Here is a 60,948-nt window from a genome sequence, read left to right as displayed (position 1 = left end):
ATTTGAATTTTGAATGTAAAGAATTTTTATATTGGAGAAAAATAAATACAATATAACTAATGAAATTATTTCTCTTATTTAATTTATTGATAATGAATAATTTTTTTTAATAAATTAAAGAAATGCATATGTATTATTGTTTGTTGTAGCTACCAAATTATTATTTAATTTAATAAGAGTAAAATAGAGTACTAATTATGCCAACTTTGATTGGGATGTGGTTCGAACCTAAGATCTTTCTTATCTTATTGAAATCAATGAGTAAGTTAACGGTGAACTAACAGAAATTAACGAAAAAGATAATATTTAACGGAAAAGTTAATGGATAATCATCATATTCATTAAGGATAAATTAGGAAATTTAAAGGAAAAATTAAATTCTGAGCCATTCATTTGATTAAAAAAATTGACCGCCATTTTTTCTACCCATTATAGGCCTAACTCTCTTGGGCTCTTATTAGTATAGTAGATAGAAATTACAATTTTCTCATTTTTACATACAAAGTAATTAAAATCTCATGTCTTTTCTTGATTTTTTATTTTATTTTGTAACTTTTGAAAAGAAAATAAAAAATAAATTGAGACAAACTCACTATTTTCTCTATAACATAAAATTGATATTTTATTGTCATGCTATAATAAATATAGACATTTTAATCTTTATATTATTTATTCTCTTTCAATTTATATTAATATCGAATATTTGTAGTTGAAACTCATAATAAGTCTATTCATGCAAATCAAACAATATAAATTTTATTCATATATTATTTATTTGTCATTGAATTGCAATTCATTTTCCTACTAATTCTTTCCTGCAATCGAACGACACGTTAAGTTTTTTTTTTTTTTTTGGTCAAGTGATAAAGAAGAAAGAGGAAAACTTTTATTTATTTTTTGTAATAGGCTAAAAAATACCTTTAAATACTCTCGGCAGGCACTATTATGCACTAACTCACCATCATCGTTTCTTTTTCTTCTTCTTCTTCTTCTCATTGAGTCTACAAAAAACTTGCACTTCTATAATATACTCTTATATTTGTCCTGCCACACACAAACTAAAAAAAATAATAAAACATGAATTACTACGTTATATTCTTAACACGCCCCCTCCTCACGTGTTCGGGTTGATTACTTTTGATGGGCTCCAAACAACACGTGAACCATAGTTTTTTTTTTTTTTTTTTTTATCGGTGACACGGAGATTCGAACCCATAACCTTTGACATGACTTTGATACCAGATGAGAATTGAAATATCAGCCGTTACGTAAACAAGTTTGTACAATAGTAATATAGAAAGACAGAGAGAATCCTAATAGGCTACAAGTATAACAGTCCAAACATTTATAACTAGTCATTTATAAATACTCTTGTAATATTTTACAAAATTATTGTGATATGCCTAGGGAATATCAAAATTTAGTTATAGAGAAGATAAAATTGATAATGACCCAAGAAGTTTAGGACCTTCATCCAACTAATACACTTATATATACCCAAACTTCCATTTTTACCCTTAATAATCCTAAAATAGTAAAATATCATGAATTGATAGAACATGAACTTCTCCTAATCGGGGCTAATCATAATCCTATAATGAATCTAAAAGCTTTTTGACCTTGTCATTATTTGTATACCAACGTCACGCGCCACCAACGAAGCCACGCTCCGACGGTTCCGTGTTATTATAAAATGCCTTCCACAAAGCTCAGTCCACAATCATAATTTCCCGAAGGAGAGAAAATCGTAAGACCTTGCAGTGGTGATTCTAGATTTCCAGAGAGTACTCAAGAGGATCGATCGGGTTGATAATGGCGAGACACGAAGAGCTTCCGGTCCCGACTTACTCCTCCCTTGAGCCGGTCTACGGCGGCGGCTCGCAGCTCGAGGAAGCGCAGCACCGGTTCAATCGCATCAAGGAAAAGTTCGTCGAATTCTATGGCCAACCTCCCGATATTTACGCTCGCTCTCCAGGTGAATTGCCCGATTTTTTATTAATTTTTTTTCTAAAAGCATGTTACTGTGTCTCATAATTGGGTGTTGATTGAATGGTTTATGATTTACCTTTTTTAGAAGCGCACTGTTTTACTGGATTTACATTTACTGTGTGTTAAAGATGGCATCTTTTATCCTATTGTTATTGTTGTTGTAACTTTTTGTTGTGTAGGGAGAGTGAATTTGATAGGAGAGCATATAGACTATGAAGGATACTCTGTGTTGCCCATGGCGATTCGTCAAGATACGATCGTGGCAATTCGGAAGCACAGTGCGGATAAGACCGAGAAGGTTCTTAGAATTGCAAATGTCAATAGCGAGAAATATTCCATGTGCACTTATCCGGCTATTCCCGACCAGGTTTTGCCATCTTTTCGCTACTCGAATCTTTCAAGCTTGCTTTTTTTATTGTGCTTTTTGTTGTTGAATAACCTTTCTATGCCTAATTGTTAGCACTTGATTAGCATGGTTTTTAACCTGTGTCTGGGATTATGTTAAATTTTGCCATGTTTTTGTTAGTAATGATTGGATTATGAATAATACTAAAACTTGCGGTCATTTCATGTCCTCTACTAAATATTCATGAAAAAACTATCTTTGTGTCTGCAGGAAATTGATCTGAAGAATCACAAATGGGGTCATTATTTTATTTGTGGGTAAGATCTGAGTTTTTATGCTGATATTGTACTTTACACTTGTTTGTTTAGTACTCGATAGTTTTTGTCCAAAGAAGTATATTTACATTATTTTTTCTTCTACTCCTTTCCTCCTATTCACTATAGGGCAATGTTGTTGGGTGTTACACCATTCAAATGGTTGTTTATTTAGTTAATTCTTGATATGTATGGTTTCTCCAGGTATAAAGGTTTTTATGAGTATGCCAAATCGAAGGGAATAGATGTTGGTGTACCAGTTGGACTTGATGTTGTCATTGATGGCACAGTTCCAACAGGTATTTACTTTTTTTTTTTTTTTTTTTTTTTTCTTTTTCTTTTTTGTCTGTCTGTATTTTGGTATGAAAAATGGAACAGAGTAACTATTGATGCATAGGATTGAATTCTGAAACATATCCTTTGTCTGCCTAGGTTCTGGACTTTCAAGTTCTGCTGCATTTGTTTGCTCTTCCACTATAGCTATAATGGCTTCTTTTGGTGTGAGCATTGCAAAGGTACTAATGGCCAAATGAACACGATATGATTGTACCTTTCATCATATGGAAAATTATCGAAAACATCTAAACATTGCTCTCATTGCATATCTCCCCAGTATTTTGTTTTTGAGTTGAAATTCCAATGTCTAGTACATGGTTTCAATGAGTTTCTATTGCATTCTTCAGGAGTAAAATGATTTTTTTTTCTCCACAGAAAGAACTTGCTCAACTTGCATGTGAATGTGAAAGACACATTGGCACACAGTCTGGTGGAATGGATCAGGTATCACTATATCCCTTTCTTTTTTTCCTAAGCCTGTTTTGTTTACCGAGCACCACTAGCAAAATTACAGTATGTGAATATGGTTCAAGCACTTCTTAGGTCATATCCTTTTCCTGTTTAATCTTCATCAATACTGTATTTCTTTTTCTCAGCTTTGGTGAATGAATGCTTGAATCTTAAGTTCTTATGGTGTATAAATTGTACTCTTGTCAGCTTAAAGTTTTTGTTCATCATGGGCGATGAACAATATGTTAAATGTCTGAAGCCCTGTAAAGGGTGTAGATGGATTTGTTTTCCCATAGATACATGGATTGTCCTTGCATTTGTTTAGTTTCTCATCTCAGGTTAATGTTTGGTGTATTAAATAAGGATTGTTTTTTTTTTTTTTTTTTTCCTCCACAGGCAATTTCTATTATGGCTCAATCTGGATTTGCAGAGTTGATCGATTTCAACCCAATACGGGCTACTGATGTGCAGCTCCCTGCGGGTGGATCTTTTGTTATAGCTCATTCATTAGCTGAATCCCAGAAGGCAGTTACTGCTGCTGTCAACTATAATAATCGGGTTGTTGAATGCAGGCTTGCTGCTGTAAGTTTCTGCTTAATACATGCATATTACTAATATGGTTTACTATGCTCTATTCTGTGCACTTACATCGTGAACTTTAAATGAAATGCAATTATGGTGTATTGCAGATTGTACTGGGAATCAAGCTTGGGATGGAACCCCGTGAAGCCCTATCTAAAGTGAAAACACTTTCAGATGTCGAAGGGTTATGTGTAACATTTGCTGGTATTCGTGGATCTTCTGATCCTGTCCTTGCGGTCAAGGTATATCTGCTTTTTCCTCGTTTTCCTCTTTTTCATTTATTTAGCAGGCTGTGCAAATTTGAACCTTTTTGTTTCAGTTATGATATAAAAGAAGTATTGTCGTATTACCCTCTGGTTTATTAAATCTCCAAACCTTTTTGTTTCAGTTATGATATAAAAGAAGTATTGCCGTATTACCCTCTGGTTTATTAAATCTCCTGTACGGTATCAGTTCATGATTGCTATTTTTTGGTGCATCAGGAACATCTGAAGGAAGAGCCATATAGTGCCGAAGATATTGAAAAGGTTATAAACGAAAAACTGGAAACTATCTTTGCAAATTCTCAAACTTCTTTGGATGTGATAAAGGCTGCAAAGCACTACAAATTGCATCAGGTGATTTCATATAAATATAAACAAATATTGATTTGTTTATTATCTTTGTCTTCTAGAGTTTAATATCCACGTTTACGTTGCAGAGAGCTGCTCATGTCTACTCTGAGTACAAGCGTGTGTATGCTTTTAAGGAAACAGTATCTTCAAAATTAAGGTGAGTTACAACGGGTCAATTCTTTAACGTACTGAAATTTTGGTTAAGCAACTTTTTCTTTTGTACTTCTGTCCTGGTTTAGCCGAGTTTATTTGGGGCTTATCTTCTTGAAACCAAGAAGCTGGCAACAAATGCTAAAAGTATGGAATGATTTTTGTGAATAGATAATACTACAAGAGTGAAAAACTGGGTCTATGTTCAAGGGCCAAGGCCTTTTTAGAGAACCAGAAAGCTGGACCATAGAGCAAACATAATCGAAATATAATATCCTCAGGGGTTTAGCAAAGTATTTGTCATGTCAAATGTAATACTAGCCTACCGGGGATCTTGACCACATGCTTATATTAGTCGTAATACTCTTGTTTGGAATTTAGCCTTACGTTTCAATTCAGGTCTGTCTTAATTTGAAAATTTCTCACCGCAGTGAAGAAGAAATGCTGAAGAAGCTGGGTGACCTCATGAACGAGAGCCATCACAGTTGTAGTGTTCTCTACGAGTGCAGGTAGGGTAGTGTCTATCCCCTGATATAACATAGATTTGTGGTTACTCAATTATTGGAATACCTTAGCTTGAAACCAAAGAAAATGCCATAGTTTGGTATGTTTGCATCACATTTTCCACATTTCCGAGACCTTACATGACATTCTATCCTATAAACAAACAAACAGCTGCCCGGAGCTGGAAGAACTGGTAAAGATTTGCCGGGATAATGGTGCTCTGGGAGCGAGGCTTACCGGAGCGGGATGGGGTGGCTGTGCTGTAGCTCTAGTGAAAGAAAGTCACATTCCTCATTTCATACTCAATCTGAAGGTTAGTTAGATCACTCTCTAAACTCAACAAAATCGTTTTTATTCAATTCTGGGCTCAATACAAATGATCTCTTCTTCTTCTTCTTCTTGTTTAGGAGCAATTTTATCAGTCAAGAATTGATAAAGGAGTGATCAACAGAAATGATCTTGGCATGTATGTTTTTGCTTCCAATCCATCCAGCGGTGCTGCCATTTTGAAACTTTAATCCAACTTTACCCGCCGGTCTTTGATATTTAATTGGAAAACAGAATAATAAATTTATTGGGTTAGCCAAAAGCTAGCATGTTGTTTAGTTTCGCAGCTTGATTTTGTGTTTTCTTGAACTGTATCTAATTACAATCATTTTAGACTTTATTTTTTTCAATAATGATAGTTAAATAATGTCATCGATATTTGTAGCACCCATTTGCCCGTCAACTGTCGCCTTAGCATTTTCACATTTTCAAAGTCTGTAATATTTATGAAATTGATGATTATATATATTTTTTTTTTCTTTCATAGTATACTTGGGATTGGGTGGGTGGGGTGGGGGTTACTCGTCCCCCGTTGGAGTGGGGATCAAGGATCCTTTCATAGAGAAATTGTCAATAGGGATCGGAGTGGTAAAGAGATAACATTAAAAAAAAGGAATGTAACCATTTGTTCTTGAATTGGTCTCCTATGAGATTGCCTCACGGGTTTCAATTTGTGAGATGAGTTTAATCTAATAAAATGATCAAGTCATAACATAATTGCATATATATATATATATATATATATATATATATATATATATATATATAAACAATACTTTAAACGTCATATATAATACCTTATATCATAAGTGTAGTACTTTATAACTATCTAACTAATTTGTAACAAATATTTTGCAAGAAATAAAGTAAAAAACATAACATAATTGTATATATATCATCAAAACATAACATAGTATAAATGTAGTACTTTATAACAAAATTCTAATAGACAATTTGTAGAAAAATAAAGTAATAACATGGAAGAATTTCATATATATAATAAATATACTTTAAGTCTTATATATAATACTTTATACTCATAAAATAAATGTTGTATTTTAAAGCAAAATTATAAAAAACAGTTTGAAGCAAATAAAGTCGTAACAAAATTACAAATATAGTTAATATTTTAAACCTTACACATAATATTTTATAGCATAAATGCAATAACATACCTTATAACATAACTTTAATACACATATTGCAATGAATAAAATAATAACATAACAGAGTAGTAGTAGTTAATACTCATTTTGGTCCCTCAATTATTAGATAAAATGAAGTTTTTGTCCCTCTCTATAATGGTGGATGGATGACAATTGTAACAGAGGACCAAATTGGGTATGATTTTATAAGTTAGATAATTAAATTGGATACTTTTAATAGTATGTGACTAAATTAGGCATTACCTAATAGTCGATGGACCAAAAGGAGTATTAACTCGGAAAATTATAATAGACAATTTGTAATTAATAAATAATATATCATTATATAGTAGAATTGCATATATAATTAATACTTTAAATCTTATATATAATGTTATATAGCAAAACTATAATAGATAATTTGCATGAAATAATATAATATTACTAAGTCCTATGTTATAAGATTCATCAATTTTTTCTATAAGACCGGTCTCATAAGAGAAGTTGTCTTTCATCTTAGGCCTAGGGAGTTAATTACACGATTGCAAAACAATAAATAAATTAAGGAGTATGTTGCAAATAAAATTACAAAAATACTTAAATTGTATTTAAGGGTTAAACTTCAGATAAATTTTCAAATTATTACAAAAATCACAATTAAGCGATTGAACACTCAAAAGTTTCAAATTAACTGATTGAATTCAAGCTTTGTTGATGGCAGTTTTTTCGTCACTATGGATGTTGGTTTAATGGTCTAGTGGCAAAGGGTTTATAACCAACATAAACCCAATTTCGAACAACCGGTGAATTTGATTTGTGAATCTTCCCTTTTCTAGGGTTCTATACAACTTTAAATATTAAATGTCAATTATTAAATTCCCTTAAAAATAAGCTACTAAATTAGATAAATTTTTATCTACCATATTAATAAACGATTAAACGATATTTTCACGGTTTCATTTATTAGGTCAATGATAGAGGTTATTATGCCAAAATAAGCCATTAACGTGAGTCGAGGCCAAGCACATAAGTACATTGAAGGCAATAAATGAGGTCGAGTACCCCAATAGGTCAAAGAGGATATATATACCCCAGCTCGATCAAGGGTAAAGGTTATGCCAAAATAAGTAATTAGCGTGAGTTGAGGTCAAGCACATAAGTGCATTAAAGACAATAAACAAGATCGAGTACCCCGATAGGTCAAATAGAGGTATACCCCAATTGGCCAAAGAGGGATCAAGACCAAACTAAGGACGGTCCGCCTCGACCCTACCCAACAAATTAAAGGACAAACATTGCCTTTTTAACTGTTATTTACAACTATAGATGCAATTGGATGACCAGTCCAAAATTTAGACAAAGAAGCCCTAGTTGGCTTCATCTTTGAATGAAGATTCCACATTATCATAAGACAAAGATGCATATATTCATGACATCTTCATATGATTGGAAGAATGACATCTTCATATGATTAATTAGCAACATTTGTGGGTGTTAATTTAAAATTTTTAGAGTCATAACTAATTAAATTAATATTTTTATAATAATTTATCTTTTAAAAACTTATTTGAAGTAATTCATCAATAATAATTATGTCAATTTTATGACTTAATTGGGTGTAATAATTCATGTATATATACACACTTTTTACTCTACCCATTCAAAAATTTCAAACTAAAAATACTTCAAAATGCATCTTTTCCAAAGAGAACAGTATATCATTGTTGTTACATAACTTGTAGTCTAAAGCTAGAGATCAGATAAAACTGAAAGTTTGTATAGATCTTGAAATCAATTCTTGAGTATATCAAAGAACAAACAGTAAAATGACTGGAATTACTTGTTGTTGGGGGCCCTTCGGAGCAACTTGAACTGGAAAGAAGAGGCGTTGGAGTCCCAGGAAAGCCCAATCTCATCATCGATTCCCAATCTCCGGCCCCTGAACAAATCCATGCACACCAGCACGTAATCGTCGGTGCGGAGAATCTCGAAGGTGGCGCAGTACCCCACGGGGTGGTTCCGGTCGGTGACGTCAAGGACGACGACGCCGGTCTGGTGGCCCAGCACCGTCTGGTTGGCCATGCACAGCGTCCAGTAGCGGAAGACGTGGTTGAACGTGGCGGCGAACGGCGCCACCACCTTCCCGGTGACCACCTCGATGTGCGACAGCGCCTTCCGGATCTGCCACGGGTTCGACGGGTCCGGCGGGGGCGGCGGCGGGAACACGTCGCGGGCCTCCACCACCAGCCGCGGCACCTGCCACGGCTCGTTGCTGACCCTGTATGCTTCTTCCTCCGCCTTGCTGGGGATGAAGTCGTAGAAGAAGGTTTTCTTCATCACCTGAGAGCAAGGGAAGAAATGAATCCCGTCCATCTTCTTGGTTTTGTGATGGGAGTACAATGATGGGAGGGATACAATTAAGGGTTTTGTGTGCTATTATATTTATGGAATGTGAGGATCGGATATTGGTAATCTATATATATTTCCTATATCTAAATTAAATTCTTTTCCTTAGTAAAACGGTTTGATCTTATGCCACAAACCCAAAGAAGGATATAAGAGATAATACTATATAATACTTCATAATGATAATATTAAATTGTCTATAATACTTTTTTATGGGTTAACAAGTAATACTTTTCAATAAAACTATAGTAATACTAATTAAAGTCAATACAAATGGATGCTTAGGTAGAGACATTAGTAAAATGTGTTGCGATAATTTAGTCTGTGACACTTTGGGGAATTGGATTGCGGGATTTATGTATATAGGTGGCGGGAGTAGTGTTGAAGAGGACGAGAGTTGGGTGGTTACGTTCTAAAGGGTTTGAATATTGTATGAGATAGGGGTTTCTGTCAAGTTATTATAGAAAGCGATTCAAATATGAGTACACAATGATTAGAGGGTAGTGGATTGCCATGGGGTCCTTTATGGGGAATATTGGATGCATACATGCAACTTACGGGACGACCTTGGGAGTTACAGGTGCACAGAGTAGTATTGAAGGTTTATGGGCTAGGTGGTTTGAAAGGGTTTAAATATTGTATGGGATAGGAGGTTCTGTCAAGTTATCATGGAAAGCTCAGAACAATTAAACAATGGTTAGGGGGCGGTGAATTGCCAAGGGTCATTTACGAGGAATATTGGATACATACATGTAACTTATGAGACGACCTTGGGAGTTACAGGTGAGCGGAGTAGTATTGAAGAGACTGAGGTTTGGGTAGTACAGTTCGAAAGGGTTTGAATATTTGATGGGATAGGGTCGTGTTTCTGTCAAGTTATCATGGAAAGCGATTAAAATCAATTAAATAATGGTTAGGGGGTGCATGGTGAATTGCCAAGGGGTCATTTATAAGAAATATTGGATGCATCAATGAAACTTGGGAGTTACATGTGTGGGGGGTAGTATTGAGGAGGTTAAGGGTTGGGTGGTACAAACGGCTTTGAATATTATATGGGGATAGGGTTTTTGTCAAGTTATCATAGAAAACGATTCAGAGCAATTAAATTATGGTTAGGGGGTGGTGAATTGCCAAGGGGTCATTTATGGGTATATTGGATGCATGCATGTAACTTACAAGACGACTTTGGAGTTATAGACTTATAGGTGCGGCGAGTAGTACTGAAGATACTAAGGCCTGGGGTTCGAAGGGGTTTGAATATTATATGAGATAGGGGTTTCTGTCAAGTTATCAAGGAAAGTGATTCAAAGCAATTAGACGATGGTTAGGGGTGGCGAATTAGCAGGGTCATTTATGGGAAATATTGGATGCATGTAGGCAACTTAGGGATTACTGAGTTAACGATCTTGCATCTACAATGAGTAAACGTGTGGCGATGGATTGTTTGTCGTATTATGCTCTTCAACTCGCCCAAGGGTTTTAAGTTCTTGAAATGCCACATCCGCAACTACAAAAAAAAAAAACCCTTTTGCCATCGGTTATTTAACCCTTTTAACGTTGATTTTTTTTCCAACGTTGTTCTGGAAGTCGTATATATTCTTTTTAATAAAGAAACGATGTTGGTTGTTTAAAAAGATCGACGTTGTTAGTGTATTTAATTTTTTTTTAAAAAAAAAACAATTAGGAAACGACCTCAGATTTTTTTTAAAAAGAAATAAATAGGATACAATGTCGGTTATTAAAAAAACTTAGTGTCGTACATTTTTATTTTTTATTTTTCAATAGGAGACGTGTGGTATCTCCTTGCCTAAAAACGTTATCAAACATATTTACAATTACATAGACGAACAACCATCAATGCAAAAGATAAGTATTTTGACAATCGAAGATGAAGATTTTGAAATACGAGACTGGATTTTTTTATTTAAAACAAACATAGGTTTAAGGAGAAAAAGCAGAGCATTGTCCTTAAGCACGTAAAGAAGAGTGGTCATGCCAGCATTATCATGGGCGAGGAGAAAGATCTTGGCGTCTTTCTGCAACAGACCCATCGACACCAACATGCCATTGACCCAACTATGGCTTGGCAATGACGACGACATCGGTGGATTTAGAAGGAAGAAGAAGGAAGGTTTTGCTACAAACTTGGCGACGACGACGATGACAATGATGACAGCATTGACTACAAACTTTTGAATATTTGAAAGAAGATATTAATAATAATAAAAAAAAAAGATCGCCTAACTTGATGTCACGACTGAAGGCGACAGTGTCAGGGTTTGAACCCTACTAGAAACATGAATGAGAAGATGGCTCAGGATTATGCATTTGTTATATTTATAATAAAGATAAATGACTTTTTTGTCCTCAATTACAACCAACGTGTAGATGTAGTTGTCCAATTATTTGAAGTGTAGATTTAGTCCCTCATGTATTGCCAAAGTGACTAATTTGATCTATTGGGACTATTTTTGCCACTAATATATCACCTAATAAAGTAACTGATTTGGACCCTTAGAGACTAAAGATATGCCACTTTAATAGTAAATGAATGAATAAATTTGCATCGCAAATAATTGAAGGAATAAATCTATACTTCGCTTAAAAAGTCTAAACGTGTTATTTTCTCTTTAGTAAAAAGTATAATTGATTGATTAATAATAAATTTGATAAGATATTTCAATTTAATTGAGATATGCTTGTAATTATGGATAGAGTTGTCTGAGGAAGTAGGAGTTGGATTTAGGGGTCGGTATGAAAATATGAAAAATGACTTCCTGAAAGAAAAAAAGACTTAATTTGACAAAAAATGTCTTCCTAATTTTGTAGTCGGGAGACATTTTTTGGATTCTTTATTTTTTATCTTTATTCCCTTTATTCTTCTCTACCCATCATGTGATTGTTGTAAGTCAAGTACACTTAACCACTGAGTTTTTTTAGCTATTTAATTGCCACATATTTTACCTAAAATCAATTCGCAATAAGTAGGTAGACATTAACCATTTAACCATATCTCTCCATGGTAAGTCACAACGCTTTGTCTCGAATTGAGTAGGGACTGAATCAGCCATCCTGGCCGACGCCCAACATTACCACCACCACACACCACTGAGACATAACAACACCAACACCACTTTCACACCCACACCACCGCCACTTATATACCATTACCACCAAGATCAAGACCAACACCACTACCACACAACCACCACGACCACCACTACCACAAACACTAACACCACCACAACCACCACCACCACTACCACAAACACTAACACCACCACAACCACCACCATCACCACATATTATTATTAGTATTATTATTATTATTATTATTATTATTATTGTTGTTGTTGTTGTTGTTGTTGTTGTTGGAAAAATTAGCTTAAAATGGCATATTAAGTGGCTATTTTGTGGTACAATTATCAGTGGGGTCCACTTCCGATTTGGGTCGGGTCAAAGTGGATTCGAATTCTTCGTAGTAAGACGAAGAGATTGATATATTATACTCTCGTGTGAACCTGCACCCCAACGGTTTGAAACCCGAAAATTCAGCCTGTTGTACAAATTAAACTCATCTGTTACGGAATTAATTCCAATTTTAAACCCGAAAGTTCAGCCTGTTGTACAAATTAAACTCATCTGTTACGGAATTAATTCCAATTTTAAATCTGAGTTTAACCCTACTTAGAAATCTGAGTTTAACCCTACTTAGTGGGTGGCCGTTACAGGTGTTATACAATTGGTTTAATACCAATTAATTGCCATGTTGAATGCTATCCCTTTCAACAGCCCTATATAAAGAGAGGTAGGGCAGAAGCATTTTACACAGTACACGACACTAAGGAATTCCAGTACAGTTTTGCTTCAAAACTTCTGCTTCTACTCTCTTCTTTACCCAGCAGTGTTCTAAGTCTTGCTTTGTTTGCCGGGTTCTTTGTTTAGGTGCTTAAACAAAGAATCGTAGCACGTTTTATCCTGGAAAACCTAGGCTACAACGCTCCTAGCACTTGTGGGAAGTAGCAAATAAGGTTATAAGGAAAAGAACTTGTGTTCGAACTCGTGCTAAACCTATATCCAAACACTCCAGTTTTTCCTTCCCAGTTTTCTGTTTTCCCTTATAATAATAATTTTTCTGTAGAATTATTATTTTGGGATTTTTCAACCATATTACCCAACAATTATTATACAAATAATTTGTTCATTTTCAGGAAAATGAACCAACAAAAAAAAAATACATTTTCTTAATTTTCAACGAAACGAAAAATATTATTTTCTTACATTCAGGTAAACAATTAAAAAAAAAATTATTTTCCAGGTTTTGTCCCTTAATTTGAATATCAAATGAAACCCGGAGATACGATCTGGGAACTTACAATGGCCCAATTACAAGCTTCAACCAAGAACCCAAAAGCCATGAAGTCCATTTTTAAAAAGATTATCATGATTGAATTCTTATATTGTAGAGCAGGTCTATCATGCGTATATTCATCTTGTAAATGAATCCATAATTCATTATTTCTCCATTAAAAAAAAAATTTATTTATCACGTTGATAATCACACGCTTAAACTTTCAAAGGATCAATATAAGTGAAATAATACATGTACACTTGGCGACGTACTTCCCATCCCATTGGATATACTAAAAAAAAAAAAAATCATAGTGCAATTTATTTTTTATGTGTAATTTATGAGTTATTACACATAAGCGAAATTTATTCCATCAGTGCATATCCTTTGGTAATGATTACGTTTTTATCTTATCATCTGATCTAAACAAATAATAATAATAATAATAATAATAATAATAATAATAATAATAAACAATTTAATGGTACGATCCAAAAATATGACACAATTTTGCATTGAGAAAACGTGTAATTTTTCTCCTTGACGCGTTCAACGTACCAAGCCCATCCGACTACGTTTGGACCAGCCCATTCACAGCTCACATTAATTTCATTAGCATTTTTATTTTAACATTAATTCAAACTTAAATTGCCTTTCAAAAAAAAAAAAAAGTTTCAAACTTAAATTAATGTCAAATTTATACAAGTTATTATACACTTGATGTATTTACAATGTTCAAATACAAGACTTTATGCAAAGAAACCAAATTTCTTTCTACTTATATCACAGCTTGTTGGTCAATTCTATTAGAATATGAATGGTGTCAACTGTCAAGTAGGTCATAATTTACAGGCCAACCTTGAACATCATGTATTAAGACAGGTTAAAGTCGAAATTTTTTGACTTGTGAATTGATACTTATTTTTAAAATGTTTTTAGAATTAAATTAACAAGTTACTAATACATTGCATTCTTTCATGCACTTTTTATTTTTATTTTTATTAATGATAGTTTAAAATGTTTTTTTTATATTTTTATTATTAAAATTAAGTCCACCAATCAGTTCACAAGGCCGGAGCATGATGTATGTTAGGCAAAGAAAAATTCCAATTATTATTGTGTGGACCATGCAAATTACATAGAAGAGATAAATATCACTAAGACGACCTTGTGCAATAGGATTGACACAAAAAAAAAAAAAAAAAAAAAAAAAAAAAAAAAAAAGGGAAAATGACACTTTTTACCCCTGAGTTATATACTTATAGCACTTTTCCCCCCTCAATTATTTAGGTAAGCACATTAGCCCCCTCAATTATTCTAAAAGTGGTGCTTTTTTCCCCTAATATATTAAATTGACATTTATACCCTTAAAGTAAACATTTTATTTATTTTATTACTCCAACAAATTATTGCGTATACGTAGGGATGACCATGGTTCGGTTTGAATTGAACCAGATACCAAAGCAATCGAATTAATAGTTTACGGTTATAATTCAGATCTAGAACCCAATATTTAAATGTCAATTTATTAAAATTAAGTATCAAAAAATTGAATCTTGAACCGTGAACCGGCGGTTCCTGATCTGATTCGCGATTTTGAACCTTCTTTATTTTAAAATTTTATTTTTTATTTTAAAATAGTCTAAATTCAACAATAAATGTATTTTATTTTTTCAGTTCGAAACATGAACCGTCCGTTCCGGTTCACGATTTTAATAAACTCTAAATATCGAATTTCGATTCTAAATTGTAATTGGAATATTTCGGTTTGGTTGCTATATTGTTTGTTTAGTTTGAACCAAATTATGATCATAATTTGTTGGAGAAAAAAATAAATTAAATATTTAGTTTAAGGGTAAATATGTCCATTTAACATTTCAGGGGGAAAAACAGCCACTTCAATAATTTAGGGGGAGAAAATGCTATAGGTATATAACTCAGGGGGAAAAAGTGTCATTTTCCCAAAAAAAAAATCATACTTCAATTATTTGATCACGCTTTTCAAGATTCGCAAATCACACAAGAGAAGTAAATCACACTAAAAAGACCGTGCACAATAGAATCAGTTGAAATGATGTAGACAAAAATCAAACTCGTAATTATTCATTTATTCGATATGAAAATTAGGGAAAATTATAATTTATGTCCTTTCATAATATGCTAATTATCAATGTCACTTTTGAATTATTAGTGGTGTAAATGTTGCCCTTCAATTTTCAAATCGGTACATATATTACCCATCCGGTACCGTACGGGAGGAAAATTGAAGGGCAACATGTACACTACGGGAGGGGCAGTATATGTAATGTTTAGAAAATTGAAAGACAACATTTACACCACTAATAATTCAGTAGTGACATTGATAATTGACATATTATTGAGGCTCATAAATTACAATTTTCTCTGAAAATTATAGTCTACCTATTATTTCAAGTCACAATATGTAATTTCATTGATAGTGGAAGGTGAATGTGGTCTCACACAACTAAATTTAGTATTGTACATTGTTGGGTGGCATTTGAAAAACAATACTTTCTTTTTTCCTTATAAGATATTTATTAAAGTGAAAAAACAAAATTTTGTTAAAACAGACGCATCAATCCACTAATAAATAGTGAAATTGAGTTCCAGGCGTCACAGAAAACTACAAAACTGGAAATAAATGAGAAAGGAATTGAAGTGACAAGTGGCTGGGCCTAGAATTGTTCCAGGAAGGGGCTGTCGGTGGAGATACGGAGTATAAACCATATACAAAGGATCTTCTTCTTCTTTCTTCTTTCTTCTAAATTCATCTTCTTTTATTAGGTCAATTTCAAATTCAAACGCATATTTTCAAATCCATGGCTCTGAGAATTATATTGTAAAAAATAGTACTCGTATGTAGTAGTTGTTTCCAGGTTTGTTCCCACAGCTAGAGCGGGACCCAGCGCCCCCACCCCCACCGCGTGCGTTAATCCTTATCTGCCGCCTTCTCTCTCTCTCTCTCCATCGTATAATTCAATGCAGTGTGCATAGCTTGGGCGGATAAAGCTGTGATTTTTGGTTGATTATTGTGGGAGTAGTAGTAGTAGTAAATTGCACAGAGAGAGAAAAAGATCCCACTTCTATTCAAGTTTTGGGGTTGGGATCTCAAACCTATACTGCCCGTCTTCGTCGGATCTCGCCGCTCCTGGGCTCCTTTTCTTTCGCCCAAAGGTACTCTCCTTGTCCACTATCTGTTTGCGTATATGTCTGTGTGAGTGTGGGTGTTTGTCTGATAGTTTATCTGTGTAAGGAAATCAAAAATAAGTTGAATGTGTGTACTTTTTCTTTGGGGTGGTGTAGATTTGGTGTTTGTTTGATACTTATGAGGTTTCAATTGAGATAGTTTAGCTTAGTTTAGTTTCATCTGCTTGTGTTAGAGAATTTTTGAGTCTTAACTTCAAGATTCAAGTTTGTTTTTTTTGGGGAAAGTGAGAGGAGATTGCTCTAAATCCTGAAAATTTAACAAAAGAATGATGCTTTAGTAGGAACCTCATTTTTGCTGTTTTTAAGATTTGGGAAGTTAATGATGTTTGGAAATTTTTGTTTGCCAGTGTATGCTTCAAATGCTTGGTAATCAGAAGTGGAAACTTCAGTTGGGGAGTAGATTTTTGAAGCTTATTACTGGAAAGTTTTGTGCTAGTTTGAAGTTTATAAGTTGTGATGGATAGTAGGGAGAGGGAGTGTGGGGTTGATATTGAGGCTGGTATGAACATGAGTGAAGGAGTAGAATGCTCTGGCTCTCTTCTAGATGTGAAACCGAGGAACACGATTTTGGGTGACGTGTGTGCTGGGAAGTTTGATGATTCGTATAAAGGTGAAAATGGGGTGATCCTGAGTTGCAATGCAACAAATAGCAGTGAGAGTTTGGCCCTGAAGATTGAGAGGGCAAAGTCAGAGAATTTAGGGGAGAAGAAAATAGAGAAAGAGAAACGCAAATCAACGAGTGCTAAGAAGCCCCCCAAGCCTCCCAGACCTCCCCGAGGATATTCACTGGATGCTGCCGACCAGAAGCTGATCAAGGAATTACATGAACTTGCAATGATGAAACGTGCGAGGATTGAGCGAATGAAGGCTTTGAAGAAGATGAAAACTGCAAAGGCGTCGTCAGTGCCATTGGCATCGAATGGCAGCTTCTTTGCCATGTTTTGTACTGTTGTATTCTTTCTTGTGCTAATCTTCCAAGGTGAGGCTCCTCAACTAGTCAACTGGTTTTCTGATTTCATTAGTCGAGTAAAGAAGTACTCAAAAGCAAATTATTCTATTCATCAGTCATCACCATCTACGTTATATTTTCCTGAATGTTATATTTTGATGAATGATGATGCTTGTAGACCTCGACGTCTTGTTAAATCCAAGGTTTGAAAATGCTGATAAACATCCACTTTGCAGGGATGTCATCCGGAAATAGTTCCCCCAGCTTTCATGGTTCCCCGGAATCAGGTGTAGCCAAAGATAGTAGCCTCGTCTTTCCACAAGACCGCCCAAACCTATCTTCTAGTTCATCATCTACAACCGGTTCTGGATCTCCTATGTATGTTCAAATTCTTATTTTTGTTTTGTTTTTATTTTTATTTTTATTTTTTATTTTTGTAGTTTTATCAATAACAGCCTTACCAATCTGATCTTCCATGTTCATGGTGTTTTGCAGTATGGTGGGGCCGAGTTCTGGTATGGACCCCGAGTACCAGGCGAATATGGCTATAGGTTGAAGCCGAGGGTGGCTCAGGAAGGGAAGTTCCAAGCAAGCATAGAACAACAGAATCAAATGGACAGACAACACGGGTCTCTGCCTCCTGGATCAACTTCAAAGTATATCGTGATGCCTTTGTACAGCAAATAAGAATACGCTAAGGCTTGTGAGTGTCTCTTTAACACAGCGGCTAGTTTAATACTTTGGATTTGTTTTGTGCCAATACGCATCCTGAGGTTTTTTATCCATCTTTCATCTTACCACACTCTACAATTCAAGAATTCTTACTGTACTATCGAAGCATATAAACCATATTATAGCTGAAGAGCAAAGTGTCTGGACAAATGACAGTTCTTTATTATTTTTTTTCTTTATATAATTTTGCCCATCATATTCTGTGTTTCCAATCTTGGACATGTGCATCAAGTTTTGGGTCAAACATTTCTCGAGCAGCGTCTATCACACATGGCCTGAGTCGAATCTAAATCATTCTTTGATTTGAATAGCCCGTGATCTGAATCAAATCTGAATTGGTCTTTGATTTGAATCGAATCTGAATTAGTCTCGGAGAGGTAGTAAGGGTTGTACTGTTGATTGGTTAATATTTGGCTTGTAGATCCCGTCATTGTATTTGAGACCCTGGAATTGGAATTCATTAATGTGCCGGCCTGCCGGCGGCCGGCCGCCACGTCCGGCTGGGCGGCGGCTGCAAATTGTATTTGATTTAATTAATTGTGTTGACTGGCTTGGTATTTTTTTAACATTTTGATCCTTAAGTTCTGCTATTAGCGCAACGTGCAGACCGTTACCCATCACGCCGACAACTGCGAAAGTTACCTTTTTTTTTTTTTTTTTTTGAAATAACCCTAATTGAACTACTAGGATTTCACATTTTCACATGTCAATTAATACTCGTTGACTTCTTATCATCCAAATTAAGAAATAAATACCAAATAAATCCATAAGTGCAAATTGTTGAATCGAGATTTTTTTTCCTTTTAGAAAACCAGCTTCATTAACAAGCTTCATAGGAGTTAGGAAATTACATCAAAAAAATTGGGAAGTTACAAAATTCATTCCCTTCAACGTCTTCCGAGCTGACAAATAGACCGTCAAATTTGTAGACCGCTTAACAAATAATACAGAGTATTATATTCAGTATATTCAGTATTATTTTTTTGACATGTTAATTTCTTTTAAGTGATTTGGACTCCAAGTATGCAATGTAAAAATTAGTTTAGATTTAGACCTTAATTTTAAAGAGTGGTAAAGGGTTGCATTCTTTTTCAAAGGTTCAAATCAAGATCTTGTTCTTGATAGTCATGGTTGTTCAATATGAGAGACAACCAACATGGTTAGATTTATACATTCATTTTAACGAGTGATAAAGGGTCGTTATCATTTCAAAGGTCTAAATCAAGATCTTGATGTTTTTTTTATAGCTATGACTATCCGACATAGGAGACAATGAACATGATCAGGGGCAGAGAGACGTAGTCCCTTCCCTTCTAAATATGTATGTATATATAATATAATATGGATAAAAATTATTTTCAGGTCCTCTCTAACTTTTTAAGTAGACTAACATATCTGTAGTATCCGCTCAACAACATGACATGCTCAATAACAACATGATCTTCCGTTTGGAAGTGCCACAACGATGCCATCAAACCACAAGGTACTTGACAAGATTTGAAGGTATTTAGTATTCAAATTAACATTAAAAAAATCTCTAAATTTGAGATATATGTTTTAGTTTTATTAGTTGGTTAATTAATTAATAATTTACAGTGGTTTTTTTTTTTTTTAAAATTTATATACACTTTTAGAATGTACTTTTTTTTTTTTTTGTGTAAATGATTAAAATCAAAACTGAAAAATAACATTGGTTCTTGACTTTATGATACTGATTTTCATCTTCAAATTAAAATATTCAGTTGATCCACAAAAGAAATATAAATTAGTTACAAGACTTTTACTTGATAAGAGAGGGAGAAGTAAACTAGAATACTTCTAATTATATATTTTGTGTTATATAAAAAAATTATTAAGTAACAATAGGTACCATATACGTTTAGTACAATCATGTGATATATATATATATATATATATATATATATATATATATATATATATATAAAATATCGAGTACGATTAATACTAAACAAATTCTCCTTCTAATTTTCACCCCCAACTTATTTTTTCTAGCTCCGCCTCTCACAAAGTCATTATGACTATCTTAAAAAATTCTAAAAAATAAAAATAAAGAAATTTTACAAATCTAAAAAATAAAATTAATAAATTGTACATTTGTACACATGAAAATTTACTTTTAACATTAAAAATCTAGGTGTCGGCCAAATCAATGGTACTTATTGAATACCTATCAATTTGACTCAATTGTTATTTATTTATTTATTTATTTATTTATTTAATGGATCTTGATAATTTTTTTCTTTAATTTAATTGTGTCAATGTCAATCAATTTTTGAATAAGTGGATGACTATTAAATATAAAGTGCAATATAGTTGCAAAACTTTGTGTAGCTATTATGACTTTATGTCGTTATGAGAGCATATATTGTGCTGTCTATCAGTTTTATGTTGTTATGTTAAGCGATCAACGAATTATATTGCTCATTCATTTACTTGAGTATCTAGTAAGGATGAAAATAGATTAGGTCGAGTTAAACTTTGAAAAATTAGGTTTAGATTTACTATGAGGGCAAATTATGTTGTGCATTTGTATGCACCATGCATGATGCCACGGATGTAAAAACGACGTCGTTTTGACTAAAAATGCGCGTCCCACTTAAAAAAGAAAAATCAGTTTCGATTCCCAGCAACAGCATTATGTTGTTCATTCATTCTAGATTTTTAGTTATGAAATTATGGATGTGTAGTTATGCAATTCTGGATTTATAGTTATGAAGTTATGGGTGTGTAATTGTGCAATTCTGGATGTATAGTTATGCGATTCTGGATGTATAGTTATGAAGTTATGGATGTGCAGTTATGCAATTCTGGATTTATAGTTATGAAGTTATGGATGTGTAGTTATGCAATTCTGAATGTATAGTTATGAAGTTATGAATTTTTTTAAAGTCGGCGTCAAAACGACGTCGTTTTTGCATCAGTGTGCACCATGCATGGTGCACACGGATGCACAGCATAATGAGAACTTGAGACATGAGTTTGGGCTTGAGCCTGTATGTAGGTTTATTTTTAGGCACAAGCCTACAATAGGCTTGGCTTGGCCTGAAGTCATTTTAAAGGCGTATTTAATATGTCATATATAAGTCATTAAAGATATTTGATTGCAAGTTTTAAATAGGCTTGTAGTCTATTTAAGATCTACACGTTATACACTTTATATAAGGCTTATATATTTGTAAAATTTAAACCTAATATAACAATAATAGACGAACAGTTACAGTCGTAAGACACAACTAAGTGCGAAGGTTTGACAATAACAAGTACCCTTAACCTCAATCGAATTTTAAAAAATTAAAAACTAAGATAAAAACTCAAGATTAACTTTTGATCAATCAAATAGTTCACTCCACTGCCTTCACTACTACTATATAGTACATAAGGATGGGTATGCATGCTACTCAGCTATGAGAGAAATAAGGAGAGACCACGATAAAGTGTGAAAATAAAAAATTAGAGATTTAAGTTTTAGAGTTTGATATAGTTGGTTTCGTAAATATAAAAACACTTTTAACTTTCAATTAATAGATTTAAATTCAAATCTCATTAATTTATATATCCCCAATGATATATATATATATATATATATATATATATATATATATATATATATATATATATATATATATAGGAGTGATCACATGTGGCCATGTTGTTAGGTGTGGTCATATGGTCAATTATAGGCCATTAGATTAGATAAATTCAATGAATCATATTAATCAAGATTTTTCTAGTATTTTCGCGCACATTCTCATACCCAGCGAATTGCAAGGGTAAACTCGTCATAAAACACCGGAATATTAATCAAGATTTTGTTGTGTATTTTATTACACTATTGGTGCATGTTGTCAACACTGTTGGTGTATTCTGGAACCCGGCCGCTATAAATGGCCATTGTAATTACCATAACACGGGAATACACCATTGGTGTGTTCACTCTGGTGTGTTTTATTACACTATTGGTGTATGTTGTCAACACGGTTGGTGTATTCTGGAACCCGCCTGCTATAAATGGCCACTGTAATTACCATAACACCCCCACTTACCAAAACGCGCGAAAATCCTCAGAATTATCACTGCCGTTAGATTAAACTGATTCAATGACACAGATACGACCACACGACCACACCTAATGACATGACCACATATGAGCGTTCTTCTATATATATATATATATATATATATATATATATATATATATATATACCAAAAAAAAAGAAAAGCAATGTGATGCTGTAAAGGCGGCACAAATTAAAGAATAAACTTTAGAATATATTCCATTTGCTTTTGCTCCCAATGGAACCCTCTTGTTACTGCCAATTAATATAATCAGGCTTTAATGTAAGAAATTAGAAAGAATTACCGCAAGAAATGATATATTATTGTTGCCACCTAGTATAGGATTGCAAAACCATGAAGTGCACTCCACAAACTAAGTTGACAAGCTGGGAAGAAACATTATTTCCAAAAATTAGGAAAACAATTTTAATTTTATAATATTTTGTAAAGTTTCTGTAAGAAATAATGACTCTTTTGAAAGTTTCGAATTAAATTATCTAATAGTCTGAAATTCAACGAGGAGCGCTAGGCATTAGTTGGGCGTTTGGGGTGCGCCTGCTAGCGTCTAGGTGGTCGAGTAATTCGAGTATATCGTCTCCACTTTTTCCACTCAAGATTATAAGTTTTTTGTTTTTTTTTTTTGGTAGAGACTCAAAATTATAAGTTGTTAGACTATTATAATCACACAAACTAGTCAACTACATATACTAGATGGTTAGTTAAGTACGTAGCAGGCAGAAGAGCTAGCAACTGAGGAAGCAAAAAATACCACTCAACCGAGTTAGCCGCCCAACTCGGCGCCTAGGACTGAAACCGCCTCGATCCCAGGGCGCCTAGCGCCTAACCGGCCTATTAGGCCTATTTTTACTATACCGCTTGCAAATCAAACTCATGTATATGTAATTAATAATGCTTTTGATGAGATTTTTGCAAATAATTCGTTAACAAATATTATTTTATATTTAATTTATGAACATAGACAACATGTTTAGCTTGAAAATAACTTCTTTTTTTTTTTTTTGAAGAGAGAATAATAGTATAGCAACGATAAAAATCAGAGTAAAAAAGTTCAAATCTCACACAACTAATTAAGATCATAACAACATCTTGATGATTGACGTGGCCACACCGGAGAGTTCAACCACGTTCTTGTTAAAATCCTTCAAGGGCGATTCCGTAATTCCATTATCCTTAAACGCGGCGTCGCAGCTCGCCGCCTCCACCGCCGCGTCCGCCATCCCCGCCTCCGCGAACTTCGGGACGCCTCTCTTCAGGGCCATCTCCGCCTCGGGCACGTCGGCGCGCAAAACGGCGTCGTAGTAAAAGTAGCACTGGCTGAGGGGCTGGCCCCACTCCGGTTTCGCCACCTTGAGCGGTGGTATGGCCTGCGTGACCTCGGTGGCTCGCGCCTTGACGGCGCTCACCATGACCAGGCCGAGAGTCTCGATGTCGGCGCCGGCGGCGGAGCTCCGGGGGTCGGATTGCAGGGTGGCGACGCACAGAGGGTAATTGGGGGTTTTGCTGCATGTGGCCGTGATGAGGGTATTTTTGTCTTTGTTGAGGACCATTGTGGAAATGAACATCACGAGGGAGAACAATGTATCCACGGCCATCTTTGTAAGGATTTGGTGATAGAAGTGAAGAGATTGATAATAATGGAAAGTGAGGGTTTTAATTAATGTATATGTACATGTATATATATATATAGATAAATTTTTTTATTAAATATTTACAAATAATGTGACAATTAAATAATATATGTATGATGGGTTGCTTTATGTGTTAAAGTTGCTTTATATTTACTTACTTTAAAGTTGTGATAAAAACAATTGTTTTGATAAACTTTAATTTATAATGATTGTTTGGATACCTCAAACCCAAAGGAAATATAATACGCAAAACCAAAGCTAAAAAAAAATATTTTGAAAGGAGTTGTGGTTAGGGACTCTCATTATCATATATTGTGGATGCTATTAAGGAATACGGTTAATGGACCACATTGAAGGCATGAAGCTAATTTTTGTTTAGTCTGAATGACACAATTTTATTACTCCTTATCGGTTGAACTTCATGAATTTGATGTTTTTTTTTTTTTAAATGACCGTTGGTACGGTCTTTAACCACGACTAATTGTGTGAGTGTTGGGTAGTATCGTTTTATGTAGTTGTTTTTAGCTTACTTTCTACTTTATGAAAAGTTGGTCTTAGTTGATATTGTTATACAAACAATTTGAAAATTTTGGGAATGATTAAAACACATCTCACAATTTACTTCTCCACTAAAACTTCAAGACGGACGGGACAAGTAGTGGATATCAAGAATCAGGACAACACTTTTTCCTCCCTAAATTAATATTCAAAGAAAAAAAAAAAGACCAAATACACCATTCTACTCCAAATTCTATCTTGCATCAATATATATCAACTAGATGATTCACACATATTTTATTTTCTTTAAATGTATGAATAACTTGAATCCCCGATGCTTAATTATATGGTGGATTAGGATTCACGTAGCAAGATAGATATTTAATACATATATGCTTAGCTTATTTGACTTGTAATACACTAAAAATGACAACGCAATATACTAAAAACGAACTTGTAACAAAATATATATAATAAATCTGATATACTCAAAATGAATGATTATTACTGTATTACCCTAAAAATAATGTTGTATATCGAGGTTCACTTTAGATCTCAAAAAAGGATACTCCTTCCTTCCATTTTATATGTAGGGTTCGGTTAACCAGACTTGACTGAAGTTATTTACAATTTATTTTTTCATAATATTAAGTTAGAATTAGTATGTAAAATTTATATATTTAGAAACTACATTTGAAGTACAATTAAACACAAAAAAAAAAAAATCAAAATTTAAAATTATAAGAAAATCCTAATAGAAATAAGCAAAGAATAAAGAATTGATTTGACCAAAAAATATTAAACATGACAGATAAAATACGTAAGAGTAAGTATAACTTACCATATATTGAATCTTCCCTTAATCCCTTGAAAGATAACTACTAGCTCAACAACCACTTTTGTGCAGTAATTAATTACCAATTAAATTCTAGTCACCATAAAGTCCATAACTTAAAACATAAAAACAACTTTAAAGAAAACGATGTTTTCGTTATTCAGTAAGGTCCTATCAATGAAGGACCCACGACCCAAATGGAGAATTGCAAAGGATAAACTTATCAAGAATACAACTTGGCTTCATTGTCATTTTATTAATATTTAAATGTTTAAATAATCTTATAATAACTTCAACTTATCACAAATATTGCAAATGAATTACATCACTTATTTGTCATTTAGCAAATGTTGTCAACACACACATATATAGAAAACGGATCAAACGAGAATGCACGCCCAAAAGAGAAATAGAAACCTATTACAATCGTCTATCAGGATAGATCTAACGGATCAGAAACACTTAAAAAAACGTGATAGTATTTTTGTGTGCAAATAAATTGTGTTAAAAATATAAGTAACAGTTTCATGCACTTAATTGTATTTTTATCATGATCCGAACCGTCTCACATATAAAGATCCATGAAACAGTAACACAAGAGACTCACTAATACCAAATAGAGTCAGTAGATTTATTGATATTTCATAATGCAAATTTATTCTTTGAAATAAAACTTACACGATTTAATGTTTCGATAACAAATCAATTCATAATGTATGCTCTCCATACCATTTTATTGAACCTCCAAATATAAGCATGGTACCACAATCATAGAGGGGTTGGCCATAGGTGCCATCAAGGTCCCATAATCCAAAATGATAAATTGCAAAGGATATACTTATTAACACATATTAACAAGTATATCACTATATCTTGTGCACTTGTGCAATTTTCCATTTGGTAATCAAGGACCCATAAGTTTATTGGAAAATTGCAAAAGGATATACTTATTAATATGAATTATTAACTTAAGAATATTACAATAATACAATAATCAAGGACTCATAAACTCGCTGGTATAAAAATCATGTTCTACCCACTTAACTATATTTTACGAGGCTACATACCATTTTATATCTACTATTTGTTGTTTAATTGTTTATCAAATAAATGTTAATTCTCAAATTTGGATGCATTTGCCCTTCAATTCACTCTGTCTTTCACTGTTGGAAATTATTAAATTTCTGACCATCTGAAAATGATCTTAAATGAAGTCAAAAGTAAAAAATGGTCGGATATAGCAACAAAGATTTTTTTCGGATACCAAAAGTGGTTGAAACAAGGCATTCGACTTGATTTAAGATCATTTTCAGGTGGTCGGAAATTCCATAATTTTAAGCAGTATTTTTCTAGTTTGACAGGGTTACAATTGTCTTTTCATTTTTTAAATTGTGATATACTCCATATCAATTCTTGAAATATAAATTAATGAGGCATGCAACCACAACCAAACTATATTGGTTACACTATTGATTTGCTAACCACAATGTACAAGTTCAACTCTCAATAATAACGGTTCTAAATTGATTTCTTTGCTAGCTATGATATTCTCAAATAGTAGTTGCACATTTCCCATATTACTTTATATATATATATATATATATATATATATATATATATATATATATAATAAAAGGTATATTGTACTCAAATGCAATGCTCTAGAGTCTATATAGAAGAGATAATGTGTAATACGACAAAAAAGTTTTAAAATAATGCTATTTTAAAAAATAAATAACTAAATAATCAAATCAATCATGGACAGGAAGCATATCCAAAGTTCAAGCAAAATCATCTTCACTCCTATGTTAAAATTGAAATGGGCTGTAAGCCAAAAAAAAAAAAAAAAAAAAAAAAAAAAAAAAAAAAAAAAAAAGAAGAAGAAGAAGAAGTGCTAATTAAAATTATAACTTTACAAATTTAATTTATCTGTTTTTAAAAGAAAAATTAATATGGGGACATATTTCAACAAAAAACAAAATAATAATAATAATAATAATAAGGGAAAAGCGTCAAATAGACCCTTGAACTATTGATGAAAGTGCAATTAACCCCTCAAATAATAATAATAATAATAATAATAATAATAATAATAATAATAATGGGTTGAGTCATACTTGTCTCATTATATTTTGCCTAACCCCATTATCTTTTTTAATAAATAAATAACAACAATGATAATCCTGCCCGACAGAAAATATCTGCCATTTTATTACTGAGCTAGAAAGTAATGGTGGACCTACTATTTGGTTGGGGATTGATAATCGTATATTAATTTTGTTTATTCATTTATTTATTTTGTCACAAGAGGAAGGGAACACATAGAAGGCACTCAATTGTAGCTTATCTCATCAATGATTTGTTGAACCAACGAGGGGGTTACACTATTGTAAATTTCTTCCCAAAAGATTAAATTTCTGATCTTAAAGGTATTTTACACCTCATTCTAACAAAGTATGTGAGAGAATATCAATCAAGGTAATTCATTGACTCAACAGATATGGTCAAATGTCGATACGCACAAGAAATTTACTTATTTTGTAGATATTTTCACACTGTCACGGCCAAGTATTGAACTCTTAATTATGCCTTGATAATAGTTAAGAAAACACCAGTTAAACAATTAACAACTCTATTTTTTTCTGTAAAAATATGTTTCATTCCAACTTTTCAATTATGTTCAATTTCATCAACATAGGTTTCAATGAGATTTATCAATTGACTATGGGGATATTCCTTTCCCTTTCAATCACAAGTTTAGAATCGCTCTCAATAATGTAGTGAAAACCACCTTCCTACAAGTTCATTTGTAGCATACTAAATATTCATATTTAGTAAATATTTAGTATAATACTTAAAAATAAACTTATAATACATTAAAAATAATTTTCAATATACTAAAAATAAACATTTATCGGTCACTCAGTATAATTTGCCGAGTAGTTATGCTGTGCATTTGTATGCACCATGCATGGTTCATACGGATGCAAAAACGACGTCGTTTTATTAAAAACGCGCGTCTCCCCTTAAAAAAAATTCAGGTTCGTTTGCAGCAACAGCATTATGTTGCTCATTCATTATGGAATTTTAGTTCATAGATTATGGAATTTTAGTTCATTGATTCTGGAATTATAATTCATCGATTTTGAAATTTTAGTTCATTCATTCTGAAATTTTTAGTTCATAGATTAAATTCTGGAACTTTAGTTCATAGATTCTGGAATTATAGTTCATCGATTCTGGAATTTTAGTTCATATGTTGTTGCTGGGAATCGAACCTAAATTTTTTTTTTAAGAGGAGACGCGCGTTTTTAATAAAACGACGTCGTTTTTGCATATGGTGCATACGGATGCACAGCATAATTTGCCTATTTTGCCCTATTAGTTATTACTTATTAGGGTGCAATCATTATTGTATGGACCATGGTCCACACAAGTTGTGTGGACCATATTTTGTCTACTGTAAAATAATGTACATTTAGTACAAAAATAATGTACATTCAGTACAAAAATAATGTACATTATATTCAGAGAATGTACATTATTTTTGTTCTGAGTGTACATTATATTGTATAATGTACATTCAGTACAAAAATAATGTACACTTAGTATATTAAAAATGTACATTTTATTATGGTCCACATAACATTGTGTGGACCATGGTCCATACAATAATTTGCCATTAGGGTGGCCATGGGCTTTCTGAGGGGGCCCAGCTTCAATGGGCTTTTACAAGACCATACAAATATTTGTTTGTAAGAAAATTCCAAACGGCCCAAATCCACTGCGTTTTCGGCCCAAATGAATTTTCAAAACCATCTCTAAAAAATACTCCGTATCTCGAATAACCCTAGATACCCTCACACGCAAAGCACGTGATTAGTGTATTGACAAGACAGTGGAATACATAGCGCCGCAACCCACGAAAAGCACACGAGATATACGATACTTTCACTTCCACCGTCCGATGATACGCCACGTCATCGATCCGGTTCATTCCGAAATTCCAACGGCTGAGATCTATCGGCCTGCATTGCTACTCTGAAGAACGAACAAGCTGCTCTATTCCCCTCTCTCTTCCTCGAAAAATTCTGAAATTTAATTTAATTTTCCTGCGAAAATTTTCCTGAATTTTTCCTTGCAAATTCCTGGAAAAAATGGCTGTTTATGAGAAAGAGAGGAGCTTGGAAGAGCTGGAGAGCGAGGAGGAAGTTGAGGAAGTCGTCGACGGGGACGACGAGGGGGAAGTCGAAGGCGGCGAAGACGACGACGGGGAAGACGATGACGAAGACGAAGACGACGTCGATGATGATGAGGATGAGCAAGAAGCTCCGCCGAACTCCGCTGCTCCGGAGGTTCACACTGTAGACGACGACGACGACGATGAGGATGGTGACGGCGACGACGGTGAGGAGGACGATGAAGGCGACGACGATGATGACGATGACGACGATGAAGACGACGAGGATGAGGAAGGCGTAGAAGAGGAGGTGATGATTCTAAACCCTAGATTAATTAATTTTGTGTGTCAATAGCTCTGTTTACCGATTTGAAAGTTTATTTCATATGATTTGATTTTTTTTTTTTGATTTGTTTGGTTAGATTTCTCCTGAATTTTCTTAGATCTGTTATTCTTTTGTATGATAATCCTGTGAAAGTTGATAACTTTATTAGTTTTAGCCTAATTTTTTGGGGGATTTTTCATGGGTGGTTATTAATTATGCTTTCTGTTGTGTTAAATCTGAACTGGGCATTTTCAGATCTGTTAGATTTGGGTCTGTTTGCAACTTCATCTGTGTTTATATCTTCACTTGTGACTTCTTTTACTTAGAGATCTGACAGAGAATAGTTTGATGCAAGGTTGGAAAAGTCAAAGTTTTGGTAAAGTAAATTTTATGTAAAAATTGCATTAAAATATTTGATAGCTTGATGAAACTATTCTTCTACTTAATTTTGCCTAACAACTATATTTTTTTTTCTTTTTCCTTTTTCAAAATTAAAAAAAAAAAATCATTTTCCCCTGTCTTTTCTTTTCACTTGTTGTTTTAGGAATTCTCAAGCTTCACGTTTTCTCTGTTTGGGTTAATTCAAATTTATTTAGATTTAGACCCCTTCCTCAACACACTTCAAGCTACTTTATTTTTGTCCTTGAATGTGAATAAAGTGCTTATATTTTCGCTAATTTTGTCTTTGTAATACCATGCTCCATGACAAACTTTGTATCTATATATGGTTGAAAAATTCTTAAATTCAGTGTTTAACCACCAGAGCATGTTAAAACTTAAAAGGCTGGCTTTTTAATTTTTTTAATCGTATTAATTATTAAAACTTGTATGGCATAAAGTCTTATGCATCAGTAATTAAACCATTGCTTGTGGAATTTTGGTATCAATTCTTCGTTTTTTGTGGTGTGGAAACTATGTTTTACTTGAACTTGGATCTTATTTGGGCTGTTTTCTAACTTGTTTTTCCTGTATGAAACCAGGAGGATCTGGGAACGGAGTACCTTGTCAGGCCATGTGCTACTGCTGAGGATGAGGAAGATACGAGTGATTTTGAGCCTGAAGAGAATGGCGAGGAAGATGACGTTGAAGGAGAGGAGGAAGAGGATGACGACGATGATGCTGGTGGGAAAGTTGAGGCCCCACCGAAGAGGAAAAGGTCGGGCAAAGATGATTCTGATGATGACGGGGGAGAGGATGATGAGAGACCATCCAAGCGGTAAACTCATCTTGGATGGGACCCTGACCATTTCGATCTGTAGGTCAATATTCGTCTCCTTTCCTCATTCTGTTTAGTCCATGTCCTCCATCCATAGAAAGAAGGCAATGACGCCCCGTGCTCCTTTCTTGTACTATGACAGTGCTGTAGCCAGCCTTGTGGTTTTGAGTTGACTCCATCCTGGACATGCATATAATCAATCTGGTCTGGATAAACGGTTTAGTTAGTCATGTAATCTTAAACCTCTTTAGAGATTAGTTGTTTGTTGTTCAGTAGAAGGATGTGTTGTTGCATTTTAATTTCCCAACCTGGTACTGCTATATGGTCTCTGTGTTTTCTGTTGTATTTCCTGAACTCATATATATGCGCTATTATATTGGTCTTTTACTGTTCTCTCCCCCCTCCCCAGATAAAAGTTGAGTTTTTTTTTGAATGGCAAGGAAAATTCGTACTAGTTTAGGTTATTCATAGTTAACTGGCTCAAATTAAAAAGGTCAATAGACTCTTTTTGTTGAGAGTTGAACTTGTAATTTTGTGGAATCAACATTTAACCAACTTTTTGGGTTGATCAAGATAGTTAAGTTTTCTGATAGTCGCAATGGTGGTGATTGGTTGGTTGTGAAATTAGAGGGTTTCTTGATTGAACAGTCAACAAATGAGAAGCCTACATTGAAAGGTGAAGGGTGGATTATGGCAAATGGCAAATAATAGGCTTTGGGTCACGACCCTTCATATCACAATTATTTACGACCTTGCCACTGCATGCAAACCTATTGTCTTGATAGAATTGGGCACCATTCGATTTTATTTTTTTTTTTTTTTTTTTTTTTTTTTTTTTTAGTACTATTGACTCCATTTTGACAAATTATTTTGTGAACCCAGGACTCAAGTCCAAAAATATACAGTTTATATACTGAATGTTAACAATTTACATTCTGAATGTTCACAATTTTTATATACTAAATACTCACAATTTACATATTAAATATCGAACCAGAGACCTCTCATTTGAGGAGACACAACTATGCCACTCAACCACAATTTGAATTGTAAACTTTGAGTATGTAAATTGTGTATTTTGACCTGAGTCCACTTTGCAAGGTGGTAATACCTGTTCTATACTTTCATCACCTAAAAAGTAATTCAAACGCTAGAGAATATATATATATATATATATATATATATATATATATATATATATATATATATATAATAGTTTAATTTAAAAAAAAAAAAAGTTACAACACATTTAATTTTTTCAGAGTAGTCAAGTAGTGAATTCTTGAATCCTCAAAAAGGATGTCCATGCTAAGTAAAACAAACTGGGAAAAAGAACACAAAAAGAGAGAGACAACACTCTCTTTTCTACTTAGCTTTCACAATCTTTGCAACTGATAAGAATGGTAAGAAAACAAGGGATAATATCAGAAGTCAAATTAGAAAAATTCTACAAGATATTTTTCTTGGGAGAGTTTTTGAGACTGCTGATTACTTCAAATGGCACCACCTGTCACTGATCCCCTTTCCATTCCAGAACCTCAGAATATGTGGACAATATCATATGCAAGTCTTTCTTTGGGTCAAGGATTTCATTTTGATAATAATGATAAATTAACTCTAAGATAAATAACATTATCTATTAAAAGAAAATCTTTCTTTCTTTTTTTTTCTTTAAATTATTTGGAACGGGTAGGTAAACTGAGTAAGGATACGTCCAGAATAGCACGAACGACTGCACAGAATGGAAGACAATGTCAATCATATAGTGTTTAGAAAACAAAAACTATGATATGATCTTGATTCAAGCCATCATATGTGAGTGTAGTTTTGGTGGAACGGTGAAGGCAAACTCCAGGAAATAGAGATTAAAGTAATGGGAGATAAAGATTATGTAAGAAAAAAAGAAATTGGATTTTCAAGAAAATACCAATAGTCCCCCGAGGAATCCATCAAGTATGATCCGGTTCCAGTTGTCAAAGTATGAAAAGACCGAAAACTTGGCTTTTGCAATCAATCCTGCTGACGTAATTCCCATGATAAGAAAATATAATATAAAGCCCATCAAGCCGGTTAATCCCAGAATTCCAGCAATTACACCACCAATGATGGACATGAACGTGCGGCTGAGCAATAGCAGAAACCAAATTTTAGTATCAAGTGGAAAATTGCCAGCATGAGAAACAGAATGATGAAAAAGATGGGGAAGGAAAGATAATAGGACAGAATCTAAGCGAGGAACTGCAAAACTACAATTTCATTGTAAACCTAGGCTAATATTTTCCTGATTCTCTTTCGTATCTTTCCATTTCCCGTTGTTCACTTCTATTGTATGTATAACAGCATAACACATGATGTATATCTCTTCACTGACTGAAAAACTAGTTATCCTGATATATAAAAGTGAACTCACAAATGCATATCATCTGCAGTGTCCTAAACTTTAACACTATGAATTTGAGTTTCTAAACCAAATAGTCTTTCCATTAAAAAATGATTTTATCATGTGATAAATACCAGACTCACAGTTCAATACATGAATAAGACTATTTGTGCATCCATGCATTATTGCAAAAATAAGCAAACTTTCAATGACTACTAGCTTGTGTCTTTTGCAAAGGCAGAGAATCAGATGGTCAACGTTGTTGTTAGGCAAGGCATATGATTATTTCATTTATTTGATATAGTTATGGATTATGTACTTTAATTACCAATGCATATGAGCTTAAATACGCCAAAAAGTGTTGATAATTCCATTAATTAGATTATATAATCTTTACCATATGCCACCAGATCAAGTGTCTCAGAAAGGCATCAAAACAAACCTGTAGTAGATGATTTTCATATTGTTCTGCATATTTTCAGCACTGAATGTCGGCAACTCATCTATTCCATTGCCTGATTTTTCTTTTGCCCCATTGGAATCATCACGCCCAGCCATTAGTCCTACAAATTCTACTGTCAATAACACGGAATAGTAAATAAGATTGGCCTAAAAGCTTTACCCCATCCAACAAAATTCGAATCAAGTAAAAACTAGTAGTAAACGGAAATTCTGAATCACTTTGTCAAGCACCAGCTCTCAACAAAACTACTAATAGACAGTTTATCAGGAAGAAAGAACATAACCAATCAATCATATCATGTATAAACACATAAAATTTAGAAGCAAGGAGAAACATGTAGTGCAAACACGGAAACCTTTTATATCCTTGTTGTCCATCAGCATAATGATTTATAAGTGTAATACATTTCATCTCATGTGGCTAATCAGTATACAACGTGGAAACAACAATTGTGCAATTATAAGAAAAATAATGAATTAACACAAATGGTTAGTTCTAGGAAGCCTAAAACGAAGTGAATTATAATCAATCATTGGTAATGGTAATAACCATAAGGCGGGTATGAATTCAAAGTATAATAAATTATAGAAACTCATTAACTGTAAAAATTGCAATTGTTTCAATCTTTTAATCAAAAGCTTGTAAGAAAGCACTATCCAAAATTTCAACTGTTCAAAAACAGAAAAACTCACAATCTGTTTCTCTGAGCACTGAGAAATTAGGTTTATTATCTCTAAGAACGCATTACGAGTTTACACTTCCTAACAGGGACGATTGGATAGCTAAAGTGCTTATATCTGAAGCTGGGAATACACAACACACTTAAATCCAAAATCTCACCAAAAACTCAATTGGATCTTGATTTACTAGTGATATGATAATACACTCAAAATCTCCAGGATTGCCTCAGATTTCACATCTCCAACGAATTTCAAATCTCAACAAGTAAAGAATTGAAACTATTAGATAAAAACTCAATTTCATAAACTGAGACGGTCCAAATCATATCCACCGATTGAGAATAGCCAAAATTTAAGTCAATTATGAAAAAACAAAAAAAAAAAAAAAAAAACAAAAACAAAAACAAAAGAAACAGCAATTTCGAGTCAGAGATTTGATACCTGGAAATACAAAGGGATTTAGAGCTTGTTCTGTAGGATCTGGAATCAGCCACAACAACTTAGAGCCAGGCAGTAACGTTGTTTCGGAGAGTTTGATGAGTGGGAGACGTCAGGGAGAACAATTTACAGTATTACTGTAGTAGGGTTTGTTTTTTTGTTTTTCAAAGAGATATACAATATAGGCGCGTGAATACCAACCCTTTTCCCTCTTCGTCTCAAATGTAAATTATTATTATTATTATTGGATAATTTCTTCTTGAATATTACGGAGTAATTTAAAGAAAATATTATTAATATTATTTGTATAAAAAAATTATAAACAAATTTAAATATGTTTGAACTATAATGCACATAAATTAAACCACACTGTGAGAAGGAATCCAATCAATTAGTTAGTATATCCTATAGTATTATAATTTATAAACTCATATTTTCTCTCTTATATTTTCAAACTCCACCTTAAGTGGACAACTGAAAACTCCACTACAAGAAGGAATCCAATCAATTATTTAGTATATCTCATAGCATTATAATTTATAAACTCATATTTTCTCTCGTATATTTTCCAACTCTATCTCAAGTGAACAACCGAAAACTCGACAACGAGGTGAACGTAAAATGAACTGAACATGCTCTGATACCACGAACGAAGGTAAAGGAGAAGTGTATATATTCATCTTATAGAAAGGAGAAAATGCAGTCCTATATATACATACTAGAAGGCTTCTAAGAAAGAAGCAAGACATTATTTCCAAGCTGTCTAACATATATACATTTTATAATACTTGTACATTCCATAACACTCTCCAAATCTTTGACTCTCCTCGGGGTTAATGATGCCTTAGGCATTTCTAAGTATAAGTGTCTTTCTTTGTCTCTTGTTTTTACAAATTTTTAAGTAGGGGTGAAAAACTGAAAATGCATACAAAATGTATTTTGCATATAACATTGCCCTTGATTTAATTAATTCAAAGTAATAAAATCCTTATCTTATTAGTACAACAGAACAAGTTTTGTTCATCACAGAAACAATAAATAGCAAGAAAGAAGAAAAGTCTGTAGCTTTCTTTGGGTTGAGAAGAAATTATTCAACTCTCTGGCTACACAAACATGAACTACACAATGCTGTTAACTGTTTGAGCTAGTATTCTGGTGTTTAGGGCTCCTGAATTTCTTCGAATTGATACAAGTATACGAACGAATCTAAGAGCGCGATGATGTTCATCTCTGCGCTGGGAGTTCTTCACCGGACAAGAAAGAATGTATCAAAGCTAGAGCTTCACTCGGTTTATTGAGAGGTACGAGATGGCCTGCACCTCTCACCGTTACAAATGTCAGCCCATGGTACTCGACTATCCTTCCTCCTACCTGCATTTCGATGATTGGGTACGAGATTTTCAGGCGTTAAAATTGTTAGATACTGATGCATCGCGTGAGGAAATGCAATGAATGTCTAACTAGTAGGAGATCAGAGCTCAACGGGAGAATAAATCTTGTGGGATCGATACTGACCTGATGATTATGGAACCACGATCGCCAGGGGGATTTCAGAGGCAGTTTAAGAGCTTCTATGCAGTATCTTGACCCAATTACTGGTACTCTCCCATCGGCATCCCCACTTTTTTCACAATAAACACCGGAGGATGGTTATAAACAAATTACGGGTAGACTGGAAAATAGAGACGGGAAAGAAAAGGGAAAATGTCTCCCGTACCTGTAAATCCAAATCTTGAGACCGCCTTTGATTAGCTTTTCATACACAGGCAGTAGAGAGAACGTAGTGTATTTGTATGCCCTAAATACTGGATCACTAAAGTAAAAGATGAAAACTATGCGGAATTAAAAATCACGTAGAAGGCAAATAAACGAGATGGATTCAAGAAATAGAAGCAAAATCAAATGGGACTAGCCTGCATGTCTTCCAGTTGACAGTAGAACCCGGTGCTCTAATATTTGCATGGAAAGCCTTTTGAACATCAATCCTGTTGAAGTATTCCTCCGCATATGGGGAATAGCATGGATCATAACCCCCGGGTATTCGCTTCATCCTCCTGTATGCATAAGTTCTTTCCTGCAATTTAATGTACCCTCAAAAACTGAGTTCCCGAGGCACCCAAATGGAGCAAATGTTCGTTTTAATCATTTGTCGAAGAGCAAATGACTGTTAGCTGATTGGGTTAATTAGAGGGTATAACTAGTTGATAACATTAGCTGATTGTAGAAAGGTGGTTCGTAATTAGCTGTTAGCTGATAGCTGTTTGGTATAATTTCTTTTCTCAAAAAGCTAATTGAAAAAGTTGTTTTGAGCAGCTTTTTGAATTTTAGCATTTTGGAGTTACAAAAACCTAATTAACCAAACACTTATATTGATTTTTTTAACCAAGTCAAACAATTAACACTGGTCAAATAAGCCAAAATTGGCTGATAAGCTAACTATTATGTAGGATCACCTTATTAGTAAGAGCAAGATCCAGCACACCACGGATACCAGTTGCCGAAGAAGAACCATTTAGAAGACATCTGGGACCATAGATGTTGTAGATATCAATTTCTTCGTACTTGGTGAATACAATAGACATTGCTTCATTGCATTTATCAGACCAGTTTTCCTGTGTAAAATCACATACTTCTTTCGCTTTATCATACTGTTGATCTGAAATTATGGCATGACTCCACGCATATTCTAACAAGCCTTTATAATCATAATAATCATTCGTTTCCGGGTTCCCCACCTGCAAATTTTAGATGCTTAGTAGCAGTCTAAAAGGAGAATGACAAAGAAGCAATTCACTACTACATCATGTATGAAGAATAAAAATACGATGGAAACAAGGCTTACATACTATGAAACCTTTGAGATTTATGCGTGGGTATATTCCCCTATCCCTGTTTCTATCAAACACAACCTCGGCCAGTTGGGGTACGTAGTGTCCTACAATTATCAAACAATGCAACTTTCTTGAGATAGAAACTCGGAAAAGTTAAATAACTAGCAAAAATATGTTGAGGTGGAGGCATGTAAAACCTGCGTAGCTCTCTCCTGCTATGAAGAAGTCATGACCCTTGAACTGCGGGAACCTTTCCAACCAATTGACCAGAAAGTTGTAGGTATCTTGAGCTAAGTAATCAAAACGGGAATCGTTTACCAAATAATAGAATTGCGTATAGAAAAGAAAGATTTGTATTTCGATGGGGATAGAGATTTTACCAACAAATTTGTCATCCAATGTGGTTAAATCAGAGGATGTGTTTGTGTATGAGAACCCAACCCCAACTGGAGACTCCACAAACAACAAATTGGCTTCTGTAATCAAATTACAAAGTTAATCTGATCATGCCCTAAACTTCAATCAATCCAATTCTAATCAACAGTTATAACCGGAATTATATGAAGTGGTACCAAAAAAAAAAAAAAAAGAAAAAAAAAAAAAAAAAAAAAACCTTTATTCCAAGAATACTTGTTGAAGTGAAGGCCAACCCCATTTCTCTTAACTCTGAGAGGGCCCAGCTCTGCAGCTGCTCCATACCCAATTGAAGAGCAACCAGGTCCTTTAATAACACCAACACAAACAAAAACATAAAACTCGAAACAGAAAAAATGGGTATGCCTATAAAGATAAGAGAGCTAACCATTTAAGGTGTAACATTACAGATCGACCTAAATACCTAATAATAAACCTAACCACATAAATTTGCTGAAACCCCAATTTGGGTAAGTGAATATGAGATGGGCATTAGAAGTTAGAGTACCTCCATTAAGCCAGAGGACTAGAGGCTTGTTGGAGGGGTGAGATTTAGCCTCAAAGAACCAGTAGAAAAGGGCCCTCCCATGGGATTGATTTACAGTGATGTAGCCAGAGAAGTGGGTGAGCAATGGGGCGCTTGGTTGGCCTGGCAAATATCCTATCTTATCTGATTCCTGTGCTGCTTTTGGGGATGATGATTCTGCGCATAAAACCCAGATAACAAGAAAACCAACAAGTAAAAATGTTCTATTAGGAGGCGCCATTTCAACTCTGCTTTCTTTGCTAACAGAGTCACAGATTAGAGCGGTGATCTCCTTGTGACTTTGCGGTTTTGAGCTTTGACTAGGCCACTACAGTCCACGGGGACTAAATATGTGGACAATTAAGAATAATCGATTGTTCGGCTACTATTTTCCCTTTGTGACAAATTGTACTAATTTTATAGACGGCAAAAAGGACTGCATTGTTTTTTATATACCGCAAAGAATAAAAACAAACAAACATATAAAACAAATCCAAACCAACCAACAATGGAGTTCAAAAATGCTCATAACTACTTATTGAAAGAGTCACTTCGTGCCACTGGACCAGTTGATTAAAGTGATTACTATCTAGTTTATTACACAAAATTTATCTTTTGATGAGCGTATCTAATAAAGCGATCCTAAGCTCATCACATCAAAACTCGAATTGGGTAAAAAAAAAAAAAAAAAAAAAAAAAACTAAGAAGGCTGTCAACACTTTCCGGATATAAGTAAGCATTAGATGTTACAGCGTTGAATAGACGATCCATCAATCCGCGAGTAAATTACAGTTGATTTTTTCTGATGCCGAATAACAATGCAAGATACAGAGTTGATACTCGCACTTCAAAGCTATATACAATCTGACAGAATATGAATATCATCATGTTACCCCTCCATCCAGGGACATCTCTGACTATATCTTGAACCACATCTTTCCAGCAGTGACTAGAAGAACAGTAAATTCACCAAGTCTCATTCCTTGAACCAACAATGTAAAAGAAGAAATAAAAGGAAAAAATAAAGGCATGTAAAAGGGGATTCGTTGGTAATATGAATTTTCATACTATATAGTACTGAATGTGTGCATAGACTACAGAAGAACTCTAGAAAATATAATACTATAGAAGAACTCTTCTTGAAATGCAAGGTCTACAGATAGCCTTGAGAAGATAAAGAGTGGAGCTTAAATTAAGTAGTGTGCGAAGGTTACCTTGCTCCAACTTCACCGGAAGAAATTTGATGGAATTTTCACAATAATTTCTTGCAGGAGCATCAAAGGCTCTGCATTAGAGGCTCAAGACTGGCTTCCTCATTCACTGTCTTGGATTTAGATTTCTTCTTGATGGAGAAGGGCCGGAGAATGAATCGTGAAATTCGGCTCAATGGATCTTGTAGACCTTCCATTTCATAGTGTCCAAACCGCCAATCACGTTCAATATATGGTCGCCATATAGGCTCATCAAGACCTCCTGGAAAAGTGGACAAACAATTAGGCACATCTGTGGCCTATAAATTGACACTAAATGGTAAGCAAATTATTTATGTAAAATTCAAGGTTGATGGGACTATAATGTGTTGTGTGAACTGGCAAAGTCATTAGGTTATATAATATCTAAATTTGGCACAAAATTGTACACAGAAAAACACTTCGTAGCAAAATGAGTAGAGAAGGTACAGACTATAATTGTAAAAACTGAAATAATTACCTGCATACATTAAACCATGTTTGTTCACAGAGCGATAAAATGGTCTTGTTTTTTTCTCTTTTACTGCAATTTGAAGTTCATTCCAAGCATTCTCTCTATCCTGCCGTGTGATTTTACCTGATGTGACAACCTGTAATACATGATGTAAGAAAAAGCACCACCAGCAATAGTGAGCAGAAGTTTTAACTTAGAGATTGTTACCTTGGAAAACAGATGGTATGAAGGGCGTGGAATCCTGGCAAGGTTGTTGGAACGGTCAACTGCTACAAGTCCAAATTTCGGACCATAGCCATCAGCCCACTCCCAGTTATCAGAAATTGTCCAAAACAAGTAACCAAGTATTGGGACACCCTGTAGGACAGCCAGTGGTAGGCAGGCATTAAAAATCTATAAATCTAGAAAAAAAAAAATTGGAGCAACAGTTATCAACTGAGGTCTCAATATCATACTGCTAGAGTGGCCGCAAAAACTGCCAACAGATGTTCCAACATATATGGTCGTCTAATTACATCTGTTCCATCAGAAACACCATTCTCCGAGATTATGAAAGGCACATTAAGATGTTTGTATCTTTCATGGAATTGAAGCAAAACCCTATACAAGCCATCAGGATAAACCCCCCGGCCCGATTCACTGTACTCATCAGTTTCCACAAGCTTCAGTCCAGCACCACATACAACTTCCTGGAAATTAAAAGGACAAAAAAAAAAAATCAACTTAGTACCCACTGGCCCAAATTGGGGAAAAGTCAGGGTTTCTAGGTAAACTATAGGGCATTACCTGTCCATAGTAATTTATCCCAATATAATCCAGCTTCTCAGAAATAGCATCCAGATAAGGATAAAGAGTCAAGGAATTAGCAACTGAGACAGCAGCAATGTCAAAAAGTCCATATGGACGCATAAATGAGACATGGTGTGCGACTCCCACTAGCGTTCCCGATCCTCTGCAGTGCAGTGTATGGGCAAGAAGAAAGTCAAGATATAAGACAAAGGTTTCAGGATAAATCATAAGGAAAAAATTTCCATCCCTAATAAGTTTGAAAAGATCCTTCAGAAAGTTGTTGAGAATAAAAATTTAACAAAGATCCAATTATACAATCAAAAGATAAAACGAGAACCAATATGATAGAAGAAAAGCTGTTAACCTCCTTTCATGGATGTAATCGTAGGCCTTTGAGTGTGCAATTGCCATCCAGTGCATGGCTTGATTGAAAACACCAGTGGGTAAAGCAGACGTAGCAACCTCCAGCATATCAGGATTACCACCAGGCCAAGCACCAGCACAATAAGTGAGCATACAGAACACATGAGGCTCATTGAATGTTACCCAGTAGTCCACAACATCTGATACAGAGTCAACGACAAGCCTACGAAAAGGAAGTAAATATTGGTAAAGCTTGTAATAGACACATATTTTCTATAGCAGTATGCTGTAATGCTGCTAGTCAGGTTCTAAAAGATAAAACAAGGCATTATTCCAGCAAATTAATTGAGCAGATAAAAGAAAGAATTTCTGCAGTATTCCATTCCTCCAGCCAAGTTACAAGGGATTCCATTGCAGAGTAAAAATCCTATTTTTAGGCATATAACGTGAGTGCTCAGTAAATTATAAATATATGCCTGTTCAGCATCTTGATCTAAGCTCATACAGAGCCTCCAACCTGGTAAATTCCAAGAAGTAGTCAATGGTCTTTTCCATCTTCCACCCCCCATATTCTCCAGCCCATGGTGGAAGCGAGTGATGGAATAATGTCAGCATTACCTTCATCCCATAAAATCGCACCCTATTTACAATCCATTTATATCTCTCCAAAGCTGCATAGTTGACCTACGAATATATCAAGCAACATATTTTATTACAATCCTTTATAAATTCTATGTCTTTGTTCAGACCATAAACATTAGGATCCAAAGTTATGAAACTAGCAACACCCTTGATAAGCATCTGTGCAAAACTATATAGATTTTGGTATTCTCTCATATCAAGAGTTGATACACACACACTTATAATAGTCGTGAGTGACCAACAACCTGTGGTCTGAGAGGAAAGAGCTCAGTTTCCCTTTACCAAAGTCTCGGGTTCAAGCCTTTTGAATGGAGTAATAGGAGTTGGGAGGGCTGCCCCTCCCCCTCAAAGGGAAAATGGGGTCAAATAGAAGCTTGACTCAGGATAAGTCAAAGCCCAATGTAGCTACTAGATTGTGGTGGATCATGGTAGCAAAATTGAAAGAGTCATGAGTCAGACTTACAGATTCTTTTAAACCATTCTTGGGCTCTTCAGGCATAACCCTTGACCAATCAATTCCCATCCTAAACACTTGGACTCCAGTATCCTTTGCCAGCTTCAATTCTGTGTCAGGGTCAGACCAAAACCTTAGCCTTTCCTCCCTGAAATAATTGGAACAGTCCATTTGTTTTTATTTCAATTCTATGCATATTATGATGGAAAGCTTAAGTTCAAATGAAAAATGTCATGATCTTATAGGTGTAGCTTCAAATACTGTGGAACTCAGTTCTCCGAAGTTCAAGAGAGATAGCTTAATGGGTCATCAACTTCAGCCCAGTTAAAATTGAGGCATGTATGCATTAATATGCTGTCAGCTAGACATCAAAACATTATGCTAGGTTCATTGAACTTACGGGTGTGGAACATTATGCCAGGCAGCAACAGTATGATGACATGCCTCGGCAGGCACAGATTCTTCTACTTCTATGTACTTCTCAAATCCTCTAATTTTTGCCTCCATAGCTATCTTAAGTGACTTCCTTCTTTTTATGGTCTGAGAAGCTGTTCTTGGTAGTACTGAAGCTTGTTGGGTGCCACCATCACCTGTAGCAGAGGCCAATAGTGCATCTGCTAGTTGGGATTCATTATTTGATTTTGATTGTTCACAAGGAGTCTCTTCAGCAAACTGGAGCCAAGCATCATTAAGCCTGTCTTCCACATGTGCTGGTGCAGTTGCCAATCCGAAGAAGAACCCTTTCTCACCTTCTATAGAATATCAGGCAGACAAAAAAGTGAGCACAGATTAAAATACTGTCATGTAGGAGAGCACTGCACATATTGCATTGAGTCATATGAGTGGAAAAAGAAATATGGATTGCAAACTACGAACTCAATGCCAATAACCTTGAGTCCTTGAGGATTTTGCTTGGAAGGCAACGGTTTATTTGAAATCTACACATGTCAGTTCCTATAGTTATGGTGAAAGTTCTTTTGGATAAGTGTGGTTTCTGATAGTTTTGACATAATATAATAAGTTCCTATAGTATTGATTATTCACAGTCCTCAATCTATACTCATGTTCATGTGGTTTACTAAAAGGGACCTGAAGATATTGCTCAGTGTCATCGATTAGATAAGTTCATATGAAAAAAACATATTGATAAATAAAATCCAGAGCATAAATCTTAATAATAAAGGCTTTAAGTAAACAGTATCCATTTTCATATTTAATTTCAATTATTTTCAATGATAAACAGATTGAAGGTTAGCATTTTGTCCAGAAAAATCAAGTACTATTTGCATCATCATTGTTAAAAATTGAAGGCTAAAGGTTGAGTTTATAGCGTTCATCAATAGTTAATGAATATAAACACAACACCACAATTAGAATATGCAATTTTCTTCAAATTAACTGCACTAATGAAGCAATAACTAATAATCAAGCACATTAGTCATTGTAACGGAAATGAAATCAGAGACCGGTTGGTTTTAATAAACCGTAGATTACGCAAACGATTGTGCGCCGCAGTATAATCAGACGATGAATTGATGAACACAATTTAAGTACAGAGAAGTACACCTATGGATGGCGATGATTAGCATATGAGTGAGTTAGAAGTTACCGGCAGGATTAACGTCGAAGACGGCGAGAGTATCGAAAGACTCGTCAATGGGAGAACAGAAAGGCTTGAGATTCTTCTTGCGGTAATGGTTGTAGGAAAAAGCGTTGGCGGCGACCGAGAGCGTCACGAGGACTCCGGCGAGCTTCGTCGCCGATATGAAGAGTCCGACGAGCACCATTCCCGCTTCCCGAGAGCCGTGGGCGTTACGGTTACACGCTGTAGTAGACTAGTAGTGTAGTGGAGCTAGATAGAGCGAATTTAGAGCGGAGGAAGGGATTCGTACACGTGTCCGACCATGCTTGCGTGTCTTCCCGATTCACGGAAAGTAGAGGAGAGTGGTTTGCACGCAACTCTTACTCTTCCCCAATACTGCATATTGAATTAGTCAGCTAAGCTTGTGCGTGTAATTGTCATTGTTACTTTTCTCCCAAAAGGTTAAATATTCAATTTGAGTGGTCTCAACGCCCTGACCCAATAGAACATGTGAAAAAATGTTAATCAAATTAACTCAATAACTCAGTAGATGATACATGGTCAAGTACCAATTCGTCAACTTTAAGCATAATCTCCACATTACCACTTTTAAATTTCAAATTTTCTCTCTTCTTCTAAATATGATTTACTAAATCAATGAGTTAAATTCATGTGAGTGAACCCCAAAGGGATAGCTCAAGTGGCAAATGAGCTCCCTTGGGTTAACTTCTGTGTCTCCCGAAGCGAATGAGGATTAGTTGGGTGGACTTGAATCGTTAAGCGAACAGATAAAGACCCAGACCATCTCATGGTTTACAAACAAAAAAAAATAAAATAAAATAAAATAAAAAAATCATGTGAGCAACTCATTCAGGCGGTTTGTCGATTACTTATCCATGTTGTTCTGTACTCGTAGGCAAATTATGCTGTGGAACCGTGTCCACCTTGCAATATTCATAATTTTTGAACTTCATATTCACAATTATTGAATATTTATATTCATTATTACAGAACTATATGTTCATAATTATGTTTGATAGGGTGAGAATCCCGGCCCAAGAAAAGAGGCCCAGAAAGAATGCATGGGCCGAGTCCAGAACTCGGCCCAGGTCCGAAGAAGAAGGCCCAGTTCAGAGCCCGGAAGGACGGTCCAAGGCCAAACGAGGACGAGGAGTCGCCCAGGCCCAGGTGAGGACTCGGTCCAGAGAGGCCGTTGAGGGAGCCTTCAAAGCAGTTAAGGCAAGGAGCCGTTGAGGCATTAAAGGTCGAACTCGGTCCGCCAGTTACTAGCCAGAGAGAGCCGTTGGCAGAATCCGTAACGCCACCCAACGGCTCAACACATTGAATGTAACCTTTAAGTCGGCCATCATGGGCCTTTAAGTCAGTAGAGGAGGAGCCACTATAAAGAGGGCTCCTCCACCCTTGTAAGGGGGGGATGGGAGAACCCGGAGAGGGAATAGAAAGCATCATTGAGCATCCTATTTCACTAAAGACCTAGACATTTTGTGAAAGGTGTATCCTCCAGCTTAAGGTTGTGTTGGACCTCCTTGGGCCCGAAAACCCAAAAACCATCACTGGCGCCGTCTGTGGGGATCGAAACGAAGAGTCACGTGTCCTCTTGAGTGAGGCGAGTCCGAGGAACAACAGTTGAATCAGGCAGACTCCAGACATGGCTGGAAGCGAGGAACAGTCGAGCCGTCAAGACAACGGACGAGAGGCCGACTTGAGAAACCAACTGAATAGGAGAAATGCCCGAAGCCATGAAAACGAGGCGACACCGCCGCCAACGCCGCAGAGAAACCCGCAAGTACCCCAAGTGCTGCTCACTCCGGAGCAGTTGCGCGCAATCGGGCGCGCCTGTGCGGAAGCAAGTCTGGGGGTGAGAGAACAGTCCATCACTCGCCAGCAGCAACGCGAATTGCAACCGCCTCAGAGGCCAGACGACCGGCAATTGAGCCGACGGGCTGAAAGCCAACCGGTGCAATCCGTTCATTCCCGGCTAGGTCCCAGCGTCGGGCGTCGGTCGGCAAGAGAGCGATTAGGCCGGAAGGAGCCCAGTCGTGCCCCGTCGGTCGCCCGCGACCTACGAGCTGCGCGAGAGAAGGGCCGAACCAAAAGAGCCAGGACCGAGACTCGTCGCGTGGAGCAACCTCCTCGCAACCCCGTCCAACCGGCTGAGTCTGAAGTCGGCGAAAGCACGGAATCCACGGGAAATCGCACCCGGGAAAGGATCGAAGTGGCCAACCTAGTACAGGAGGTACGAAATCTGAAAGAACGAATGGAGGGAAAAGCCAAATCCCCAGGACGTACGCTGCTGACCGCCTTACCCTTCTCAGACGAGGTTATGGCCTTTAAGATACCGAGCGACTTTAAGTTCCCGGAGCAAGCCACATTCGACGGATCAGGCGACCCGCGAGAACATCTATTGAGTTACCAAGCTAAAATGCAAGTCCTAGGAGTGCGGGATCCGGTCATGTGCCGTGCCTTCTTACCAACTCTGAAGGGGCCCGCCCAAAGATGGCTTGTAGGTCAGCCCCCAGGGTCGATTCACAGCTTCGAGGAATTGGCAGACCGCTTCATGAGCCACTACGCCGCTAACATCAAGCCACAGAAGGATCTGACACACTTGGGCGACATCCATCAGGATGAGGGCGAGTCCTTGAAAGCCTATCTGGCTCGCTGGCAAAAGGAGATCCAGTCGATAGAAGAAGTGGAGGACCAAACAGCGCTCACCTTCTTCATTGAGTCTTTGCGATCCGGACAGCTGTATCGGGACCTAAGGGACAACCGCCCGGCGACATACGCGGAGGCCATCCAGATGGCCAACAAGAGGGCCAACACAGAGCAGGCCATGAAGCATAAACGGCAGCGCGAGGTCGGTGGGGCCGCCAGCGGAAAAAGGACGCGGGCAGAGACAAGAGAAAGGCGTCCGGACATGGCTCGACGACCCGAGGTCAGGCGACCGTACGACCGCCCCGTCGTTCACACCTATCGACCGGTTCCAGAGCGACCGGTCCACGAAGTACAGGCGGTCGCTCCGCCTCCGCCTCCGCCTCCGTCGGCCGACGACCGTGCAGTGGACGAGGATACGGGTAAGACTTCTAAATATTGTCGCTATCACAAATCTTATACTCACAGCACGGAAGAATGCTACTATCTAAAGAAGATCATGGAGGGGATCATCCAGCAAGGGACACCGACCCCTAACCAATGGAAGCGAAGGTCGGCCAGTCGAGGTGGCGAGGGAACCGCCGCCGACGTGGAAAACAGCCGAGGCAAACAGCCGGCTTCCGAAGAGGACGAAGCCCAATGGCGCCAGAAGCCGGTCATTAACATGATAGTCGGCGGGCCAGAAGGCGGCGATTCCGCAAACACTCGAAAAGCCTGGGCTCGGCAGCTATATGTCGGAACAGTCTATGGTCGAGAAGAGAGCTCCAAAAAGGTATGCCGGAAGCCCATCGTGTTTACCGATAGGGACCTGCCAGCCGGGGAAACCCCGCATCGAGACGCGTTGGTCATCGCCATGGACATCAACGGTGTGGTCGTCTGCCGAATCCTGGTCGACACCGGGAGCAGCGTCAACATACTGTACCTGGAGACCTTTACCAAGATGGGGCTGACCCGAGAACTGCTCAGACCCGTGAACACCCCTCTCGCCGGTTTCACCGGGGACTCGGTGGAGGCGGAAGGGTCCATCACTCTTCCTGTGGAAATCGGCAGCTATCCGGACGTACAACGGTTGAGCATGAAGTTTATCGTGGTCGATCTAGCCTACTCACACAACGCCATACTCGGCCGCCCGGGTTTGGAAGACCCCGGGGCCCTGATCTCAATCGAACATTTATGCCTGAAGTTTCGCACGCCGAACGGAATAGGAACGGTGCGTTGTGACCGCAAGGTCGCCCGCGACTGCTATCTGCAAGCATGTAGAGGAATGGGCAAGCGTGGGATGCAGGTCCACGAGATCACCGAGAGGCCCCCTAAGAAAACAGTGATACCACGCCCAGAGCCGGCCGTTGAGCTAGAGGAAATTGAGATCGACCCAGCACAGCCGAGCAGGCGAGTGAGAATCGGAGTCGGCCTCTCGGAGAGATTAAAGGGGGAAATCACGAGAGTACTCCAAGAGCACCGGCTGGTTTTCGCCTGGGGCCCGGAAGATATGCCCGGCGTAGATCGATCGATAATATCACATCGACTCGCCGTAGACCCCGAGCACCGGCCGGTCGTACAAAAGAAACGGTACTTGGCCAACGACCGGAGGGAGTTCGTGAAAAAAGAAGTCAGCACGCTGTTAACAGCCGGACACGTCCGTGAGGTCAAGTACCCGGAATGGTTGGCTAACGTGGTCCTCGTGCCCAAGCCTCCGACGTGGCGAATGTGTGTGGACTACACTGATCTTAACAAAGCATGCCCAAAAGATCCGTTTCCTCTGCCCCGAATCGACCAGCTAGTCGACGAAACGGCCGGGTCGGCGCTGCTCAGTTTTATGGATGCCTTCAGAGGGTACCATCAGATATTCATGCACCCGGCAGACGAGGAGAAGACCGCCTTCTTAACTCCGGACGGAGTTTATTGCTATCGAGTCATGCCATTCGGACTCAAAAATGCCGGGGCCACGTATACCTGAATGGTCGCGCGGTTGTTCCACCACCTGCTGGGAAAATTGATGGCCGCATACGTCGACGACATGCTCGTCAAGAGTCGAGAGGAGGACAAGCACGCGGAAGATTTAGCCGACTGCTTTAAAGTAATGATAAAGTATAACCTCCGATTGAACCCCAAGAAGTGTGCATTCGCCGTCCAGGGCGGTAAGTTCTTAGGCTACATGGTCACCAAGCGAGGCATTGAGCCTAACCCAGAGAAAGTACAAGCCATCCTCGACATGCAGCCTCCTACTACTATCAAGGACCTGCAACGCTTGACCGGACGACTGGCTGCCCTCAGCCGTTTTCTGAGCAAATCGGCGGATAAAACTGTGCCTTTCTTCGAAGCCATGAAGAAGAAAGAGGGATTTGCTTGGACTGACGAATGCCAACAGTCGTTCGAGGAACTAAAACGATATCTGTCGACTCCCCCAGTACTGTCTACTCCCCAGGAGGGCGAGCCCTTACTGTTGTACCTCGCCGCCTCGGCCAAAGCGGTAAGTTCGGTGTTGGTTCAAGAGGAGGACCGAGTCCAGCACCCGGTTTATTATGTAAGCCGCTCACTGAAAGCTGCCGAGACACGGTACACCGCCCTGGAAAAGATCGTGTATGCCTTGGTGATCACCGTGCGCAAGTTGGCGCCTTACTTCCAGGCCCATACCGTCCGGGTCCTGACGGATCAGCCACTCGGGAGTGTGCTGCGGAACCCCTTATCCTCCGGCCGGCTAGTAAAGTGGGCCGTCGAGTTGACTCAATATGGGATCGAGTACCAACCCAGGCCCTCCGTCAAAGGCCAAGCTTTGGCCGACTTCCTGGTCGAATGTACCGCGAGTGAGGAGGAAAAGGAACACGCCTTGGAGAACAATCCGGGCGAGTGGTGGGAGATGCATGCGGATGGAGCATCAAGTCGACAGCACTGCGGAGGCGGCGTTGTGCTCATCACTCCGGAAGGATTTCGGTTGTATTACGCCCTAAGGTACCTGTTTTCTGCGTCGAATAACGAGGCCGAGTACGAAGCAGTATTGAACGGCCTTCGACTCGCCAAGAACCTAGGAGTCGAACGGCTACGAGTCAAAACCGATTCTCGACTAGTAGTCGGGCAGATCTCGGGTACGTGCGAAGCTAAGAACGCGAGGATGGCGTTGTACAAAGAATGTGCCACCAAGATGTTGAAGGGGTTCGAAGCCTATGAAATCGAATACATATCCCGGGCGGACAATGTAGAGGCCGACATCTTGTCTAAAATCGCCCTGGAAGGGGTGCCTGACCGCTTAATAAAGATTTGCCAAAAGGAGGAGCTAAGTCGGCCGAGTGTCGAAGAGGCGCCGCTAGATGTCCAGCAGGTAAACATCGAAGGGTGGGATCGAGAGAAAAACCCGGAGATGTTCTGGATAGAGGACATCCGGCGATTCAAGGAAACGGGCGAGTTGCCAGCTGACCCATCAGTCGCTGCGAGGGTTCGACGGAAAGCCCCCTCCTTCCGGATCGCTGACGGAGACCTATATAAACAGTCGTTCGGAGGACCCCTGTTGAAATGCCTACTTAAGCCTGAGGCCGAGAAGGTAATGGATGAAGCTCATAGAGGCATTTGTGCTGCGCATCAGGGTGCTCACACGCTCGCCCGAAAATTGGTCGTTCAAGGGTATTACTTGCCGACCATGATGCGAGATTGTGTCGAACGGATGTCCAAATGCGGCGTTTGTCAGGCATTCGCCAGGAAAGACACCCGGCCAGCCACCTTTTATACGCCGGTCACCACTGCCATTCCCTTCGCCAAATGGGGGGTAGACCTGTTGGGACCATTACCCGTCGCCCCGGGAGGATTGAAGTTTTGTGTCGTGGCCATCGATTACTTCACCAAGTGGGTCGAGGCGGAACCCTTGGCTACCATCACCGAGTACCAGTGTCGACGTTTTCTGTGGAAGAGGGTGATCTGTCGCTTCGGTTTGCCCGAACACATCGTCAGCGATAACGGGCGACAGTTTGATTGTCAGGCATTCGCCGAATTCTGCCGCCGACACGGTATTAAGCATACCAAGGTGTCGGTGGCCTACCCCCAGGCAAATGGGCAGGTTGAGAATGTGAACCGGACCCTAGTCGATGGGATCTGGAAGAAGCTCGAAGACGTCCGAGGAAACTGGGCGGACGAGCTTGATCGAGTCCTGTGGGCCTATTGCACCACCCCACGGCGAGCGACGGGAGAAAGTCCGTTCTCGCTCGCATACGGCTTTGAGGCCAAGGTTCCTGTCGAAGTGGTCGAACCCACCCACCGGGTTCGCACCTACTCGGACGCGGCAAACGAGGAGAGCCTGCAGATTGAGAAAAATTTCCTAGAAGAAAGAAGGGAAGCCGCGAGCGCGCGAATGGCTGAGTACCAGCAGGCAGTGAAAAGATACCGCGACCGCAGAACTCGCCCGCGAACCTTCCAAGTTGGCGACCTAGTGCTACGGGATCGACAAGCCAGCCAGCCTACCGAAGGAGGCAAGCTCGCAGTCAAGTGGGAAGGGCCGTACCGCATCGCGGCTGTAGTTCAAGCCGGAACCTACAGATTAGAGACCATGGAAGGCAAGCTTATAGATCGTATATGGAATGCTACACATTTGAAAAAGTTTTATCAGTAGCCCATGATAAGGCCATGTATGAGCTCGAGGATTCCAAGAAATCTGAATAAAGTACGTGGGTTGCAGCCAATCATCCCAGGGACTCGGCAAGAGAAAGTTAGGAAACAAGGGCCCAGACCCTTAGACGTTTCCGTGAAAAAGCCAAAAGGAGTCGCCTCGATTGAGGGACTCGGCAAGTATATATAGAAACGCCGGGGCACTGACCCTGCACCGTTTCTGAGAACAGAAAAAGCCTAAAGAGTCGCCTCGACTGAGGGACTCGGCAAGAGAAAGTTAGGAAACAAGGGCCTAGACCCTTAGACGTTTCCGTGAAAAAGCCAAAAGGAGTCGCCTCGACTGAGGGACTCGGCAAGTATATATAGAAACGCCGGGGCACTGACCCTGAACCGTTTCTGAGAACAGAAAAAGCCTAAAGAGTCGCCTCGACTGAGGGACTCGGCAAGAGAAAGTTAGGAAACAAGGGCCCAAACCCTTAGACGTTTCCGTGAAAAAGCCAAAAGGAGTCGCCTCGACTGAGGGACTCGGCAAGTATATATAGAAACGCTGGGGCACTGACCCTGAACCGTTTCTGAGAACAGAAAAAGCCTAAAGAGTCGCCTCGACTGAGGGACTCGGCAAGAGAAAGTTAGGAAACAAGGGTCCAGACCCTTAGACGTTTCCGTGAAAAAGCCAAAAGGAGTCGCCTCGACTGAGGGACTCGGCAAGTATATATAGAAACGCTGGGGCACTGACCCTGAACCGTTTCTGAGAACAGAAAAAGCCTAAAGAGTCGCCTCGACTAAGGGACTCGGCAAGAGAAAGTTAGGAAACAAGGGCCCAGACCCTTAGACGTTTCCGTGAAAAAGCCAAAAGGAGTCGCCTCGACTGAGGGACTCGGCAAGTATATATAGAAACGCTGGGGCACTGACCCTGAACCGTTTCTGAGAACAGAAAAAGCCTAAAGAGTCGCCTCGACTGAGGGACTCGGCAAGAGAAAGTTAGGAAACAAGGGCCCAGACCCTTAGCCGTTTCCGTGAAAAAGCGTAAAGGAGTCGCCTCGACTAAGTAAGACTCGAAAACCTTAGGGGAATGCCAATATTAAAAGGGCCCCAAAGACAAACTCGGTGAATGGAAAAAACTACTTTTTATTAAAATACGGCCGATAAGGAGGCCAGCCCTTACAAAAGAGGGTCTACTCTAAAAAGACCCTAGGCTACAGGGGGAGGGGTATCAACAACGAGCCCTTCAACTTGCGCCCCCGCCGATGGTCCAGCAAGGGGAATGGAAGAAGGGTCCTCCGCCTGAGGAACGGGCTCGGCAAGCTATGGGGGTGTCGCCGCAGGAAGAACCGCCGGATCAGCAGGCACAGTCGGCCCATCAGCGTCCAGCACTGGCTTGAGACCCCAGCCCTCGGGGGTGAACGAGGAGTCGCGGGCCAACAAGGTGGCGTGAATCTCCATCTGAGCCTCGCGGAAGCCAAGGCGGTAATCCCGCTCGCCCAGGTCGAGGAGGAAGTCATCGCCCTCCGGGGTCGCCAGCCACTCCTTGGCCACCTCCCTCATCCGAGCTGCCACCGCCGCCTGCACGTCCGCCTCGAAGGCCGCCGACTTCTTGTAATCTTCGACAGTAGTCGCGGCGATCGTAGCCACTTTGTCCCTCTCCTCCTCCCACTGGCGGGTGACCCTCAGCAACTCGGCGTTGTGCACCTCCACCATCTTGAGCTGCTTCGCCTGCTCTTCCAGGAGAGCTTCCTCCGTCTGGCGCTGCTTGGCGGTCATGGCCCGCATATCATTCCTAAAATTCTGGAACCGATTGCCCAGTTCCATCTGGAGGGTGAGGTCCTGCACGCCAAACCGTCAGTCGAACGGAAAAGAATGGGTAAATCAGAGGGAGAAGGCCGAAGGGGAAAAACTTACGCGATACGACTGCCGGAGCAAGGCCTCGATGATGAACCCGTCGCCAAGAGCACGGGTCGACTCCACATCCTTCGGCAGAAGGACATCCTTGCACCACCTGCGAACGGAGGAGTTGCCCATCCAAATTTGGGCATCCTCGTCCACCTCGTGGCACAGCCTGATCCTCTTCGGAGTCGGCCCCTCCGCATGCTCAGCAGGCCGCTTGGAACTCGGACTCTCAGTAGAAGGAGGAGGCGGCTGCCGACTGGGCGATACCACGGGCGAAGGGGTGAGGTCAACCACGTTGTGGGAAGGTGGAGGAGTCGGTCGAACCGACGGCGACGGCTGAGAAGAGGACGCGGCAGCAGCACCGGTAGAGCGTTGCAACAAGCGACGCCTCATCTTTTCCGCTCTGTTTGCCATCTCGGGGGTAGGTTCGATTGCCTCGCCGGAGCTGGAGGTGTCGGAATCGTACGGACCTGTAAAAGAAATCCACTCACTTGTGAGTATTCCCGTAGAAAACAAGAGGCCAGTCAAGAAAGAGAGGAAAAAGACGCTACCTACGGTGGCGGCACCCTCCGGCAGAAGGCCATGCTTGGCCATGGCCCGGACTCGGGACCAGTACTTGACGGAGTACGGCCCGAAGCCCTTCAAGAAGTCGCCGCCCATGACAGCATCCTCCGTAAAGACGGCGCGCCGAGAGCAGGGCTTGAAGAGAGTCGCCGGCCAGAGGGTCGGAAAGGTAAAAGAAGAGGAGCTGGGTCGGACGAAGAAATAAAGGGGCTTCCACTCTTTTATTGAGTCGGATAACCCCTCGAAGAGCTGACGCCCTGGACGAGCGGCGACTTGGATAAAGCCGGGCGAGTGAGAGCCGACCTTGTTCACGGTAAAGAGGTACCGGAACAAGTCTAAATCCGGCTCGCACTGCCACCAATGGCAGAGATTGATGAAGCTGGTCAGGAGTCGGTGGGAGTTGGGCACTAACTGGCCCGGGACCAAGTTATAATGACGAAAAAGGAGCGAAAGAAACGGGTGTGGAGGCACTCGGAAGCTGAATGCAACCGAGTGCAGGTGGATACCCACAAAACCCTCCGGCGGGTCGTGGATAAGCCGGCTTTCCGCCGCGACAACCAGGGCCGAAGAGCCAAGCAGAAGGCGAGCCATATCAAGGTCCGCCGCTGTGGCCAACGACGGAAGACCGGTCGGCCGGACGACCGAGTCAAACTTGCCTCGCGGCCGTACGACGCCGCCCGGCAAAGCCGCCACCGTAGTTAACGGGGCTGGGCTCATCGGAGTGGCCGCCCCAGAAGAAGAAGGGGCTAGGAGTGAAGAAGAAGACACCGCCTGGAAGCCCGCCGGCATTTCTAGGCGGCGGACGATAGAAGAAGAAGAAGAGGATGATGGAGAGGTCCCCGCCGGATTGTCAAAAGACGGCCGACGGGAGGAGGAAGAAGAAGGAGAAGAAGAATGCATTACTTACAGATTGGAGTTGAGGCTGAGAAGACGATGAGAGAGCAGAAGCTTGGTGGGAGAATTGAAGGAGAAGAATGAAGGGAAAAGGCCTTTTAAAGGGGAAAAGAAGTCCAAGAGGTTGCCACGCGGCGCCTCCGTAATGGAGGAAGTGGAGGCGACGAGACGTTGAAGGGACGCCGCATTTAATGCCTCGATGGGCGGAACGACGGTTCAGGCCTAGGGCTAGCCTGCAAGCGGCGCATCTACCCTAGACCGAGGTGAGTGACAGTGACCCGGCCTGCCAAGCCAAAGGCCCGTCAAGGCAAAAGCTATGTGGGCCCATCCAGATCACGCTAGAAGGTTCTAGAAGTGACCCGGCTGGGTCCGGCCAAATGGAGAGACCCGGATGAACTTCAGGTCGCAAGGTCGGCCGACGGATTTGCCGAGTCCTTCACCCACAGGACTTAGTCGGGCAGAGTCTACAAGTCGGTCATAACGACCAAGAGTCGGCCAAAGGGATACGCAAAAACCAAGAGCCGGAAAATAAAAACGAGATTTTATTCCATAAAGACGGGAGTGCAAGGCCGAGGACTCGGCCACAAGCATTACACAGAAAAGACGGGCCTAGGGCTTAACTTCCTCCTCCTCCGCGTGACGCACCGGTTGCGGACCCTCCAGGTAGTAGTGGGGGCGGAAAGGCAACAGACTCGGCTCAGGCTCGGGCTCGGGCAGTTCATCCAGATACACGGCAGGCTTCCCATCAACGACCATCTGCAGGGGCCTTTCCAGAGCACTCGGTGACTTAGCCACGCCAAAAAGCGGAGGGGCCTCCCAGTCTAGGTCCTCCTCTGGCTCTGGGTCTTCCACCATGGGCACCATCTCGTCCTCCTCCGGCTCCACAACCATCAGATCAAGCATGTCAGGAGGCACCACGATGGGATCAGAAGTGGAGTCGCCCACCAAGTGCCCTCCGCTGGCCGCCCTCTTCCGCCGGAGCTCCTCCTGACGGGCGTGCTCCTTATTACGGATGGACCAACGACGATCACCGTCCCGGAGACTCATAGCTTGAAGTTTTGAAATGAGAAATGGTGAGAAAGCACAGAGCTACCAAGAGCCCTTATATAGAGCCTCGAGAGAGCGGCGACCAAGGCGCAAATCACGGAGAGAATCGTAACTGACATAACTGAGCCGGATTGGATGGGCAGTGCGAATCTCTGTCAGAGATTAATCCCATCTAATTAGCTCGGGAAGGGTGAGATTCGCACGCTAAACTGAAAAAGCCTGGCTCGCCCTGGGAAGCGAGATTTTACAGGTGTCAGGCGGAGGGAGGACTCGATATCGCGGCCGACTCCTCGACAATTGGGACGGACGAGTGCGCTAAATATACCGGAAAAGATGAAAACTGAAGGCCGAAAATATTTTATTATAAAATAAAGAGGGTGCAGGTTACAAGGAGCTTATTACAGAGTGAGCAAGTGCTCCTAACAGAACTACCCCTCTAGAGTATCCAGCCGACTCCCGTTCACAAGGATCACTCGCTCGGCGAAGAGGAGTCGCTTCCAAAGAACCCTCCCGATGGTCCAGGAGGGGGTGGGTAAAGCGAGTCCCAGAACGCCGGCATGAGTGGTGGCACAACCAGCTCTTCGTCGTCCGGGTACATTTCCTGATAGCGAGAAAAGTCTTCCTCATTCATTAGCCCTGTAACCGGACCATCCAAGTCATCCAGGGGAATAGAGAAGGTCATACGGAAGGTCAGCTGCTCTGGGACGGACACGTCAACAACGGTCCCACCTGGGGAAGTTACTCGAGCAGTCCCCGGGGAAGGAGAAGGGCGAGAAGTCGGGGCGGCATCACGACGAGCAGGAGTCGGCGGATGAAGAACCATGGAGGCAGCGCCAACAGGTGATCTCTGTGGAGTCGGACGGGGAGCCTTCCTTTTAGGCTCCCTCTCAGGCCGAGTCCGTTTCGAAGGCAAGGGGCGCCGGGGCGACCCAAAGTCAATCCGCTTCCCTTTCAGCGGTGAGCGACCCATGGGGAATTGGTAAGTTAAGAGAAGAACGGCCAAGGTCATTTATAGGTGCCAGGCCAGGCCAAAGAAGATCAGAACGGTCCCGCGAGATCCGGGAGATAGCGAATAATCTGGGCCAATCCTGAGGCATTCAAGGCATGGATTCGGTGAGCAGGAGACGGTTACTACTTTTCCAAACCCAGGTTGGCGGGCCGGGTATAGAAAAGTGAGGGACTAGTTGATAGGGTGAGAATCACGGCCCAAGAAAAGAGGCCCAGAAAGAATGCATGGGCCGAGTCCAGAACTCGGCCCAGGTCCGAAGAAGAAGGCCCAGTTCAGAGCCCGGAAGGACGGTCCAAGGCCAAACGAGGACGAGGAGTCGCCCAGGCCCAGGTGAGGACTCGGTCCAGAGAGGCCGTTGAGGGAGCCTTCAAAGCAGTTAAGGCAAGGAGCCGTTGAGGCATTAAAGGTCGAACTCGGTCCGCCAGTTACTAGCCAGAGAGAGCCGTTGGCAGAATCCGTAACGCCACCCAACGGCTCAACACATTGAATGTAACCTTTAAGTCGGCCATCATGGGCCTTTAAGTCAGTAGAGGAGGAGCCACTATAAAGAGGGCTCCTCCACCCTTGTAAGGGGGGGATGGGAGAACCCGGAGAGGGAATAGAAAGCATCATTGAGCATCCTATTTCACTAAAGACCTAGACATTTTGTGAAAGGTGTATCCTCCAGCTTAAGGTTGTGTTGGACCTCCTTGGACCTCCGAGTGCCTCCACACCCGTTTCTTTCGCTCCTTTTTCGTCATTATAACTTGGTCCCGGGCCAGTTAGTGCCCAACTCCCACCGACTCCTGACCAGCTTCATCAATCTCTGCCATTGGTGGCAGTGCGAGCCGGATTTGGACTTGTTCCGGTACCTCTTTACCGTGAACAAGGTCGGCTCTCACTCGCCCGGCTTTATCCAAGTCGCCGCTCGTCCAGGGCGTCAGCTCTTCGAGGGGTTATCCGACTCAATAAAAGAGTGGAAGCCCCTTTATTTCTTCGTCCGACCCAGCTCCTCTTCTTTTACCTTTCCGACCCTCTGGCCGGCGACTCTCTTCAAGCCCTGCTCTCGGCGCGCCGTCTTTACGGAGGATGCTGTCATGGGCGGCGACTTCTTGAAGGGCTTCGGGCCGTACTCCGTCAAGTACTGGTCCCGAGTCCGGGCCATGGCCAAGCATGGCCTTCTGCCGGAGGGTGCCGCCACCGTAGGTAGCGTCTTTTTCCTCTCTTTCTTGACTGGCCTCTTGTTTTCTACGAGAATACTCACAAGTGAGTGGATTTCTTTTACAGGTCCGTACGATTCCGACACCTCCAGCTCCGGCGAGGCAATCGAACCTACCCCCGAGATGGCAAACAGAGCGGAAAAGATGAGGCGTCGCTTGTTGCAACGCTCTACCGGTGCTGCTGCCGCGTCCTCTTCTCAGCCGTCGCCGTCGGTTCGACCGACTCCTCCACATTCCCACAACGTGGTTGACCTCACCCCTTCGCCCGTGGTATCGCCCAGTCGGCAGCCGCCTCCTCCTTCTACTGAGAGTCCGAGTTCCAAGCGGCCTGCTGAGCATGCGGAGGGGCCGACTCCAAAGAGGATCAGGCTGTGCCACGAGGTGGACGAGGATGCCCAAATCTGGATGGGCAACTCCTCCGTTCGCAGGTGGTGCAAGGATGTCCTTCTGCCGAAGGATGTGGAGTCGACCCGTGCTCTTGGCGATGGGTTCATCACCGAGGCCTTGCTCCGGCAGTCGTATCGCGTAAGTTTTACCCCTTCGGCCTTCTCCCTCTGATTTACCCATTCTTTTCCGTTCGACTGACGGTTTGGCGTGCAGGACCTCACCCTCCAGATGGAACTGGGTAATCGGTTCCAGAATTTTAGGAATGATATGCGGGCCATGACCGCCAAGCAGCGCCAGACGGAGGAAGCTCTCCTGGAAGAGCAGGCGAAGCAGCTCAAGATGGTGGAGGTGCACAACGCCGAGTTGCTGAGGGTCACCCGCCAGTGGGAGGAGGAGAGGGACAAAGTGGCTACGATCGCCGCGACTTCTGTCGAAGATTACAAGAAGTCGGCGGCCTTCGAGGCGGACGTGCAGGCGGCGGAGGCAGCTCGGAGGAGGGAGGTGGCCAAGGAGTGGCTGGCGACCCCGGAGGGCGATGACTTCCTCCTCGACCTGGGCGAGCGGGATTACCGCCTTGGCTTCCGCGAGGCTCAGATGGAGATTCACGCCACCTTGTTGGCCCGCGACTCCTCGTTCACCCCCGAGGGCTGGGGTCTCAAGCCGGTGCTGGACGCTGATGGGCCGACTGTGCCTGCTGATCCGGCGGTTCTTCCTGCGGCGACACCCCCAGAGCTTGCCGAGCCCGTTCCTCAGGCGGAGGACCCTTCTTCCGTTCCCCTTGCTGGACCATCGGCGGGGGCGCAAGTTGAAGGGCTCGTTGTTGATACCCCTCCCCCTGTAGCCTAGGGTCTTTTTAGAGTAGACCCTCTTTTGTAAGGGCTGGCCTCCTTATCGGCCGTATTTTAATAAAAAGTAGTTTTTTCCATTCACCGAGTTTGTCTTTGGGGCCCTTTTAATATTGGCATTCCCCTAAGGTTTTCGAGTCATACTTAGTTGAGGCGACTCCTTTACGCTTTTTCACGGAAACGGTTTAGGGTCAGTGCCCCGTCATTTCTATATATACTTGCCGAGTCCCTCAGTCGAGGCGACTCCTCTTTGGCTTTTTCACGGAAACGTCTAAGGGTCTGGGCCCTTGTTTCCTAACTTTCTCTTGCCGAGTCCCTCAGTCGAGGCGACTCTTTAGGCTTTTTCTGTTCTCAGAAACGGTTCAGGGTCAGTGCCCCGGCGATTCTATATATACTTGCCGAGTCCCTCAATCGAGGCGACTCCTTTTGGCTTTTTCACGGAAACGTCTAAGGGTCTGGGCCCTTGTTTCCTAAATTTCTCTTGCCGAGTCCCTCAGTCGAGGCGACTCTTTAGGCTTTTCCTGTTCTCAGAAACGGTTCAGGGTCAGTGCCCCGGCGTTTCTATATATACTTGCCGAGTCCCTCAGTCGAGGCGACTCCTTTTGGCTTTTTCACGGAAACGTCTAAGGGTCTGGGCCCTTGTTTCCTAACTTTCTCTTGCCGAGTCCCTCAGTCGAGGCGACTCTTTAGGCTTTTTCTGTTCTCAGAAACGGTTCAGGGTCAGTGCCCCGGCGTTTCTATATATACTTGCCGAGTCCCTCAGTCGAGGCGACTCCTTTTGGCTTTTTCACGGAAACGTCTAAGGGTCTGGGCCCTTGTTTCCTAACTTTCTCTTGCCGAGTCCCTCAGTCGAGGTGACTCTTTAGGCTTTTTCTATTCTCAGAAATGATTCAGGGTCAGTGCCCCGGCGTTTCTATATATACTTGCCGAGTCCCTCAGTCGAGGCGACTCCTTTTGGCTTTTTCACGGAAACGTCTAAGGGTCTGGGCCCTTGTTTCCTAACTTTCTCTTGCCGAGTCCCTCAGTCAAGGCGACTCTTTAGGCTTTTTCTGTTCTCAGAAACGGTTCAGGGTCAGTGCCCCGGCGTTTCTATATATACTTGCCGAGTCCCTCAGTCGAGGCGACTCCTTTTGGCTTTTTCACGGAAACGTCTAAGGGTCTGGGCCCTTGTTTCCTAACTTTCTCTTGCCGAGTCCCTCAGTCGAGGCGACTCTTTAGGCTTTTTCTGTTCTCAGAAACGGTTCAGGGTCAGTGCCCCGGCGTTTCTATATATACTTGCCGAGTTCCTCAGTCGAGGCGACTCCTTTTGGCTTTTTCACGGAAACGTCTAAGGGTCTGGGCCCTTGTTTCCTAACTTTCTCTTGCCGAGTCCCTCAGTCGAGGCGAC

At 40.0% G+C, this 60,948-nt stretch overlaps 7 protein-coding genes across 14 annotated transcripts; 3 read left to right on the top strand and 4 right to left on the bottom strand.

The window, feature by feature from the left end:
• The first annotated feature begins 1,558 nt into the window (after nucleotides 1–1,558).
• Nucleotides 1,559–11,199, top strand: LOC109176233 (galactokinase). Of its 2 annotated transcripts, XM_019325690.1 has the most exons (14): nucleotides 1,559–1,975; nucleotides 2,169–2,356; nucleotides 2,606–2,652; nucleotides 2,854–2,948; nucleotides 3,082–3,164; nucleotides 3,361–3,429; nucleotides 3,832–4,017; nucleotides 4,125–4,259; nucleotides 4,500–4,634; nucleotides 4,718–4,788; nucleotides 5,213–5,290; nucleotides 5,457–5,598; nucleotides 5,693–5,820; nucleotides 11,186–11,199. In XM_019325690.1, the coding sequence occupies exons 1-13, from the start codon at nucleotides 1,813–1,815 to the stop codon at nucleotides 5,801–5,803; spliced, it is 1,503 nt and encodes a 500-aa protein (XP_019181235.1). In that variant the 5' UTR covers nucleotides 1,559–1,812; the 3' UTR covers nucleotides 5,804–5,820; nucleotides 11,186–11,199. The 2 variants fall into 2 exon arrangements, with proteins under 2 accessions (XP_019181235.1, XP_019181234.1); XM_019325689.1 differs by lacking the exon at nucleotides 11,186–11,199 and having other exon boundaries at nucleotides 5,693–5,990.
• Nucleotides 11,200–16,299: 5,100 nt separating this feature from the next.
• On the top strand, nucleotides 16,300–18,602 carry LOC109175919. The gene is made up of 4 exons (XM_019325298.1): nucleotides 16,300–16,709; nucleotides 17,108–17,721; nucleotides 17,928–18,069; nucleotides 18,187–18,602. The coding sequence occupies exons 2-4, from the start codon at nucleotides 17,199–17,201 to the stop codon at nucleotides 18,245–18,247; spliced, it is 726 nt and encodes a 241-aa protein (XP_019180843.1). The 5' UTR covers nucleotides 16,300–16,709; nucleotides 17,108–17,198; the 3' UTR covers nucleotides 18,248–18,602.
• A 4,920-nt stretch (nucleotides 18,603–23,522) lies between these two features.
• Nucleotides 23,523–24,196, bottom strand: LOC109175922 (cell wall / vacuolar inhibitor of fructosidase 1-like). The gene has a single exon (XM_019325300.1). The coding sequence runs from the start codon at nucleotides 24,111–24,113 to the stop codon at nucleotides 23,595–23,597; it is 519 nt and encodes a 172-aa protein (XP_019180845.1). The 5' UTR covers nucleotides 24,114–24,196; the 3' UTR covers nucleotides 23,523–23,594.
• Nucleotides 24,197–29,445: 5,249 nt separating this feature from the next.
• Nucleotides 29,446–31,590, top strand: LOC109175920 (prostatic spermine-binding protein-like). The gene is made up of 2 exons (XM_019325299.1): nucleotides 29,446–29,972; nucleotides 30,968–31,590. Exons 1-2 carry the CDS (start codon nucleotides 29,640–29,642, stop codon nucleotides 31,205–31,207), a joined length of 573 nt encoding a protein of 190 aa, XP_019180844.1. The 5' UTR covers nucleotides 29,446–29,639; the 3' UTR covers nucleotides 31,208–31,590.
• An 841-nt stretch (nucleotides 31,591–32,431) lies between these two features.
• Nucleotides 32,432–35,357, bottom strand: LOC109175923 (ER membrane protein complex subunit 6). 5 transcript variants are annotated; one of them, XM_019325301.1, is made up of 6 exons: nucleotides 35,245–35,357; nucleotides 35,168–35,191; nucleotides 34,026–34,158; nucleotides 33,131–33,326; nucleotides 32,916–32,935; nucleotides 32,432–32,772 (listed from the first exon to the last, which is right to left on the bottom strand). In XM_019325301.1, exons 3-6 carry the CDS (start codon nucleotides 34,139–34,141, stop codon nucleotides 32,742–32,744), a joined length of 363 nt encoding a protein of 120 aa, XP_019180846.1. In that variant the 5' UTR covers nucleotides 34,142–34,158; nucleotides 35,168–35,191; nucleotides 35,245–35,357; the 3' UTR covers nucleotides 32,432–32,741. The 5 variants fall into 5 exon arrangements, with proteins under 5 accessions (XP_019180846.1, XP_019180847.1, XP_019180848.1 ...); XM_019325302.1 differs by having other exon boundaries at nucleotides 34,026–34,155; XM_019325303.1 differs by having other exon boundaries at nucleotides 34,026–34,146.
• A 768-nt stretch (nucleotides 35,358–36,125) lies between these two features.
• LOC109176070 (serine carboxypeptidase-like 33) lies at nucleotides 36,126–39,331 on the bottom strand. The gene is made up of 10 exons (XM_019325494.1): nucleotides 38,918–39,331; nucleotides 38,609–38,716; nucleotides 38,376–38,471; nucleotides 38,193–38,285; nucleotides 38,011–38,099; nucleotides 37,618–37,899; nucleotides 37,078–37,238; nucleotides 36,882–36,977; nucleotides 36,680–36,785; nucleotides 36,126–36,535 (listed from the first exon to the last, which is right to left on the bottom strand). Exons 1-10 carry the CDS (start codon nucleotides 39,174–39,176, stop codon nucleotides 36,389–36,391), a joined length of 1,437 nt encoding a protein of 478 aa, XP_019181039.1. The 5' UTR covers nucleotides 39,177–39,331; the 3' UTR covers nucleotides 36,126–36,388.
• A 291-nt stretch (nucleotides 39,332–39,622) lies between these two features.
• On the bottom strand, nucleotides 39,623–44,746 carry LOC109176068 (beta-glucosidase-like SFR2, chloroplastic). 3 transcript variants are annotated; one of them, XR_002053339.1, is made up of 11 exons: nucleotides 44,497–44,746; nucleotides 43,288–43,639; nucleotides 42,897–43,035; nucleotides 42,309–42,475; nucleotides 41,793–42,014; nucleotides 41,426–41,591; nucleotides 41,095–41,328; nucleotides 40,847–40,996; nucleotides 40,646–40,775; nucleotides 40,150–40,408; nucleotides 39,623–39,917 (listed from the first exon to the last, which is right to left on the bottom strand). XR_002053339.1 is itself a non-coding variant. In XM_019325493.1 (10 exons), the coding sequence occupies exons 1-10, from the start codon at nucleotides 44,672–44,674 to the stop codon at nucleotides 40,212–40,214; spliced, it is 1,935 nt and encodes a 644-aa protein (XP_019181038.1). In that variant the 5' UTR covers nucleotides 44,675–44,746; the 3' UTR covers nucleotides 39,968–40,211. The 3 variants fall into 3 exon arrangements, 1 of the variants encoding a protein (XP_019181038.1); XR_002053340.1 differs by having other exon boundaries at nucleotides 39,623–39,884; XM_019325493.1 differs by lacking the exon at nucleotides 39,623–39,917 and having other exon boundaries at nucleotides 39,968–40,408.
• Between the last annotated feature and the right edge of the window lie 16,202 nt (nucleotides 44,747–60,948).

The sequence above is a fragment of the Ipomoea nil genome, unplaced genomic scaffold, assembly GCF_001879475.1.
Source record: "Ipomoea nil cultivar Tokyo-kokei standard unplaced genomic scaffold, Asagao_1.1 scaffold0688, whole genome shotgun sequence".
In the NCBI taxonomy this organism is placed as follows: Eukaryota; Viridiplantae; Streptophyta; class Magnoliopsida; order Solanales; family Convolvulaceae; genus Ipomoea; species Ipomoea nil.
The sequence above is the reverse complement of the archived record's forward strand: the minus strand, read 5'-3'. Positions and strand labels throughout refer to the sequence as shown.

What these genes read in the sequence shown, in the direction of transcription:
- LOC109175923 (XM_019325305.1), bottom strand. Translation starts at nt 34,141, where the DNA reads ATGGCTGGGCGTGATGATTCCAATGGGGCAAAAGAAAAATCAGGCAAT. An exon ending in GATTCCTCGGGGGACTATTG is followed by an intron (nt 32,936 to 33,130) that starts GTATTTTCTTGA and finishes CATTCTGTGCAG; the next exon opens with TCGTTCGTGCTATTCTGGAC. An exon ending in TCGTTCGTGCTATTCTGGAC is followed by an intron (nt 32,773 to 32,915) that starts GTATCCTTACTC and finishes ACCCAAAGAAAG; the next exon opens with ACTTGCATATGATATTGTCC.
- LOC109176070 (XM_019325494.1), bottom strand. Translation starts at nt 39,176, where the DNA reads ATGGCGCCTCCTAATAGAACATTTTTACTTGTTGGTTTTCTTGTTATC. An exon ending in AGTCCTCTGGCTTAATGGAG is followed by an intron (nt 38,717 to 38,917) that starts GTACTCTAACTT and finishes GTGTTATTAAAG; the next exon opens with GACCTGGTTGCTCTTCAATT. An exon ending in CTCAAGATTTGGATTTACAG is followed by an intron (nt 36,786 to 36,881) that starts GTACGGGAGACA and finishes TTGTGAAAAAAG; the next exon opens with TGGGGATGCCGATGGGAGAG.
- LOC109176068 (XM_019325493.1), bottom strand. Translation starts at nt 44,674, where the DNA reads ATGGTGCTCGTCGGACTCTTCATATCGGCGACGAAGCTCGCCGGAGTC. An exon ending in TACTTCTTGGAATTTACCAG is followed by an intron (nt 42,015 to 42,308) that starts GTTGGAGGCTCT and finishes TCCTTTTCGTAG; the next exon opens with GCTTGTCGTTGACTCTGTAT. An exon ending in CATACCATCTGTTTTCCAAG is followed by an intron (nt 40,776 to 40,846) that starts GTAACAATCTCT and finishes CATGTATTACAG; the next exon opens with GTTGTCACATCAGGTAAAAT.
- LOC109175920 (XM_019325299.1), top strand. Translation starts at nt 29,640, where the DNA reads ATGGCTGTTTATGAGAAAGAGAGGAGCTTGGAAGAGCTGGAGAGCGAG. An exon ending in AGGAAGGCGTAGAAGAGGAG is followed by an intron (nt 29,973 to 30,967) that starts GTGATGATTCTA and finishes GTATGAAACCAG; the next exon opens with GAGGATCTGGGAACGGAGTA.
- LOC109175919 (XM_019325298.1), top strand. Translation starts at nt 17,199, where the DNA reads ATGGATAGTAGGGAGAGGGAGTGTGGGGTTGATATTGAGGCTGGTATG. An exon ending in TCTTGTGCTAATCTTCCAAG is followed by an intron (nt 17,722 to 17,927) that starts GTGAGGCTCCTC and finishes TCCACTTTGCAG; the next exon opens with GGATGTCATCCGGAAATAGT. An exon ending in ACCGGTTCTGGATCTCCTAT is followed by an intron (nt 18,070 to 18,186) that starts GTATGTTCAAAT and finishes GGTGTTTTGCAG; the next exon opens with TATGGTGGGGCCGAGTTCTG.
- LOC109175922 (XM_019325300.1), bottom strand. Translation starts at nt 24,113, where the DNA reads ATGGCCGTGGATACATTGTTCTCCCTCGTGATGTTCATTTCCACAATG.
- LOC109176233 (XM_019325690.1), top strand. Translation starts at nt 1,813, where the DNA reads ATGGCGAGACACGAAGAGCTTCCGGTCCCGACTTACTCCTCCCTTGAG. An exon ending in TATTTACGCTCGCTCTCCAG is followed by an intron (nt 1,976 to 2,168) that starts GTGAATTGCCCG and finishes TTTGTTGTGTAG; the next exon opens with GGAGAGTGAATTTGATAGGA. An exon ending in AGTCTGGTGGAATGGATCAG is followed by an intron (nt 3,430 to 3,831) that starts GTATCACTATAT and finishes TTTCCTCCACAG; the next exon opens with GCAATTTCTATTATGGCTCA.